The 54,132-nt window shown below is 41.6% G+C and overlaps 2 protein-coding genes across 6 annotated transcripts; one reads left to right on the top strand and one right to left on the bottom strand.

The window, feature by feature from the left end:
• Positions 1-28,574: 28,574 nt before the first annotated feature.
• TMEM14A (transmembrane protein 14A) lies at positions 28,575-41,622 on the top strand. Of its 3 annotated transcripts, none has more exons than XM_062572962.1 (5): positions 28,575-28,642; positions 32,732-32,817; positions 34,686-34,787; positions 39,939-40,026; positions 41,022-41,622. In XM_062572962.1, exons 2-5 carry the CDS (start codon positions 32,742-32,744, stop codon positions 41,059-41,061), a joined length of 306 nt encoding a protein of 101 aa, XP_062428946.1. In that variant the 5' UTR covers positions 28,575-28,642; positions 32,732-32,741; the 3' UTR covers positions 41,062-41,622. The 3 variants fall into 3 exon arrangements, with proteins under 3 accessions (XP_062428946.1, XP_062428945.1, XP_062428944.1); XM_062572961.1 differs by lacking the exon at positions 28,575-28,642 and adding an exon at positions 31,957-32,038; XM_062572960.1 differs by lacking the exon at positions 28,575-28,642 and adding an exon at positions 32,136-32,251.
• Positions 41,623-43,300: 1,678 nt separating this feature from the next.
• Positions 43,301-52,843, bottom strand: LOC134138800 (glutathione S-transferase-like). Of its 3 annotated transcripts, none has more exons than XM_062572959.1 (7): positions 52,799-52,843; positions 48,105-48,211; positions 46,896-46,947; positions 46,482-46,614; positions 45,774-45,915; positions 44,458-44,589; positions 43,301-43,654 (listed from the first exon to the last, which is right to left on the bottom strand). In XM_062572959.1, exons 2-7 carry the CDS (start codon positions 48,189-48,191, stop codon positions 43,532-43,534), a joined length of 669 nt encoding a protein of 222 aa, XP_062428943.1. In that variant the 5' UTR covers positions 48,192-48,211; positions 52,799-52,843; the 3' UTR covers positions 43,301-43,531. The 3 variants fall into 3 exon arrangements, with proteins under 3 accessions (XP_062428943.1, XP_062428942.1, XP_062428941.1); XM_062572958.1 differs by lacking the exon at positions 52,799-52,843 and adding an exon at positions 52,108-52,188; XM_062572957.1 differs by lacking the exon at positions 52,799-52,843 and adding an exon at positions 51,290-51,461.
• Between the last annotated feature and the right edge of the window lie 1,289 nt (positions 52,844-54,132).

Raw genomic sequence — 54,132 nt, 5'->3', positions numbered from 1 at the left:
ATTAGGTTGTCCTGTGTGATAAAAAGTATATTAAAAATTAAATATTATCCACATAATCTATATTTTGGGGCTTTTTTAAGCTAAGAAATCTTCCTTCATTGTCACATGAGGTATAAAAAATGTTGATTTGACATCAAGATGCTTTAATAAATTTCTGTTGACCACAAAGGATTGCATTATGATCAGGCATTAGTGAATGTTGAAAAGCTTTTTTAAAAAACACTCATTTTTTTTGTAGGGAGGGAGGATAAGGAATTTAAAGGAGAATTATTTCTTTCTGAAGTTTAGATAGAACTTGATTCCAATCATAGACCTACCTGTTTTTCTAATAATGGAGAAATAAAAATAGATAAATCACATAATTCACCTTACTGCTTAAAAAGACGTAAGAGTAGGAATAGCTGGAGAAATTGTGGTTTTATTATCCAGTAAGCCAATGATACTCCAAACTGTGGACAAATAATTTTGCATAGCTAAAGCACTACTGCCAGTACAGGATATGGCTTTGTTTTCCATGTTTAAACACTGGTAAGAGATTGTGTATAAATATCCTGATACTGTCAGCTGTATTCCTGTTCTATGACAAGATAACAACAGATTCAAGAAGTAACAGTATTTAAAAATATCCCCTTTTGCTCTGTAAGGTTGAAAACTCCAAGTGGCTGCTGTCTCAAGCTTGTCCTCAATGTCCTTTTGAAAATTAGTCTGATGCTCTCAGAGTCAGTTTAACAATTATTCTTGGCAGCATAATGCATATAAAAGCAAAGATGTGATCAGGGACACGTACTATTACCAAGAATACTGGTCAGTGATAAAAACTAAGCAGCCCATCAACAAATCCTACAAAACTTTGGAATGAAAATCCCAGCCAAATGGTGGGACTGTAGTCATGGTGGGATGATAAAATACCATTTGGAAGAGAGGAAATTCAGAGGTAAGTACTGGGCATTAGTAGCACAGCTGAGATTACACTGTGTACACAAAAGTAATATCTCAGCAGGCAAGACCAGGCCCAGTAGAAGTAAGTAGGAACTTTGCACTGACCTTTTTTAATAGGACAAATGTTAAACTTTAGAAGAGAAACCCTCTCCAAATTTCAGGACGTCCTGAAAAACGAAGGAGAGTTCCTGAACCCTCAAAGTTCAGAGGAATTTTGATATCAAATGATAGCATAGAATCATTTGATAGGGGCTGCCAGGCTGCAGGATTTCATATTGCCATTTCTTCTTTGTCAAGTCAGGCGAAATTCTTCTACGTGCATTTATGACTTCTAGGTTTGTTATTCCTTATAAACAATAACACTGCTTCCAAGCCTTCTTGTTGTACTGTTACCATCTAAGGACTCAAAAGCAAAATCACCTTTCCAAGAAACAGCCATCCCAAAGCCAAGTCTAATTTGCAGAAGGATTTAGAACTTCCATCTGCTGTAGAAGGCAATAAGAAGATACAGAGAACATCCATAAGCCGCTCTGTGGTGGTGTCCTGGTAAATCAAATATACTTTTTGGACTGAGTACTCTACTGAGGCAATGCTTCTAGACTCTGGTTTTCTCTTTGTAATACGATGATAATGCTCTTCCTTGCATTTCAGGCGTGTTCAATAAGCACTCTTTTTTTGTGTATGTGAAATTTTTTTATAACATTCACCACGGAGAAAATGTATATAATTCTGTTTTCATAACCAGATTTATTTAATAAACATTAAACAAAGTATGGGAAGGCATTCCAAATGAGAACAGCTCAAATACTGCGAAGTGACCTCAGAATAATATGTAAAGAGGGGCTGAAATGAGATCCCTCACATACTTTCCTTGTGCATAGCTTCCAGTTGTCTTGCCAGACTGTGCTTGGTCTTGTCTCAGTCTTTTCTCTGTGCTCTGACTTCCCCCAGTCTCCCTGTAGTTCCAGTTCTCTCAGCTCCTGCCAGTGCTCATTTTGTCTTCTGCATCTACTTCTTCAGATTATCCCCTCCTCTTGGATTTCTCTCCTCTGAATTCAATTCAACTGACCTCCTTCATGTAGCCTGGAAACAAACAGGTTAAAAAAGAAAGAAAAAAGAAAAGAGGAAAGGAAAGGAAAGGAAATCACCACACTTTTGATTCCAAGTATTCGGACTTAGACTTGCTCTGGCCTGGAGCAGCTAGGAATTACAATGGCTAGGAAAGTCCTGCTGCAGCCCTGTGGCCCTGGCCCTGGAGCACATCCCATGCTAACGAACTTGAACTCGCCAGAGAATTGAACCCTGCAAGCTCCAGCAGGCCTCTGTTGAGGATGTGTGAACTACAGCTGGTTTGTTTTTTTTCCAAAGCCTTATGAATTGGCCAAATTGGGACAGAATATTCTCTGACATTACAAAAAGTCCATCCCAGCACTGAAGTTATTTTTCTGTCCAGTTCCAAGTCCCTCTTCCAATAAAAAGAGTGCTACAGCTTTTCAAAGAAGATTGCCAGCATACTGGGAGGAGGAGGTAGGGTTTTGTTTGTTTTAAACTAGCTATGATTATGTTAAGGATGCTCTCAGAGATGTTGAACTGTTTTGGCTGAAAGTTTTGAAGAAATGTTGGGCTTTGACACATACCTGGCATGGAAATCTTCAGCATAAATGTTTTCAGATTGGGCAAAGTTATGTGCAACAAAACCAAACATCTTACGGTAAGATGTGTTGGGCAGTCCTAATAAAAAGCTGCACTACTCATGTTATTTGCATCTTTTCTTCCTTCAGCCTTGAACTTTGAGAAAATTTGGACTTGAGGATTGATAGGGAGTCAGTTGTTGTTTGGGCCAAATTTGGCTTAGTCTTTGTTTTTAACTGGGCCTTTTTGGTGAATCCATTTTATTGCTCTATGTAGCTACAATTCTGTTTTTCTGGGTAACTATGTTTGGTTATATGAGCCAAACTTGATAACCCGCCAAGACAGCTTGGCTATATAGACGGAGTTATAAAGAGAGGAAAAACAAAGGACTGAAGTAGGGAGCAACTAGGTCATATATACAGCATGTCTAAGTGTTTTGCTTCTTCATCTAGGTAAACACTGTGTTCATCCGCTGGGTATTAACTGCGTCACAGCTGCTTCTGAGCAGGCCTTCGGTCCAGTGTCCGTGTGCTTGTGAGGTGGTCCTGCTGCTCAGGTGAGGTCAACGTTGCTGCAACCAAACTGTCTGGTTTTTATTTTTGGCTATTGCTAACTGCTGCCTGAAAGAAGTTTGATTATAAAATACACTCAAAACATGCCAGTCTTGGGGGGGCGGGGAGAATGCAGCCCTTTGTAAGAAAGAAAGAAGAGGCTTGTCTTGTGCTTGCTGGGCTCTAGTGTGCTGCCAACAGCAGCAGCTCCGCCAGCATCTCTGGCTATCTAGTTCAGGCCCAGCTGGCCTAGGCAGGGGGGATGCTGCTTTACCCCAGTGCGAGGAGACTGCCCACCGCAGGGGCCTGTGAGGTTCACCCCTGCCTTTCCTCTGCTGGAAACTTGTATTCGGGTCACTCCTGCAATCATCATGGACCTCACTGCAGCCATGAGCTCTGGGGACGTGGACAGCTTTCCCTTGTGGAAACGAACTCATGTGTGTCAGACCTCTCTGCAAGCCTCCTGCCACCCTCAGCGGGTCTCAGCAGCCTCCGTGCGCTCTGCTCCTTTGGCGGCAAAAGCTTGGATGCCCCATACAAGCCTATTTGTCGTCCCCCAGGGCCTGCACAGTTTTTTGGGATGGCTGTTTTTTGGAAAGGTGATTTTGCTTTTGAGTCCTCAGACGGCAGCAGTACGACGAGAAGGCTTGGAAGTGCTGTTATCGTTTATAAGGCGAGTGGGTGTTCTTCCCGAGGTGTTTATTTTTCCACAGAAAGCACATGAGGAGGCTGAACATGCTCCGGGACCGCTGTGCTGCACCTCTGCTCTCCCGAGGGTCTGCAGGGGCAACCCCAGCCAGCAGATGCCTCTTGCGCCTGGAGGGGAGTGCGCAAAGCACCTGTGTGAGCCTGCACGTGTGCTTGGGCATGAGGGCTGTTTGTTTTTCCGTGTTGCTGTAGATAAAACTGTAAATGCAGAAGGGGTCTTTTAACCTCAGCTCTTTCTATGAGGTTTCAGATGAAGCTTCTAACCCAAGTTGTCTTGTCTGCACAGCTTCTGTGATGTGGCAGCTGCTTTAAGGTAGTCCGTGCTCTTTTTCAGGGACTTTGTAAGGCACTGAAGGCATTTTTTTTTTTGTAAGATGGATATTCCTTAAGGAGGTCTGTGCCACAGGACTGGGGATGCTGGACTTTGAGAGGGCCTCACTTCGCCTGCTCTCTGCAAATCATCCGTCCTGCTTTGCCCACCACGAGCGGGAGGTGTACCTGCTGCTGAGAGCTGGCGTTTCTTCCCTGCAGAAAGCTCTCGTGCAAGACACACATGCGCAAACCAAGGGCTGAGGAGAATCTCGGCAGTGCATAATGCTTCTAAGCAGGGGGCATGGGAGTTACCCGCTGGTAGTGATGGGTAAATACCTAGGACAAGGTTTTAAATATCCAGGGTAGGGACTAATCAAAGTCAAAAGGTAGAAGAGAGGAGAGAAAATGGGGCTGTAATGAAACCAGGAGAGGATTACAGAGCATTTGCTGATGCCCAGCATAGATCTGTCGCCCTGGTATGACTCCCCTGCGGGAGGGGAAGGAGGGACCTCGCTCCTCAGGTGATGGGACTGAAACCCGCCCAGAGCTGGCATTTACTACCATCTAGTGGTGAACTGGGAGATACCAGCTCTTTTCCATTTCCACTTGCTCATAAAAAAGAAAAAGGGCAGGGATGTGGTGCTCCGGTTCGAGAGTATGTGCTCCCCCTGTCCTGCCTCGCACCAAGGTGGTGGTGGGAACTCAACAAGCTTCACGGGCGGTGGGGCGGCAGGAGGCTTCCCCAGGTTGTTCTCTGGCCATGCAGTAAATGCCCCTGGCAGAAGGGGCCAGAGAGAGTCTACCAACACACCTGCACTCACATAGCCTCACAAAGCCAAGAAAGCTGTAGTAAAAGACCTCACTTATAACCTGTAAACGTAGCTCAGGAAAGTTCAAAGCACTGTGACAGCAGGATGCCGGCCAGGTGAACGTGGCCGGTGCTCCCAGGAAGCTGCTCTCCGGAAAGGTCTCGCTTCCTCCAAGGAGCCTGTGGTGCTGCAGGAACACATGCATGTCCTCTTTCAACAGAGATAATTTTTTTTCTACATTTCGGAAGGAGAAAAGAGGAAACCTACCTGCTCCTTTTTTTTCCTGCAATGTGGTAAACGCTTTGAAACAGCAGCAGTATCAAACCAGGCCCACAGTGAAAATAAATATCTAGAAATCAGTTTAGAAAATAGAATTTCTTAGAGGACTGGAGAGGGAAAGGGGGCTGCCAAAGCCACATGGAAGATTTATTTCCTACTGAAAATATGTGAAACAGTTTTGAGTTTTGTTTTAGCTGCTTTCAGAAACCAGTGACACAGTAATGAGCCTTAATGCACCATGTTTTATGTAGGAAACCTGGCCAATGCACAATGAGTAATTCCTACACTTGAGATTCACTGCAGCCCAGGAATAAATCACAAAAGGTCTCTACAGTGTGTGCTGCTGGGGTTAGCTAGCTGAAACCTGAAATGGATGGAAAGCAGCTGGGAGAATATTAAGGCAATGCAAGGCTAGTGATGCTTACTGACTGATATCAGAAAGCAAAATACATCTCTAAACAAATGCTTTTCTCATGAACTAGCTGTTTGATACCTGTTTTCTCCATAAAGAGCCTAGGAAGTTGGACTTCAGATTTTTATGTATTGACTTATGTGTGGCCTAGAGGGGTAAACTAATTTTTTCGTCGTGCTATATGCCGTGGCTTCTGGGCCTTCGGTGCCCAGAGGCAATGGGGACAGACTGAAACACAGGAAGTTCCACCCGAATATGAGGAAGAACTTCTTGACTGTGAGAGTGACAGAGCACTTGCTCAAAGAGATTGTGGAGTCTCCTTCTCTGGAGATATTCAAAACCGCCAGAACACAATTCTGTCCAGCATGTTCTAGGTGACCCTGTTTGAGCATGAGGTTGGACTAGATGATCTCCAGAGGTCCCTTCCAACAGCAACCATTCTGTGAGTCTGATTCTGTGACCTTCCCTGGACTTTCTCAGTTACCATCTTCCAGCCCCCAAAGGCTCTGCATTGTGTAGCTGTTACTGTGAGTCTTCCCGTGCTCCGTGTGGCCAGGGATGTTCTTGTCCCTGCTCTGTACCATGGTGAAGCTGCTCTACAGACCTGTGCCCTGGCTGCCCAGGGATGGAACCCAGTGCAGGCAAGAGGGACCTACATTTGCCCTGTCTGGGCCAGCTGCCTCTGAATCAAAGAAGAAGCATCTGGTTGCATTTGAGTTCAGATCAAACTGTCTCTCTCTCTCCTACATTGCAGCAATACTGGGGAGAGGAAGCGAGATCCCTATACTCTGATTTTTCATCCTCTCTAGAAAAAAAAATAAGGGTTTTCTCCTCCTGTTTTGGAGGGATTATCAGCGTGGGCTGTTTTGCCTCTGGATCCAGTCCCAAGCATCCTACATTCCTTTTCTCACTTCTTGGCTTTCCAGGCTGGAAAGAGGGTGTCTGATATAAATGCGGCGGTGACCAGTGGTCCTGTAAGCTATATCTGAGTAGATGAAGCATTTGGTATCACGCTCATCTCAGATAACTTGAAACATCCACAGTACACACAGCTATGGCTTCTCTAGGCTCTTTTATAGGATAGTGCGGCTCAGATCCCCACGCTCCCTTGTACTGTTAGTAGAGCGATAAATGCACTTTCAGTGTGTCCTTCATCTGAACAATTTTAGACATTTACGTTAGGACAAGAAGAACTCAACCTAGAGTGATTTGTTATATTGTCTGCATGTCTACAGACACAGTGTGGCAGGCTGCGATGCAGATGTCCATGCTGTTGGTGGCCAAGATTTAGCAGACCTCCCAAGGGAGGCTGGGGGGGGGGACAGCCCCTGTGGAGGCTCTGCTGCTTCTGCCTGTCCATTTTCTCCATAGCAGCTGTTGTTATGGAGCAAGCTGTGTTGTACCATCGAGGCTGACATGAGCAGAGTTATATTTAACAATGCTCCCATACAAAAGATGATTGGTAAAAACCTTGCAATGCTTGATGTACTTCAACCAGTGAAGCTAAATGCCATGCTCTGATTGAGAACTGTCTGTTGCCTGAGCAAACAAGAAGCCCAGGATGTGTGATTGTGAGCCTACTTTCAGAAGAAAAAATCTAAACCATGGAACATTAAACACGCTGGGAGGTCCTTACTTTGCATACATTTAAAATGCATTTTAGGGTGGTCAGTAGTGCATTTATGGGGTGACCAAAAACAAAAGACCTCGAAAGCTTAACATCATTTCCAAAGCTAAAAGTTTGGCACAGAGATGGGTCGTGGCCCCCAGATTCAGCACTGTGTTTAGATCTGACACATCATTCCCATTGGGTTCAGTGTAAATTGCTTCTATCCAATTTTTAACAAGCTTGCATTAAACCTTTAAGTCATTGGGCTTATTTGACTGTTAATCTGAGTTTTATTTCCCCTCTCTGGCAGGATCACTTTCTCTGTGGTGTTAATGATCTCCTAAGCATTCCTGATGTTTAACTTCCCATGCAGAGTGATGCATGATGAGACCTGGGCTGTATTATATTACATTATAATAATGTTTCTCAAACTGATATAATGAAATACCTGCAGTGGAGCCAGAATGTCCAAGGCATCCTGGTGTGTGTTCAACAACATACCATATGCAGCTGTACATATTTCTATCAGTGCAGCCTGTGGTCAGAGAAAACTGAAGAGCAGAAAATGGAGGAATTTGCTCACTCTCGCATTAGATGCCTGCATGCTAGAACAGGGCCAGATTTATTTGTGGAGTGGCCTGGCACCTGTATTCGCAGCTGGACTGTGGCAGGACAGACAAACTGGAATAGTCTGTCTAAAAATAGACAATTATTGTAAGTTTTGTACTAGTTAATACAGTTAGTGCAACCTATAACCTACTCTGCCTCCACACTGTACCCCTTATCTTGAGGATCTAACAAATGGTTTTACTGCTTATAGAGAGCATAGTTTGTATTGCCAACAGCTTGGTTTATATTCAATAGTTATTAAAAGCGGGAGGGAAGCAAATAAAAGACACCATTGGCTCTGAGAAGATCTCTGCTCTGGAGGCAATCAGCTGAGATGACCTTGAGCACTCCTCCATTGCTGCTGGCTGCGGTAATCACCGCTGCTGACAAAACGAGACTGAAGAGAATCAATTCGGCACACGATTTTGTTACATTTTTCTGTTCTTGCTTTTTTTGTAAAAGCCTCCCACGCTCAGCCTTCAACTTTTTGTTTCTCTGTTGTTCAGTTTTCTCAAAGGTTTCTATCCTCTGCACTTGATGCTGTCTTCCCTCTGGTCCCTTCTCTTCTTTGTGGTTTCTAGATCACTAATCTCCTACCCACAGACATGCACTATATTTCTTTGTGTATTATCACTTTTCTTGCATCCCAAACTTGCTTGCTACTTGTTACTTTACCTTGCCCTTCTCCCTGTACTGTCTTTCACCTCTCTCCACTTCGAGATATATTTTCCCCATCTATCTCTGGCCCTGTTTTTTGTATTCTGGCTTGCATACTGTTATTTGGTCTGATTATTTTTCTGTGTAAAAACCACTGCATTTCCTTAGTTTTCTCTAGTACAGTCTTACTGCCACTTACACTATATTAACTTCCACTGATTTCCGTGGCACCAGAAGCAATAGGAGGATAATCAAGTTTGGAAGAGATCAGGACCTAGACCGCACAAAGTGGCAAAATGAGGAAAGGCAAGCCTAGGGCAATCCTTAAGCTAGCCGCTCCTGCGCTGCAAAAGGAAAGCTCGCCCAGGCGTGAGGAATCGCTGGAGCGAGGAGCACCAGGAGACCTCCCGGCACGATCGCTACGTGCAGGCTGGCAACCCCAGAAACTCCCCTGAGCTTTCCACAACCAAGCAAATAAGGGGTCTGTTCACCTCCGTGGCTTTCCAGCTTCATTGCTGAAGAATAACGTATCCCTACTACTGACAGTTCCCCATTAGATACTAAGAGTAAATTTGGGGCTACAGATGCCTAGGGAAACTCATGTTATAAAACTTGCATTCTTACTACCTTTTTCACTAGTGGCTAATGTCTACTAGCTCTTCTTTTCCCCATGTTATCTGTTCTGGGGCTGTGAAACACAGTGAACATCTGTCCCTCATTCAAAGAGTCTGCTGATGCCCTTCTTCAAAGACAGAGAAGTACTTGGATTAAGGAGGTGATTTCTTTTTACAAGAACAGCTCTATCAGTCCAGTCCCTAGTGTGAGGCAGTTACGCAGTCCAGCACCACCTTACATATTGGCTTAGTTTATTTCCTGCCTTGTGCTTGGGACAGCAGGATAATTTCTTAATTGCCAGACTGTGTAACAGAAAATGTGAGTGCAAAAATAAAGAACCAGACCTAGTAATAACGCATATTTAAGCCAGGCTGGCAGCTATTGCCGTCACCTTCCTGCTAGCTGAACTCCCAGGGCCGGTAATGCTGCTAGTAGCACAACTGCAAATAGAAAACAGCTTCCAAGCAATGGTTCATTAGTATACAACAACAAAAAGTTGCATCTAGTCCATCCTTGTTTAGTCACAATAATTTAATATCTGAAATATGTTCATTCTATATAATACCCATGCCTTATGTTTAATACTTCTTGTGTCACACAAAATCTTGATTATCCAAGACCATTTCAAAGCCCCCAGGCCATTGGGATAAATGTATGTGCCTCTGCTTCTCCTTAGTGTTTCTGCAGTTTGTATCTACCTAAGGTTGTTCTTTTTTGGCTCCAAATGAAGAACAACTTTTCTGTGTTCAAAATCTGTCTCCCACATAGTGATCTAAAAATCAAAACAAAACAAAAAATGAAACAACACAACTGGCAGGCAGGCCCTGTAAAGCTGATTTTGCGAAGTCAACACACCGAACTGCCTCTGGTGCCCAGCTCAGCCCCATGGACACTCACTCTCAGGAGCTGCAGCATGGCCATGCCTGGGATCATTGGTGGTCTGGCACCGGCGAGATGCTGCTGCGATGCCGAGCACAGCTCTCCCCAGTGCCGGCAGGAGATAGCGTGCATCACACTGCACACTTCACATTGCTACTAACAAGCACACACTCGGAATTGCTGTAGAAATTGGACTGGCTCAGGAACTTGAGGAAGTGGGTAATATATAAAAGAATACTAAATCATGTCTTTATAAATTGCATAATATTATAAATTTCTCAAGCTAGAAGTACTGAAAGTTGTCTTGACAACATTCCTAGTGAAAAGGCAATAATTTTATGTATTTTGCCTAGGGTAGATTATAATGGTGCTATGAATATGCCATCCTTTAAATGGAATTTACATCTCTTTTATTGAAATAAATTGCCCCTTTGCGCTCTGCAATAGATATATTTTTCATAACAGGAATGTTTAAGAGTTGCTACATCTTTCATTTTCTTAATGAACACAGGCAGTAGGATGGCTTTCCTGCGTTGCCCTACAGATTTAATATTGACCTACCTTTCATGGCCAAGAGTTGCCAAGATTGCAAGTATTGACTGAATTGTTTCTTAGAAATTTGCTTGAAACTTTTCACCTGGCCCTGTGCACGTCCTCCTCGTTTCCTGTCACTCTGTCAGTTCAAGCTGTTGCTAATAGTCCCCAGCACCTCACTTTTGCTGCCCAGCAGTCTGCGGGGACTGTCCCTGGCCAAGTGGCTCAGGAAAGGTAGCATTTTCTCCTGACTCAGAGGGAAAATATTACCAGATTTACACAAAGACTTTGTTTAAGCAGCAAGTGTGTTCTAATGACTAAAACCAAGGCCTGACCTTTAGTGATATAGCTCAAATTCCACATTCGTGACACTGAATAAGCCAGTTGTTAGTTGCATGTCCTTTCTCTTGCACCTCCCATGATGGAGTTCAGAGATCACAGAAGAGCTGAGGTTGGAGGGCACCTCTGGATATTGTCCTATCCAACCACCTTCTCAGGTAGGGGCAACTAAAGCAGCCCGCTCAGGACCATGTCCCATTGGGTTTTGAAAATCTCCAAGGATGGTTCATAGGATGCCGGCACATTTTGGTGGTGGCTCCTGACCAGCTGTGTTGGAGTGGCTCCCTGAGCTGCTAGCTGACTCCCACCATGCAGAGCAGCAGCTGGCACCTGCCAGACCTCTGCTCTCCCCCCTGCTCATTTCACTGGGAGCCAGCAACCTCTGGGGCTGCAGCCCCCCTTCAGGCTGCAGGAGTGGGTATGGGGCAGGAAAAGTAGGAAACACAGGTTGACATAAGAAAGCAGGGTGAAGTGGAAAGAGGTGAGATCTCAGCTGCTGACATGAGGGAGGGAGGTTAGTGTATGAGTTAGGGATCCTAAAGTAGCAAGCAGAGAGTAGGAGCCCAGACTGAGAGTGGTTGTTAATAGGGGTGCATGGGGCTGAGGTGCTAGTTTAGAGGGATAAGATGATATTAAAAGGAAGTGAGATTGGAGGTAAGTCTTCTCTAGTGTACAGCCCATCCAAATCATATTTGGAGTCCGTAGGGAGAAGCAATTTTCCCTCCTCACCCTGAGGGCTCTCTGAGCCCTGAGTAGAATGAGATGGTTCCTGCTTGGGACTCTTTCCGTGTTATCTTGCCTTTCCTCCCTGGGAGCTGTTTTTTTCTAAGCTTTGTCCTCTTAGATGTTCCAGCTGTGACAATTTTTATCACCCTGCTATCAGGCAGGAAGCCTGATGCTGCAGCAGCCTTTCAACTGTGTGCTGTTTGATCAGGTGCACAGAGGTAGTAGAGGGAATTCAAATAACTCCCTATCTATACAATAGCTATTGTTTCCTCTATCTCCCAACTCCAGAGGTAGAAAAGAAAGATGTTGTTTCCCATCTTTGCTTCTAAAAAACAGGGCTTTCAAACAGCCTTTTGATCTGACTTTCACTGAATGTCAAGGCAGCTGGTTCCGGGCTTGCATACAAAGGGCTCACTCTCTCCCCTTCATATTTAGTTCATTAAACTTCAGGGCCTATTTCTCTGCTGTTGTTCACTTCCAGTTCTGAAGCTTTACTGCTGCCAGGTAGGCTATAACATTACTGTGTTGCTTTTGGTAAAGCCTCACTTTTGGTTTCCAGCTCTGGAAATAAACAAGCAGTGTGTAAATCCATAGAGACTTGGGCCTCTGCTATTCATTCCTTAATCAATCAATCGCACCAGGAAAATCATCTCTCCATCATTTTAACATGGCAGAAAGTATGTCTCAGGAAAACCAAACTCATCGATCATAAGAGCAAAAGACAAAAAGGAAGAGTGGACAGATAAACACTGTGGACTTGCTGATTTAAAAGCTACGTGAGTGTGAGATGTCTGCATTTGATTACTTTAAAGAAATCCATTCCTCTCATCTTCTCTCTCTTTTGTGTGGCCTACGGCAAGGGAGAAAATTCATCCCTGCTGTAAGCCAGCTGAAGTCATTCTGATCTCGCTGTTTTTAATGCTTACTGCTGTGCTTTTTATATTTATATGAAGAAACAGCAAAAAGAGGAAAAAAAAGAGAGAGAAATTAGGCAAAGTTACAATAACAAGGGAGATGATACCAAGCAAACATTAAAGTAAGAAACAAAAAGCTACAGCTCAGCAGGGGGTCAAATAATAGAAAAAACAGCATTTTTTTATCTTCAGTTCTCCTCTTCACGCTTTGTCTTCTTAGACTGTTATCAACTTGCCATCTCACATTTCCCTGATATATTTTACATCATAAAATTTGAAAATGGAGGAAGAGTGAGGCCTTGCTTCTAAATAAGATGGATATATTTCAGATAAGATACATGAATTCCAACTAACTGACAAATTCATGCAAAATACAGACATGCTCCTGGAAGTTGAGACCAGGACTAGTATTCTTCCTCAGTTATGTGAGCTCTCAGATCACTGGACTTCAAAGACATGTATCTTTTTTGTTTGCTCTTCCTTCACTTTCAATGATTGTCTGTCCTGTGGCACAACTTGAGCAGGTAAGGTGTCTTCCTCCCATGATGGACACTCTACAGTAGAGTAGATGGCTACTCTGCAGTAGCTGGAAGAAGGAAATGAATATGGGTCTCCCATTTCCTGGACTTCTGCTTTAACATTGAATTTCCCCCATATAAAAGTTCCCTTTTCACAATATCATCTCTTCCTTGAAGACATTTCTCAAGGAAAGAGCAGCTACTTTTCTTGGCTGAGAGATGCTACCTCCATTCATGCCAGGGAATGCTGTGAGAATCTTCTCTGGAACTGGAGTCCATGTGGAAAGGATCCTCATTTCCTGCTCCCACCCTTGGTGCATGTGTTTGCAGTTACATACATGGATATCTGCATGTATATTGATATGCCACAGTCCTGTTGAATACAACAGCTTCCAAAATTAGGGGCAGAGGAACTGTAATTTCATATAGCTGCATCTAAATTTTGTCTGTCCTCTTGTCTGGACCCAAATCTCCATGACTTAGTATCCAATATATTTTTTCATATGGTAACACTGCTTTGGGATAAACTCTGAGACAGAAGTGAATTTTTCTCTCATCTCCCTGCCACTTCTTTTTAGAGGAGAATAAATTAGAAAGGTTAACTGAGAATGTAAAATTTTATTGCAAAGTTCCAGGGACTCATTCTGTTTTACGAGTAGCAACTAGCAATAAATAGTGTCTCCATCTTCCTCCTTCATTATTTTGGTTAAGCCAGCACTGCTGGCTTTGCACTTCCAAATGCAGAGCAGTCTTTATCACTGTCATGCACAGCCCACGACCAAGGACTTGCCATATGCACACTGGGGAGATATCTACTGTATGGATTGCAGTATGATACAGAGGTGTCCATGTATACTTGAGTTTTAGAAGCAACCTGTTGCAATAACCTTGTGTTCTGAGGTTGGAAAACTCATGTAAGAAGAAAGGCAAGTTAGTAATATCAAGTTCATGATTTGGATGTCATTGCAATCTCCACTCAAAGTGTTTGCAGTGCAGTCATACCCTGCACAAGCACAGAGCAGCAGTCGGGACAGGAGTAACCTGGGGATTCACAGCTGGAGACCTGCCACCTACATACCAATACCTCTGTTTTCTTCCTGGGATAAAATTTGCATGTTGTCTGGTTACAGCTGTGTTTGTGAGCTCAGCTAAGGGCAGCAGGCCTGATAAGCATGCATCAAAGCTGAATAAAGACAAAGCTCCAAATACGGATGTTGGTGGTAACACACAGATAGTGAAAGCAGCTGTGTATCCAGCTTGCTGGAGAGGAAGATACGGTTGTATAAACATGGCATCTGTCTTTGAACATGAGGGGGCCATCTAGTTATTCACTGTGTTTGCTTCTGAGAGTCCTGCCCTGCTGAGACACTTTAAGGAAGGTATTGTGGGTGGCAGTTATCATTTCATCCACATGTACCTCAAGAAGCATCCACATACAATACAAGCCACTCTTCATAAACATTGCATAGAGCAGTGCAATGTTGTTCACATCAGAATACATGGCTAAAAACGCCCTTAAAATGGAGAGCTGTTTCCCTTCTTTCCCAGGCACATTACTGGGGTAGGTTCAATAATGTAACAGGAGCAATTCTAAACATTTAATTATATTTCACTATTTACTAATATTTTAATTCTAACAGCCTCCACAGAAGATTCAAAACGGTAAATTTTACAGATGGGGATAGTGGGACAATAAAAAAGGGAAAACATTTCTAGCCTGGGGCTATTCAGCAGCCCCATGTTAGGATCAATCAACAGTGACAGTTTCCTAATTCCCAAGCCTCTCTCCTAGGTATTAATTCACATGATTTCCTTTTCCTTCAGAACTTTTAGGGTCTCTTCTTTTGCCTGGCCACTGCCTTCAGTGAGCAGGAGCCAGCTGCAGTCATTACTGGTTAGGTAGCAACCAGAAGTGTGAGACTGGCCAAAGTCCGTTCAGCACAGGACTCTTCTCTGGTGGCCAGCAGCAGATACGCAAGAATCACAACAAGCAGCACCATGCATAGCCTGAATTTTCTCCTGAGATGCCCTCACGGCCTTCAGCCAACAGCAATTTAGGAACTTCCTGAGATGAAAGTTTCACCCAAATCCCTATGTACTAATGGACTTCTTTTCCATGAACTCATCTAATCACTTCTTGAATCTACTTGTATTTTTGGCTGCTGTAACATCTTTTACAATGTAATCATATACAGAGTGAACAACTCTTGTTTGTTTTTAAACTTGCTGATCATTTTCTTGAGTGCTCTCTACTTGTATTCCAAGAAACACTGACTAATCATTCCCTCTTTAGCATCTCCACAACACTCGCTGCTTTATAGCCGTGTAGCATAGCCAGACCCAGCAACTCTTTTTCAAGTTGCCTAAGCTAGCCATTTACTCTTTTCTCATAGTGCTCTTTTCTGTTTCAGGAGATCTCTGTCCAACCTCCTGCCCAAAGCAGGGTCAGCTAGGGGGTCAGACCAGGTCACTTACCCAGCTGAGGCTTGCAACCTCCAAGAATGAAGACTGCACAATATTCTTGGGCAACCTGCTCCACTGCACAGTTGTCCCTGTGGGGAAAAATTTTTGTCTCATGTCCAGTCTGAACCTCTCTTATTTTAGCTTATGCCTGTTGTCTTCCATCCTCTTGCCAGGCACAGTTCTGAAGAGCCTGGCTCTGCCCCCTTGATAACCTCTCTGTAGATGCCTGCTGATATGCTCCCGAAGCCATCTCTTTCCCAGGCTGAAGAAGCACAGCTTCCCCAGCCTCTCCTCACAGCCCAAGCGCTCCAGCCCACAACCATCCTGCAGTTTGAAATGCACAAAGCTCTGAGTCACTTCAGGCCAGTCATCTTGGATGGGAATCATCTCACCATCTACTTTCATTTTCAGCTCCCTTTATAGTTGATGGAGAGAAAGATTTCCTTGCACTAGGGATAACCCATTTCATCCACTCTAAGATAGATTTTTAACACAGGTGGGATAAATTACTACCCACTGAGGATCTGTCTTCACTGAGGAAGGAGCCTAAGCAACTTGTTCCATATTAAACATTTAAGTGGCTCAAGTCAGTGAGATAAACTATACGCTTGCCATTTTCATATATTAATTTCCCATCTGTAAAATGAGAATGATAATGCTTCCTTGTTCCTCACATCCAGTTGAACTGTCTGTAATTACTAAATTGGGCTGTAAGATCTGTTTGACTGGTACCTAGAATACCGACAACAGACATATCTTTGAGCCTCTTTTGTTGGCATCATGCTACCACTATCAATGATGAAGGGATGGAAGGAGGAGCTTGTAGAGCAAATAAACTTTTTAGCACCTGCACACAACCCCCAAAAAATCACATGGAAGAGACATGAAGGGAAAAATAAGGCAGTGAATTTCCAGTTTGGCAATCTCTCAACATTTTGAATTGCTGCCAACTTCAAATCTAAACTGACATATTTCTTATTTTGCTGTTTTTAAGAGGGGATAATTATAGCTCATTGTTCCACAGCTTACTGTGTAAAATGCTGAGCAGTACTTCTGCCTATTCTTCTTAGCTCTGAGGAACTTTAACTACTTTTGATTCTTGTGTCCTAGATAGCCATTATTTAGCAGTTAAAAGCTCATTAAAATGAGGCCCAACATAGATGAAAATGCCAACAAAAACATGTCTGAAAAGATAGATGATTAACATGGTAGTGCCAATAGAAACAGGTTTTCTCACATTGTATTTTTAAATCTATCTAATGGACGTTTTATAAACTTTGAAGATATTATGATGAAGCTGACTTTCTACAGAGTAATTGTCCTAAGGATGGGAAATTAAAAAATGTAAATGATACTTTGAGGCAGCCTACAAAGAGGATACATTCTGCAAATATCCATGTGTGTTTTTTCATGACCTAGGGTTCAAACATCTCTACTGTTTTGCAGACTACGAAAATAAGTTTAACCTGTAATGTACAATTAAAACGAAGATGGAAAAAGCGTGTTTAAGTTGCACTCCTGCACTTTTCCACAATTACAAAGGGAACAATTCCCCAGGGTTTTCCTTCTTTTGGCTGTGAAGGAGAATGGCTGGCTGGAATGGTTTCCTAAGTACTTCTCTCCTATTCCGTGACATCAATTAGCTCGTCAAAAGGAGGTTCCTCCTCCCACTCTTTTAACACAAACTCCAGTTGAAAACACATCATTAGAAAGTATTCTTTTAGAATTGCCTCAATTTTTCTTTTTTTTTTTTTTTTTTTTTTTTTTCATTTAATGCTTTCCACATTGAAAGAATACTCAGGTCTTCCCTCTCTGAAAGTCTTTGTCTCTCTTCTTTGCATATTGGTAGAAAGAAACCAGTGCTTTTCTCACTAGCAAGAAGACAGAGTGGGTGAGCCGGGCACCAGAATTGTACATTAGGACAGAGATTCATCACTGCCAAATAAGACAAAGGTGCTGGTCAAATTAATTCTTACCAGAAAATATCTAACACAGATACACACACTGGGAAGCACAAATTGCAATCAAAATTCCTGGCCAGGTCTCAGAAAATAAAAAAAAAAAAATTATTTTCTATATTTAAAACACCTATTAAATATTTAAAAAATTGTAGTAAGCTTTGTGTTTCTTAATCCTGGTTGAAGCAGCCTAAGAAGCTGGCAAAGAGGCAGCAAGGGAGGATGACAGCCTGCAAAGGTTAAAAGAGAAGTGTGAGCAGGCCCACCTCACAGTCCAGCACATTTGTGTAACTGCACTTTCACTAGAGCCTGAAATAATTGTTCCAATTACAAAATAGGGCAGTTTTGGTATAGATTCATGCTCAGTTATCCACTGCCTTGCTGGGGACTGATTGGCAGGAAGAGGATACAGATAACCAGCTGTATGACTGTCTGTTATGAGGGAAATTTTTTTATTTGCCAGAGGCAGCAAAAATCCCCATAAAAGCTATTGTTCTCTCATTCCTAATGGTTTACAGCATTGTTTGCAGTGTGTCCCAATGAGAACCTGATGGTCATTCAGAGATACAAAATGAGCCTCTTTGTCCATGTTATCCTATGGGTTGATAAAAAGACACAAATGTGAAGTTCTTGCTAAGGAATGTAAGAAAATCAGAACATTTTCATTAATCTATCATCAGAGGCCTCACACTGTACTGAGGATCATTGATTAAATTCATATTGATTTTATAGGAGGAACATGTTTTGATGAGGGAAATGTCCAGACACATATTGATTGGTCATTATTTATGTTATGAAAAAGTTATGTAATAGGAGTGGCTAAGTACTGCGTGGAGAACCAAGAAGGCCATGATGTAAATCTTTAAGGAGATGGAAAATCACCCATGTGTCAGTTATTTATTAAGTTGGAGGTGGTCTAAAGCACTCAGCTTCCATTAACAGTGCCAGGAGTTGAGCTCATAAGTTCCTTGTACCTTCAAAGCTTTTTCCTTCTAGTGTCACGGAAATCTGAAATTATTTCTATGTTTTCTTCTTAACTGCTACAGAACTTCAAAACTAATGACCCAATCCTAAATTGTCATGCTCACACAAACCAAAACACGAAAGAAACTAGCAAATGTGAAATATCAAAGAGAAACAAATTCATGCAAGTACGTAAGATGAAAAAATTAGGCTAGAAATGTTTTTGGCTATGTGATTGCCCTTAAAACTTCAACAAAGCACCCTTCCAGTTTGGTTTTCAGCCAACATATTGCTTAAACTTCTTTTCTTTTATTCAATAACATAAACGATTTGTGGTCCTGTTTGTATATTATTTCCTCCCTTTTTAATCTCCACAGGATCAGTGAAACGTTAGCTCAGGGATACTTTCTCTCTGAAGCACAACTTTGGTCAACCTGGCTGCATAAATGTCTGAAAATACGTAAACCAATTGCTTTACCAAAGGCAGCACAGTATCTAACCTGCCCATTCCTTCCTGTTTTGAGGTAGTAAAGATTAGAGACATGAGACACATTTATTATTTTTTCCCTGTGCTTCAGGAATTATAATAACGCAGTTCTGTTAAGTCAGTAGAGTAACACCAAGGGTGCTTTGACACTTTGTGCTTTGCTATCACAAATGGGACTTCAAGGGCATGAAAGATGATTTGAGTGAGCAGTCAAATCCTGGGTTTTCTTCCCCCCATTTCTGAAGGTCAGTCAGGCAGACATGTAATGTGGGACTGAGGGAAAAGGGATCATCCCAAATTTAATAAAAAGTGAGCTAGTTCTGTTCCTTTTTTATGCCCTAAAACTTTTAGAAACATGATAGAGAACTCTTCTACATCATTTTTTCAAGACAATTTTATTCAACACGCACTTGATTATTTTATTTTGATTTTACTCAAGACATTCATTTTTATTCTAGATACTTTTCATTCAAACAATCATCTCAGACACTCATGAAAACACGCTGTTGCAATTCAGAAACTCCACAGGTCCGGGGGCCATGATCTAGGCTAGATATAAGGAATAACACACCTAGCTGCAGTTGCAGGAATCAGCAGCAGAAGCAGACTGCTCCTGACTAGATCTAACTGGCTAAATACCAGTGGTCTACATTTGATTTATAACAAGGCCTGGGACATCTTAAACAGCCACAGTTGTTTGGGACTATAGCCAAAGCAGCATTTCCAGGACCACACGCTTATCTGATGCACATCACATACCAGTCAAACAGCAGCTCTGGTGAGCCTCCTAGACCCACCTGGCTGGGCAAACCGCATCAGGAATGCATCGGATCTACACCCACCACTCCAAATATGTGTCTTCATCCTCCTTGTGCCTGCTCTCCCTGAGACCTCATTACCACCGTAAACTTGGCAGTGAAATGAACTTTATCACTCATGGGTGAATCAAGCTGAGCAAAGCCTTGAACCTGGACATCCATCATTTAACTGACAGTTTTGAAAACTCTTGTTTAAGGAAGAACATACACTAACGTTGATTTGAGCTTCTCTGGAGAACACTAGAAAACACAAACACAGCTAAACAGACACATTTGTATCTGTGCTAAACATGATATTTAGTCCTTATTTTTATCCACTGTTACAGCTAAGATGGCTGAATTACAAAGTCACGTATTTTGCTGAAGGCCGTATCATGAGTCATTTGATTAAAACTTTGCCCTTCCTGACTCTCAGTCCTTTGCTCTACTCATTAGTACACACAATGTAATGAAATGTTGGAATATCCCCAGAAGGGAGTCTTGCTTAGACCACTTCCTCTGTAGTTCGCTACCACAGACTTCAATTCTCGGCTTGGGCAGCTTTCCAGCTGAACTACATGATGCAAAATAACATTTTAAGTTAAATTTCAAGTGGGATAATGAGCAGCTATAGAACTTCAAACTACAAACATTGTTCTAAATTTAAACAGAACAGCAAGAGGAATTTTAGAGAGTATTCAAGAGAGTAAACAGCAGAGCGGCTAAGCAAATATCTAGCGGGCTCTATTGTCCTTCCTTATTACATCTTTAACACTGGTTCTTTGAAGGGTTCAGAGGTTCTTTTAGAAACTTATGAGTTACACTGCTCTTTTTTCCTTTTTTTAACAAATACCCCTCACCCAACTCTCTAACTTAGGATAAAGAAAAGATTGAAAAGATGGTAAAATTAACCAGTTGTGCTGACTACTGAGAAATCACTGACAACATCATTAGATATTTTATTAAATTTGTATTAAAACTCCTCTATTTAATAACACAGTTTAAGGAAGGCTTCATTTTATAAACTCATAGGGTGTTGGAATGAAAGATGTGATAGTTCCCATGTAACCTCATAAATTCTCTTGCTAGTCAGTCTTGAGTCTATGAGCTCTAATAAAATTCTCATGAGAACACAGTATCCGTCCATAAAAACTCCTGAACCCCCCATGGGAATCGGCTGGTTTAGAAGGGTTCAGAGGTTCAAGTCTGTGGTTTATTTATTAAAATTTTCTCAGTAAATATATCATGGTGTAATAGATAACAACCACACTGTTCTGTGCTAATAACATCCGTCTTCTATAAAATGTATGAACAGTAAGCCTTAAAAACAGGAACAAAGAAGAACCTTAAGTTACATTTAAATAGAGGTACATTAGACTTTTTCTCAAAAGGATGGTAAAATCAGAAAGAAGAGTGAATTTTTTTCTGCCTAATTTTCTTCCTCTGTCATCAGAAGCGGCTAAATGTTGCTACGTGTAAAGCTGTAAAAAGGAAATTCAGATCACCTAAGCTTTTAACAGACTAGGCAGAGGTAAGATGCATACCGCTCCAAAAGACATTGGTGGCTTAGAGATAAAAAGCTGTAGATAGCTGTGGTATTAGAAGTGTGAATCTGCTAAGGAGCACTATGTCAGTGCTTGAAATCCAAGCATTTTTATAGGATGTGATTGAAGGCTCTCAACCAACCTCCCTACATAAAGCCTCAAACAAACCCTAAAAATGAAATGTGTAAGCTCTTTCCTAGGAGCCAGTGAACTGCAGTAGGAGTGTGAGTGACTTAACAGTAGCTTCTGTGAGACAGTATTGTACCCAAGAATTGTTCAGATACTGCAGTGATGAGTCTGATGGTTATGTTAGCCTAATTATTCTAACATTGGATCCATACAGTCATTTCCACCATGAAAGTCTCCTCTGTGAAGAAATAAATCATTAAAATCTAGCTAAACCTTTTATTATTTTTTTTCCTGTTTGAAAGCAAAACTAGCTGGTCTAAAACTCACTCAGGCATCTGGTGTTGCCTTCTTGAAGAAAACCTCCACCCTAAGAAAGAGCAGATCTTTTGCAGACGTTTTATGACAGCCCATTTCCAGCCTGCCCTGCTCCAAACCACTTCTGCACTTTGGAAAGGCCCAGACATGAGCCACATCATCAGGCTGTCTCTGCAGCACGTAGAGCTGGGGAACCAGCCTTTGCCCTTCAAGGATTCCTGATTTAGAGGCAGCTCTTGAGGAGCTTATGGCAGAATTTATGGTGGAAACAGGGAAGTGAAAAATCCCTTGCCTCCAGCACTACAGCCAACTTCCAGCTCTGAGAAGGAGACAGCACAGCCCCCCCCAAAGTCAAATACATCATTATTCTAAGACATCTGGACCAAGCATACCACAGGCAGACTCCACTTTCTCTATTTCCCAGGTACTCTCCTGCATGTATTCTTATATTGAGAGGAAAGGGGGCTAAGGAGAGGGGATCCCGTGTGGAAAGGATGGAAAACACTTGCATATTCTTTGTCTTGACTCATTGGAACATAAATGCACAGCATTTACCTCAATAAATCTGTTCTGTGTCCTGTTCTGCATCCCATACACATCTCCCTGTTCATTAACCAATAATGCTGTGTTTGCCTATAAAGAGCACAGGCCAATGCAGCAAATGAGCCATTAGTCTCTCTGGAGTTTGCCTGCATATAGATTCTGCTCAGAAAAATGGACTTTATTTTGATCTCATTCAACCATCTAGTGAAATTTAAAGATGTTTTTCCTTTCATTCTCAGAACATTTCAACCAGTTTTAAGCAATTTCACAGGCTTCTTTCACTGACCATAATAGCACCTTGTATATGTTCAGAAAATTTGTGTAGCTTGGATAATAAAGTTCTGTCTTTGAATTTCAAAGCAGTCTACTTCAAATCCTGCTGGGATTGCACTTTTATTAAAAATTCTCTGTACCTTTCCTTTCTCTCCATGTTAGCTCAGCAGAGGTACCAAACTCAAATGCCTGAACAAGAAAGAAAATTAACAAAACTACTCAAACAACTTTTTTTTTTTTTTTTTTTTTTTTTCTGGAAGAAGCCAAAATTACCCTGTGTGTTTGTATATACATGTCCATATGTGCAATTGTATAAATTATACTGAGAGAGCTGGTTTCCCTCATGCTGGCACACCCAGTGAATTTTTAGGTGAAGACTTGTGTGCAAAATTCAACTGTTCAACGTGTAAAGTAACAATTAAAAATCTTTCTTAATTTCTTAATGGAATCAAGAGTCTGATCTCATGAATAGCACAGAGTATTATTTACACTAAACCAACTATAGCCGTGCATATGTGTAAAGTTTGAGGGTGTATATCTTTATACATCTATACATCTTTTCTCAGGAATACAGCTGGCTTTTGCATTTTCTAAGTGATTTATACCATAAATAGAGCAAAGGAATACGACATTCAGAGAAACTGCATCTGAATTCCGTTTTAACCAACTCACCACCCAAAGGCTTCAGGGAAATCTTCCACTTGCATTTTAACTCTAGCAGTAAAGGTGGGTTGTAATTTACATAGCACAGCTCATTGAAAAATGTCAAATTTATGCAGTTGTACAGGGGTCATTTCAGCCAATAGTGGCTGAATGGAGGAAAATAGTAATTTACGAGATAACGGATAGGACACAAAAGTGGAAAACAGAAGACCAAGAATACTGTATTGCCTTGAAAAATGTAGACTATAAATGATGACAATAGATTATCCTTAGATTTGTAAAAAGGATCAGAATATTTTAAACACCCACCAATGGTCACTGCCTCCATTTTCAATTACTTCTGACAGATGGCCCTTCCGTACCCTGGTGCTGATATGCCAAGACCAGTGATTAGAGATTGACTCAGAAAGAAGAGCAGTGCCACACTTTGCAGCTGTATTTATAGTTATACCCTCAGTTTTCCTTGCATGTCTTAACTACAATCCAAAAATGCCGCCTGAAGACCTACTGAAACAATAGCAGTCACATGGTTTTATCACCTCGCTGCTTTTGCCACCATGAATCATACTGTATTAAGAGAAAAAACAAATCATACTGTATTAAGAGAAAATACAAATCATCTGTTAAATTGGGAACCTAGAAGTTATCCGTGTCCTTTCTAGAAGCTAACAGAAATGCGTACACTTAATACATTATATTATCAACGTAACCCTCTATTGTATCCAAGAGCAGAGGATACTGTTACAGATGAAGTCAGTTATAGTATTGGCCAGTAATTACAAAACCTGAGCCAACTGCTGACAAACCAAATCCATAACTAGCATTTATACTAAATTAATCATGTAACACGTGGCATTTGTTAGCTTTTTACCACACTGTACAGCATTTGGTGATTTCCTGACTCCAGTTCCAGTTTCAATCACAGCTCTTAATTTTATGTAAAACATCCAAAAAATAAAATCATCCAAATGTCTTTATCACCTCAGAAAATGTAAACTGTAGGAATGTGAAATGTAAATTCTTTACTATTCAGTAAAGCCCCAGGCCCAGATGGCCTCTCTGCAGAATTTTTCCAATGATCCAATTTGCTGCTTCCATCTCTTTTATGATCCCTTTATTGAGAATCATAATAGGTGTTCAACAAGCACGTAGTAAAGTGGCCATTAATTTTATTTTTGGATTTTGAAGCCTGAATGGAGTCTGGAAATGGGTTTGCTTTGTCCACTTACGATTACCTTCAGCTGTGTCAGGTGCATCCAGAACATCCCGACTCTCTCTGGTCTGAACTGTGTCAGCCCACACCACTGCTGGCAGCTGCTCAGCCATGGCTTCGCTTGACACAAAAAAGGAGTCAGACTGCAAAGAAGTATAAAAGAAACATGAAAACTTGTAACAGGAGGGAGAATCCTTGGAGTGGAAACAGGAGCAGTCAAAACCTGGTTTGATGCTGCCTACAACACAAGGAGCAGCCAGCACCCAACTGGGCACTAGCAGCATGGGTGCAACCTCATGGAGCTTTGTCAAGGGCAGGTGGTTCAATGGATGAGTTCTGGGGAACCAAAGGGGTTCACAAAAAGCTAAAGGACCCACATCTCCCACAGGAGATATGTGTGTATGGGGAAACCTGAGGTTTCTTGTAATCCACAGAGCCCATGAGCCGAGGACATACAACGGTGTGTGCGGGCACTGAGACTGTTTATATACATATATATATATAACTGCTGATTAGTTATGAAAGGGTTTTTGGAAATTTACAGTTGTTTATTAACATTTCATATCTAGCATTATGGTTTGCCTGTTGTATTAGTAATCTTGAATGCATAGTTCACTGACTGCCAGTTAAGTACATGTTGTCAACAAAGCAATAAACTGCTTTGATTTCCTTTGTACTATGTGAACTAAGCATTTTTTCCCTGCTATATCTAACAGGTTGCTGAAGCAACCAGAGATCTCTGCAGCACAAGGATTTTATGTTTTCTTCTAGAGTGCTGATACTGAATAAATTCAGGTAATGAATAAATTCATGTTTAGTGAACATCATTCCACGGAGCTCTAGATACAGGTGAGACCACTTAAGTACACGCAATGTTTATTTGTCTCAAAGTAACTATTTTAAAGTCAGACATTATACATATGTCTATTTCAATCCTGTTTCTCAGCAATCTATACACAAATGTTATATGGTTATCATTTGTAATTCTTGAATATATCAGGATGAACTGGAAAGTCATTTCAGCCTTAACTTTGAACGTCCTGTTTTTTTCCAGTTTTTGTTAAGGACAAAGTTACTCAAACAATTTAGAAGCATAGATAAATCCTAAATTTGTGTCAGAATTTCTGAAATACTAAGTTTACATCTTCAATTTTACTTCAGTGGAGAGATCAGCACTCATTGTTTCCACCATCATTTCTCTTTCAGTAGTCCATGAAAAGAACAAACTGGGCCTGATTTGGAACTCAGTTATGATGATCCAACAGAAATGAAAAGCCATCTTAGCTAAATCCTACTAAAGAAAAAAAAATCATAACACCACAAGTGTTTTTTGCATGTTGCAGAATTTTTTAAATTGCATTTCTTGTAACATCAAGTCAGAATTTCCTTTTTTCTGCAAGACATAAATCTTTTCAATTGTACCCATTTAATTGGCTTGGCCAATGCTCCTTCCTTCCATAGCCGTAATAAGAAACTCTAGTATTCCCTAAAGCATGTTTTGCTGTGCATGCCTGGGTGTGCTAGCCAGTGCTAATTTGCTATAACCCCGCTGTCTTGATTTTCCCAGACTGCATTGATCCAAACATAGTTAGGCAGTTTGGTATGCGTGGACACTGGGATAGCTCCACAACCCTGAATATAGCCAAGCATCAATACATTAGCCACAACAGAAAAATCTCTGCACATCTTTGTGGTATGCCTGGAGCCTAAGCTGGCAATCAGGAAGGCTCTAACACTTATTGAACAATGAAATTTGAATAACTTTGTAAATGAAACAAAAAAAAATCTATTTCTGGGCTGAGTTTGCTGCTGTGTATCCCAGCCAAGGATAATTGCATTTCACAAAATTATAAATCTCACTTGAGGGTTTATAGTGGAAAAATACCGGCAGGCCATTATCTACAGCATTGTATTCATAGTGCTGTAACTATAGCTTTATCATAATGAGTGTAACTCTGTGGTCAAAAAGATGGCAGGAAAACGGTATTTTTCCACAGAATATTTCTTCCTTTATAGATGTTGGACTTGAAATTTGGAGGTTAAGTTGCAGTACTGTTGGCAATATTTTTCTCACATTTTCATATTTTAGAGCTGATATATGTAACTGCCCTTTACCTGGCTTCTCCTTTTATGTGTACAAATAAAAATGACTTCATTTTTTCCAAGACTGATTAACTGTAAGCAAAAACAGACAAGTAAACACTTTCCACTATTTGAAGTTTATAGTCCTCCGTTCGTACCCATAGCGGTGCTCCCTTGTATATTGCCAGTCACAAAGAATGCAGATGTCTTTTTTTTCCTTTTTCCGACTTTGGTCCCTGCTTTTATTAGGTCTCCCCCTGAGATCAGCTCTTGCTGGACTGTGCCCCTCCTCCTCCCCCCAAGCCTGGATTGGCTGCTGGTAAAAATCAGAGGGGCAACAACACCACCAGGCATCAGCCTTATGCCCATAGGGCTGCCTTCACCGCATGGTTCTGGTGAGGTCTCTGGCTCATCTGCACTGGAGGAGTGGCAAAAAAAATCCCTCAGCAGAAACCCTGGCCCCATAATCAAACAAGCTTGAAATACAGTACCGTCTTATTATATCCCAGCAGTTCAAAGTATGGGATGAACTTTGGAAAGGGAACGAAAATAACACTTCAATTATTCCAAAAGTTACTTCTGATGGGTCTAAAAGATGGGTTGGGACTCATTCCTGGAGGTTGCTGAGTAGTGGGTGGTCCCCCTTACTGGATGTCTCAACTCTAATGCACTCTGAAAACAGTGCCAGAGTCTCATTGGGGAAGTGCTGGAACAAGAACACCGCTTTGAGGGCTCAAGCCTGTTCACCACTCCTTTTCTCAGTAGTACTTGTATAAGCAACACTCCTGATGTTAATGTGATTATCTAAGGGCAGAAGGAATATTCACAAAAATAAAGCTTGGGATTCATGCCAGGTCTAATGTGGCACTCTCTCCTTCAATTGCACTAGATGTTTTCCAGCAGAGGAATGCCAAATAACATATCCAAAATACACTGATATCCCAGGGGAAAATTCTACTATCACATAAGAAATCATTTCTGGGACATGACTCTCCATTGAATTCTGTGCAGACAGAGCAGAAGGATCATAGGGGAAAATAACAGCAGTAGGAGAGCTGTAGTTTTGTCTAAGAATCCCTTTCTAAGCGCTGTTGAATATTTCTTGGGTTGTCCTAAAACGGTACATTTCCATGCTTAGTGGTAGTGATCTAAACATTGGGTTTCACTGAGGGAAAAGAACCTTGAGACATAACCTTTAAATAATTAATAAAAACTATCCTACCAACATATCCATACCAACATGCATCCAGACATAAATGTATGTCTTATGATGGCTCCGATAAGAACATTAGAGACACCCCACGGGGTTGGACCAACAGCTGCCTAGGGCCAGTATCCTTTCTCCAGTAAGAGGAAATGCTTCTTAGGGAGAACACGCAAGCTTGGCCATGTTATGCATTTCCCTTGTTCTCCTCCCAGCTTCCATAATCATTGCATTAGGGATGTTAGCACATTCCTACTGCCTACTCCTACATTCTACTATCTACATTCTACTATTCCTACATTCCTACTATCAGTACTTTTAGTACATGTTTATCAACCTGTAGTTGATATAATTGTTTAATCCTTGTTTTAGTCTGCTGGTACTAGCTGCTTCTAAAACCTGCATGGGATTTCAGAAGTTCACTATCTGCCACATTAAAAAAGTACTATCTTTTATCTGCTTTAAACTAATTGTCTATTGTTTTCAATGAGTACCCTCTAGTTCTAGTACTGTAGGATTTGGAGAATAACATTCTGCATTCACTTTACCCACTGACTTCATGATTTTGTAAATCCTGATCATATGCACTGTTTCCAGATTGAAGTTCATACTGTGGGTAGCCTCACTGCCTTGTATTTATCTCCTGAGTGTATGGCATGTGGGTTTGAGTAGGACAGTCAGCTCTCTGATAAATGAGCAAGGATCCCAGGAATCATCAGCTGTCTAAGACTGCAGTCACAGAGCAGAAATGTCAACAGGAAACAGCCCTTTTTCAGCTTTCTAATGATTTATCATCATGGCTTGGCATAGGGTTCCCTGAATGCCAGAGCTGGTTCAACGAAGGGACCAAGAATGGGGTATCCAGCAATTAAAATGACTCAAGTTACTGCAAAACCACAGCTTGAGCCACACTCTGTGCACCCTCTATGAGCCGGAACCTGGCAGACTTCTTCCTTCTGGGAGGAGGTAGTATTTCATCTTCCTTTCCCTCTTGTTGTGAGAATGACCTGAAGGATGTTTATGATTTGAAAAAGGGAGTCCATCTTTCCTCCTTTTCATGAGACCCAAAGATTGTTCATACTGTACCAGTCCAAAGGTCCATCCAGCTCAAGATCCTGGCTAAGGATCAAGACAACGGTTTGGAGAAAAACAGAAAGAACAGCAGCCAAAAACTGATGTCTAGGTAACACTGAGGACAGGACAAGCATACATGAACTTTCATTCTAAAACTTTCCTACCTTCAAAGTGTTTTCAACTCAAGAGAGCTTACTTGAGCCAGACACAGGTTTTAGGTATGCCTCTGTGCATCTGCTAGAGTTTGAAGAGGGCAAAGGAGCCTGTCTCTCTGCCCTTAGGCAAGCTGTTACCTGGAAAATTCTGCCTGTCAGTGTGTGAAGGTGAAAACAGGTCTCTCTGTACCAAGCCCATAGTGATGGGCGATATGACAGAATTGATTTCTATCATATTATCACAAATATGGGGAGAGGAACTGAAAATATCCACTAAAAAAAAATCCCTTCTCCCTCTCAAGAACCTTTCTTCTTCCTGAGTTGTTTACAATCAGCTGAAAACAGTACACTGTGGTGAACAAATCCCTCCAAATGCCTCTCAAGTCCATTGGGGTTTCATTGTGACTTTCTGAACTACTTCAAAATTCACATACTTAAAAGATGGGAATTTTGGAATATCTCAGAAGCAAAGCACAGCCAGCAGTCCTAATTTGGATTTATTTAAATCAAAGATTCCTGAGATACTGAAGAGAGAATATCTCCATTTCTTCAGGAGATAGATTCTATCAGCTTTTAATAATTCTGTTAGGAAAGTAAAACCTCTGTGCTGATCAGAATCCAAAGTAGCTTAATCACTCACTTTTAACCCCAACTAAATTCCTTTGATCACGCTTGATGGGCAGAAAAAGTATTACATATGCTCTCTCAGATCAGTGCATATCACAGTCACATTCCTCTTTTCTCATTAATCCCTCCTACATTACATGTAGCTAGAACCTAATGTCACTGGAGCTCTCAGAGTACAATTCCGCTGGATATTGTCAGCTCCTGGGACCCAGAGTTTGGTTACTGTGTGCATGTACCTTATTTCAGTGTTTGCTAGGTTCCAGAAATTTTAATTTGTTAGACTCTGCATCAGGAAGATTCCAGGAGACAGATCTCTGTGTGATTCTTTCTGCCAACATTCACTCTAACAAAAGGTATCTTGAGCAAAAATGTTTAACGGAAGGGAGATGGGCTGTTTTGCACTTCACTCCAAGCCCCTCAAAAGCTCCTTATTTTATACAGAACATTTACAACACAAGGCAGAAGCTCAGTCTGTCTCTGGGGAGGGTATAAAGCATTTAGATGTGACTGCAGAAGAGCCTATCAAAAGTGATACATTCTTATGGATGGAACTTCTTGAAGCTGTGCAATTCTAACAAGCCTTCACTCAGCATTTTTAACCCTTTTTCTTTTTAGGCCACATTTTCATAAAGATGGCAAAAACACATCTCTGAATTCAAAACAATTCACTTGCCAAATTTGAAAGCTGTTTCTCTGAAGCAGAGAGATGTTAGAAGCCATGCAGCGAAACAGTTATAAATGTTTATGATAGACAAAGCCATGTATTTTCTCCTAAATTCATCCTTGTAGTTGACTCAACTGTTCTAAGTGGAACTTTCCAAAAACAAAGCAAAGAAATCATCATATTAAGAAAAACAATCAAAACAAGCTAAAATAGACCAGCTGGAAGCAGACAACTAACAGGGGAAATTTCAGCTCAAACTGGCAGTTACGAACAACTGAAAACTAAAATAGAAAGTGCTAAGCTGTGTTAGCTTTGCTACTAATTCTGTTATACCTCACTGTTAGGACTGAGAGGTTTGATTTATCATGCTAACAAACAAGTTTTATGAATTCCCCTCTCTCTAAAACCAACTACCTGTGCTATAAAATACAGCAGTGATTTCACATCAGACAGTAGTTTAAGTAACAACTTAGGGAAAACAACAAATACTTTCACAGCTAAAAATGTAGGGAGAATATAACAAGCAGCATATAATTAGGCAAATGCAAATTTAGCATCAGGGCAATCCGGTCTACTTTCGTGAGGCATATGATCAAATCAGTAACCACAACTGATCGCAATCCTGTGGATGCCAAAAGCGGCTGTATTTGTTCCACTTTGGAGCCACCTCAAATAGAATGACATGGTTTTGTTTAGTTTAATCCGCTGTTTATTTTAATGCTCTTTTCAAGAGCCACAAGTCTCAAAATGCTTCACAAAGAAATCTAAGATTTCTGGAGTTCAGCTTATGAATCTGCTTTTGACTTGCTTTTTGAGGCCATCCTGCCCTCAAGTGTCCTGTGCTTGTTTTCCGAAGTCGCTGTACCTTTAGTCTTTCCTCTCACGGGCGCTTAGAAGACGAGGCGAGTAGCGCCGCTTTCCACTGAGCACATAGCCTTGAACAGCTCACATGCAGCAGCGTTGTGTCATGACAATTTAATGCTAATAGAAAAAAAAGGGGGGGACGACTTTATAAGTGGAAATTAAATATGTCAACCCTCTTCTGTTTTCAGCGAATTCCTTAGAGCAGAAGGCTCCCATACTTTGAAGCAAGTAAGTGTGAAGGCAAGGCAGGATGCTGGCAGGGGTTTTCAGACGCCCCCCAAGGCGGCAGGCGTGGTGGTGCGTGCACTCCCTTGCCGGGGCCACGTCTGCGCTCCCACGAGCACAGGGGCCGTGTGGCGGAGCACGGCCCGGGCCCCCGGATCAGGGCCCATGTGCCCCGCGCAGCACGGGGGAGGCTCGCCTGAGAGGAAGCCGCGGGAACAGGGAGGAGGCAGGGTGGCAAACGGAAAAGGCTCGTAATGGAAGAGCTCCAACGACCAGGGCTTGCGCACGAAGACGGACTAGGTTAGGTTAACCAGGCCAGGCAGCTTCATAAATTGGATACATGTGTAGCATCTCACACACAAATCTTGGGGTTAGAGGGCCTCAAAATAAGTAACAGTGTCGTTACATCTGTGTGCCTGCCTGTGTGACTGCATGCAGATATGCTCCGAGATTCAACTAAAGGAAGGGGAGTGGCGTGGGGAAGCCACCGCGGGAGCAGTCCCCACGCGCGCGCGGGTCCGCGGGCGACGCCGGTTTCCCCCATTTCACCGCGCGCCGCCGCGCCCCTCACAGGCGCTGCCCCGAGATGGCGGCCGGCGCCCGCTGCGGCGGCAAGGCGGAGCCCGACCGCTCGGCCCGGCCCGGCCCGGCCCGGCCCGGCCGCCGGCGAGCCTCCGCAGCGCCTGGCGGCGCGGCAGGCGGGACTAGAGGAGGTCGGAGGGCGGCGGGGCGGGCACGGCGCGGCGGGACGAGGTATGGCGGGCGGCGCTGGCGGCGGCAGGGTAGCTCCCCCTCTCCTCCCCACGACCGCCGCCGCCGCGGGGGCCGGCTGCGGCGGGAGAGCGGCGGAGGGAGCCCGCGCCGGGCCGCGGCGAGCGGGCTGAGCTCCTCCAGCTGCCGCCGTCCGCCCTGCCGAGCGGATGGAGCCCGGCGCGCACGGCGAGCTGCGCGTTTTCATATGGAGAGGTTGATAGGCAGCGAGGGGCATGCGCTCGTTCCGGTGGGTTGGGAGGGCGGGAGCGCAGCTTCAGCCAGCGCGTCAAAATCTAAAGGTGAAGCCAAAGGAGCGGGGTGGAGCATCTCTAGCGTCCCGCGACGTGGCCCGCGTTGGCGTGCGGAAGCTCCGGGTGGGCGCTCGCAAAGGCCGCGGGTGCACGCGCAGCGCGGCTGGCGCCTCGGGTGGCGTCAGGCCGGCTGCACGCTGCCGCCTGGAAAGGCCCTGTGGAAGTGCGGTGCACTGGATAACAGGGTGTAAGGAGAGGCAGCCGGCAGTGAAAAGATGACACAAATCATTTTAGCCATTTGAATGTTTTGATGGAGTAATTAAACACGGCTTACAGCAGTGTATTATTTAGAACACTCTAAATAACAAAATAAAAAATCGTGCTTTTTTTCAGAGATGAGAAAACTTGTTTGCCTCTAGTTGCAATGTCTTTTCTTCTCCAGGATTGGGACCATGGCTATTGACTGGATTGGTTTTGCGTATGCTGCATTGCTGGCTGTTGGAGGTGTTTTAGGATATACTCGTAAAGGTGAATACAGGGGTGCCATGATTTGAAAATAAAGTGTTTCACTTTCCTCTACAGTATGCTTTGTTAAAAAAAAGAACTGATGCAAGAGAGATGAAAAAATATGCTACAATGAACGTGATTGTTTCTTAAATCCATCTGCATGGATACAAATGAGCTGAGTCTGGGTCACTTTTTCGGTTAATTTTGCTGATTGAGTTTGGTTTTAGGGCAAAAAGGGACTGCTACATTATTACATATTGTAATTACATATATACATATTTACATATTGCATTACATAGACTGAAGGTCAAAAATACGCATATCTTGAACCTTCTCGTTTTCTTTGATCTTTCCTGTGTTGAGCATAGAAGATTATGTTTGATTATTTTCTACAGAGCCCCTACTGGTTTGGGGCTTTTAGGAGGTATACACCATATGTACACCTTTTAACTGCTTGTTTTATCTGATGTTTAATTATTTCTCACTGTTAAAAATACACTTTTTCACTCTGAGATAGACAGGTAGTTACCATTCAGTGTGACACCCCTTTTCCATACCTCAGTCGTATGTGTGACCCTTTTCTGAACTCGTCCAACTACCAACCTCCACCGTGAGCTGGTAGCGTCAAAAGTGAGCACAGTATCCCAGCAGAGGTCGCGCTGGTATCAAGCACAGACAGGCTTGATTTCTAGGCCCGCTCCAGTTAGGTGTCCCCTGAAGTGGGAATGCATTAGTCCTGTTCACCATTGCATTGCATTGGGTACTGGCATCCAGTTGATTACCCATCATGATTCCTGTCATTCAGGGTCGCTGTTTCCCTGCACAGGGTGTTCTACATGCTCTCCTTTTAGAGATTTTTCCAAGACTTTTAGAGTTTTCGTATCAGACTTTCTTAAAAGACTTAGCGTATTTTTTTTTGTTTGCAGCCAGCAAACTTACTGACTGTACTTACTGACTATTACATTGGTCTGTCCTTTTCACTGTTTAAGTCTGTCAGTCTTTGTGGGAAACTTAGATTTTAACAATAATGTCATGTTTTCTTTCAGGTTCTTGATTAAAAATACTAAATAGCATATGACTGTGAGGTAAATGGCACGTAAGGGTCTGGATTCTTTGTTTACAATTATTTGGGAGTTTATGTTAATCCAGGTAACATCTGCTGCACTGATTCTGTAGGTTTATCTTACAGTAGCAAGTCAAATGCCTATTCAGATATAATAATATACTGTTAAGTATATTATTAAAGCTCTGGACTTTTATGAAACAATTTTGTAAGAGCATGGAAAGAAGATGTCAAGTTATAGTTTTAAAAGCTTTTTTTTCATCTAATTTAAAATTCTTTTAAAATTCTGTACTAATTAAATGTGCTATCAGTGATACCATTTATTTTTCCAAGGTTGATGTCAAATTAAAAGCTTTATGGCTACCTACATTGTCCAATTTACCCTTTTTGCATATTGATACATTGTGAGTTTTCTTCTAGTTTTTTAGAGATTCCCAAGTGCTATAAAGTACAGTAAAAATCAACAGTGAGAGTTTAGAGAGATTGCGAAAGTGCTTCTGATAGTGTATGTGGTAAAGCAAATAGTCTAGATTAGGTTTGTGCTTGGAAGATTATTTTTCCCAAATGCAAGTATTACTAGATCTCTATGATCTCCCTTTACTTGAACAGATTTTGCCAGTAATGTCATGCGAGAGTGGTGAAAAGTGATTAAAGAAACATTATCTTTCTTTTCACATTTGGCAGGTTGGCTGCACCATGACAAAATCAACTCTATTTTCAAAATATTAAGATAATACTGTCTAGAGATAGATCTGTCTTAAAGGTATCATACAGAGAAATAACTCTTGAACATGTGCTTTTTGTTTTTTGCGGGGTTTTTTTGCAGGTAGTAAAATCTCTTTAGCTGCTGGTCTCACATTTGGTTCTGTGGCTGGTTATGGAGCTTACTGTGTAACATGTGATCCAAGAAGTGTGAAGATATCATTGTGTAAGTGTTCTACTACAGTAAAAAGAAAAGGGGAGTTGCATGAAATGCATGTCAAAATCTGTTTTGTGATAAATTTTAAGCATAAAGATTATGCTTCAGTTTAAATATTTGTTTTTAGATAGTTTGACACTTGTGATAGATACCTTGCTTCAACTTAGCTCGCAAAATTTTAGCACTTAAGAACTGCAAGATAAGGCAAGTCATTCACACAAACCCAGCAGGTGTGTGCTACCACTTGGCAGTGCCTCCTTTTGTTAGCTGGTTATATAACACCATATATATTGTGAAATTCAGTTGAGAGATATGGAAAAGTTCTAGAAAGGTCTACAGGTTAGAATGTAATTTGACAGATAAAGGTATTATGAAATCCAGTCTTGCATCATGTAGAGCTCAGCTCCCAGTGAAGCAAATATTTTGCCTCAGTTTTTTTTCTTTGCTGCCAAGAAATTTATGATCTGAACTATGGAATAATTGTCATGTTAGCTAACTTGCGGTGAAATGCTCTTGGAGGCAAAGTTCTACAGCCTCTAAGGGTATTGTGTTAACTTTGCCTAACTGATTTGCAGTAAGAGCCGTTGGGAGCTTATCCCACTTGCAGTTTTAGCATGAATGGCTTAGGCTGTTGTTCCACATGTATGCATACCACACCATTTAGGATACATTTAATCCATGCTGTGTGAGCACACAACCTCTTTTCTGACCTCAGTCAGAATGTACACAACAGTGTTCATGCTGGCTTTTGCTTTATACCAGCCACAGTTGTAAAATATTCTTCCCTCTCAAAAAAAAAATGTTAACTACTTTTCAATTGTCAGAGTGCATTTATAGCGAATTCTTTTAATAAAGGTGGTCGTGGCATACCTAATATGCTACTAGATAGCCTAAACTTGAATATTCCAGTTTTGCATTTATAACCTTGCTGAGATTCATTATCTCACTGCTGAGGAAAACCCAGCTCTTTTTGCAGTGAAGATGCAGACTTCAGTATATGGGAATTTGAAATCATTCAGAGTGAGGTGCTTTTAAGCACTATACAGTTTTGTACTTTTATGGGTTAATAAAATCATTAGTTCAGATACAGAATTTGTGGAAGAGAAGACTTATTAAAAATAAGTAAATGTTGCATGTTTTGCAATTCACTGGTTTTGAAAGGACTAATATAAAACTTCCACTAATCTGCTCGTAGATATCAGATACACTAAAATATTGGCAGTATTGTACCTTTCATATAGGCGTATGAGGACTTTCCCTCAAACTGAAGCAATATTTATTACTATTTTAATCAAAATTATATCAGTGCATATAGGATAGTCAGAGTTAGAATCATAGAATAGGTAAGGTTGGAAGGGACCTCTGGAGATCATCTAGTCCAACCTCCCTGCTCAAGCAGGGTCACCTAGAGCATATTAGACAGGGTTGCATCCAGGCGGACCTTGAAGATCTCCAGAGAAGGAGACTCCACAGCCTCCCTGGGCAACCTGTGCCAGTGCTCCGTCACTCTCTCACAGGGAAGAAATTCCCCCTCACAGTCAGGAGGAGCTTGCTGTGCTTCAATTTCCGCCCATTGCCTCTTGTCCTGTCACATGGGACAACTGAAAAGAGTTTGTCCCCATCCCCTTGACACCCTCCCTTCAGGTACTTGTACACATTGATAAGATCCCCCCTCAGTCTTCTCTTCCCCAGGCTGAAGAGGCCCAGCTCTCGCAGCCGTTCCTCATAGGGCAGGTGCTCCAGCCCTCTGATCATCTTCACAGCCTTGCACTGGACTCTCTCCAGTAGCTCAATGCCTCTCTTGTCCTGGGGAGCCCAGAACTGGACACAGTACTCAAGATGAGGCCTCCCCAGGGCTGAGTAGAGGGGCAGGATTACCTCCCTCCACCTGCTGGCAGCACTCTTCCCAATGCACCCCAGGATACCATTGGCCTTCGTGGCCACAAGGGCACATTGCTGGCTCATGGTCAACTTGTTGTCCACCAGCACTCCCAGGTGCTTCTCTGCAGAGCTGCTCTCCAGGAGGTCAGCCCCCTGCTTGTCCTGGTGCCTAGGGTTATTTCTCCCTAGGTGCAGGACTCTGCACTTGCCCTTGTCGAACCTCAGGAGGTTCCGCTCTGCCCAACTCCCCAGCCTGTCCAGGTCTCTCGCACAGCCCTCTGGTGTGTCAGCCACTCCTCACAGCTTGGTATCATCAGCAAACTTGCTGAGGAGACACTCTGCCCCCTCATCCAGATCGCTGATGAATAAATTGAACAGGATGGGAGCCAGTAATGAGCCTTGGGGGACACCACTAGCCATAGGCCACCAACTAGACTCTGCACCACCAATGACGATCGTCTGAGCTCTGCCTTCCAGCCACTTCTCAATCCACCGCGCTCTCCACTCCTCTAACCCACACTTCCTGAGCTTATCTAGGAGGATGTTATGGGAGACGGTGTCAAAAGCGTTGCTGAAGTCAAGGTACACAACATCCACTGCTCTCTCCTCATCTACCCAGCCAGTCATTCCCTCATAGAAGGCTATCAGATTGGTTAAGCAGGATTTCCCCTTGGTGAATCCATGCTGGCTATTCCTGATCACCTTCTTTTCCTCCATATGCCTGGAGATGACCTCCAGAATGAGCTGTTCCATCACCTTTCCAGGGCTGGAGGTGAGGCTGACTGGCCTGTAGTTGCCTGGGTCCTCCTTCTTGTCCTTCTTGAAGACTGGAGTGACATTGGCTTTCTTCCAGTCCTCAGGCAGTCCTCTACCTGCCTTATAATGTTGTTAATATGTACAGTGAAAAGAATAGAGACTATTAAAAGGAGCCTTAATTTTGAATGTTTACAAAGGAGTGACCTGATTGCTTAAAACTTAAACATGTATGTAACCTTGGATATAAATGGGTGACCTCTTCAAGATCCAGCTGTGCTGAATGAAACTTAAAATATGTGATTTGACCTCACAAAGGTAATTTTTGCCTGATGTGCTTTAAGGAGTATTCATACAGAGTGCTCTGCCGGTGGGGACAGGGCCAGCCATTCAGACTGGTTTTATCCTGAACTCAGTGGGAGTGAGTTCACTGCAGAAGAAGGGAGAATTAGGCATGCTCAGAAACATCTGCAGGGTCACACCTCAGATATGTTTGGTGGCTACTATATCTCCTACCTGCATAATTATAAGGGCTTTCTCTAATAAATGCATATTGTTTCCATGGAAAACCAGGATGTTTTCACTTATGCTTAACCGTCCATAAGTGCAAAAAATAAATAGAACAAAAATGCCAAAGGGAAATTAAATGTATGGAAGAAAGTGCTCCCACTGAACGCAGGAACCAGTAGGATAAATTACAGTGTAAAATTACCATAGTTAGCTACAGCATCTATCACCTACTCAAGAATACCTACAATAATGTAGGTAACATTTTTAGTAGAGGACCTTGAAGGCAGGGTTGTCATATCTTGTCCTACACAGAAAGAATATGTGGCATACAAATGCCAAAGGTATAATTCCTCAATTATTTTATAAATAATTTTTCCTGCATTTTTCCTCTCCCCGTGAAGTGAACTCTGTGATTTCTTGAGTATTCTGATGTAATTTTATGTGATTAGTTAGCTGTGGAAATTCAGATTTCAGTATGCAGTAATACTGAGAGTGCAGCTTGATGCATCTGAGGCTTGATTTATTGAATTGCTTTCACCCATTTCAGGTGAAGCAGTGAATATTGAGCACTTCTGAAAATCACATCAATGTTTCAAAGTTGAACATTTTAAAAAAATCACTGACATACTTGCAAAGCTTGATATTAGTAACAGGGCAGGATAAAAATTACAGAGTAAATATGTTTTTTAGCTTGCAATTAACTCTCTCTCTATATATATATGTATATACACTCAAGGTTGTAGGCAAAGTACACATTGAGGAGGTCTATCTTTCAGACATTCCTGAGAGGATCAGATTATGGGAGCAGAAAGTAAGAGCAGTGGATAATGGAGCATAATAGATTTTGCAGGGTATCTTTAGTGAGTGCACATGCTTAGCTGATAGTTTCATAAAATGCTTCTGTCAGTGGTTGTCTTATTATGTTAGGATGAGTGTAAAACTAATTCTTGACAACTGTGAGCGCAGCGCTGTCCACAAAAGTGGGTGTGGGTTTGAGAAGAGTTAGCAAGGTGGTTTAACTGCCCTATAATAAGGGGAGGAGGTTGGTGTAACTGCCAGTGCTGCAACAGTGATAAAGCCCAGTTGCCTGGGATAGGTGCAGCTTCTCTTCCCACTTTTAGGCAGCATTTCAGGTGACAGTTCTTTAAGTGAGCAAGCTACCTTTGCAGAGTTTGTGTTCTCATTAATCTTCTCATTTATGTAGCACCCTGCAGTCATTAGTTTAATATGAATTCCCCATGCCTGATTGATCAGGATTCATTTGTTATCTCCATTTTTAGGCAAAAGAGCTGCAGGAAGAAGATGTGATTCCTTTCACGATGTTTGTTCCATGTTGCTTATACTGCTTCTGTTGCCCTTTTGGGCTGCCCACCTCTTGCCACCGACAAGGATGGTTTCCTCATAGCAAGAGAAAAATCAAGGCATTTGTAGCCATGATGAAGGAGATGCTGACGATCATATTCTGTAGCACAAATAAGTGGCAAATCTTCAAGCCTGTTTTTAAGGCTTACTCAGCAGATAAAGAGCTGGCATTTAAAAATGAAAAAAAAACCTCAGATAAAGTCGGATGCATTCGTTTCTTAGAATACCTAGTAAGAGAAGGAGCTGTTATGATGTAGGATGATGGGATTTATAAGCCACTGCTCTTGTAGTTCAGCATACGTGTTACAGTTATGATGAGGATCCTTCCTACTTTACTGGAGGAAGCCTCTGTGAATATAAGTATAGAGAAATATAACTCATGGTCTGACAAACTTACTTGCTATCGTTGGAAAAGGATTTAGTGTTCTGCTGCCCCTGGAAATGTTATTTTCAGTTGAAAGAAACTATAGTAGTGTATTTTGGAAAGGCAAGAATGTTTCATAGACCTATTCCTCTGATTTAATATTTTATTAAATTATGTTTCATAGCAAACATAGCAATCTATTTTGCAGAGCTTTGATAACTATTCATGTTTCTGAATAGTCCCCTGAGAAAGGAGGGGAACTTAAATATATTTGAATTGTCTTTTCACAGTTTCAGCTTTTCTTCTGACCATTATAATGGGAATGAGGTTCAAGAGGTCCAAGAAATTAATGCCAGCTGGACTAGTAGCATGCCTGAGGTAAACATATGCAGGATCTTAATGCAACGATTTCACTGATTTTTCAGATAGCTGCCATTTGACATTTGATTCAAGTCAGTATCAACAGAAATTATTAGCATTCAGGAGCTATATGATTTAAATGAAGCAAGTTTGGAAGTCACAGTCCTGTTTTCAGTGTGCAGCTTGTTTGTCTCACTAGACAGATACATCTAATATGGACTGACTTTCTCAGCAAAGAGAGGAGATATCAGTAATTCAATTATTGATGCATATTGATAAGACTCTTGGAAGAATCTGAGGTAAGCCTCAGTGTTTTCAAATGTGTACACATAAAGTAGTCAACTCATTTCTTACAAAATGGCCATCTTAAAAAACAACAACAAAAAAAAACATTTTGATTTAGAAGTGCTGCATTCAAAACTGCTGGAAGCTCAGCACCTTTGAGAACTGGGAAGATTTTGACCTGACCTAAGAACTTTGGTTAGTATTATTGCAAATTATGATTTTATTAACTAGTCTGACTGCTTTGTATCTGATGTTTATTTTGGCATTCTGAAAAACATAGTTTTCTATACTTACTATTTTGGGACTAAACTACAGAGTAAGTCCAAGCTTTTTTTCCATAACTCAAAACATTTTTTAATTGTGTCAGAATCTTTTTCTGAAGGAAGAATGACTTTTGCTTGAATGTCACCAGATTGAATATAACTCTATTAACTTATTATTTTACTCTTAGTACATAAAGGGAAGAAAATATAAAGTAGCTAGATGTAAAAGTTAAGAATTGAGACTTAAATTGGAAAATAATATTTTCCATTATAGATCTCTTAAATCTTAGACAGACTGATGTGTTTCAGTGAACACAGAAGCTGTAGATTTAGACATGTTTTAAAAGATTGTTTACTAGAAGCTCTAGTCAGGTATTTATGAATGTGCTGTTACTTAGAGATGACTTTCATTGTTTTTTGTTCATGCACAACCATAATTATGTCTTTTGTTCTGTTCTTTTACAGCCTTTTGATGATTTTGAGACTTGTTTTTATGCTGCTATAGGAGAATTTAGCAACTTAAGAGCTGAAGTCTGACTATCATGCCCACCTGGCAAACAGGCAGGCTTTCCATACTTAAAAGATAAGTTTGAACAGAAGTCTTATTTTGTGTTTATCTTTTCTGTAAAAGATCTGTACCTGAAATATAGTTTTTGGCATTTGCTGATATTTTGCTAGCTTTTCTAAAAAAACAAATGAGTGTTTTGTTGATGATGTATTTTGATCTACTTTTGTTTACTCAAAGGATCTTTACTTGTAAGTCTGATTGTTTTCAGAGGTGCTGAGCACCTCAAGAAATTATGTTAGCAATGCACTGTATTTTTCAAAGAAAAACATATGTAGATATATCATTATGCTGAAGAGGTATATTGTATTGGACCATAATTTTGTAGCTTCTGAGATTAAGTAATTAATTTTAAACACAGCATCAGTTACTACTCAGTAAAGGCATGTGCCTGTACTGTGTTGCACTAGAAGACATACCTTCCTTTCAAACCTAGCTGTCTTCTTCCACTGGTTCTAAATGTAAAACCATAATCAGTATTCAAATAAAAAGTAAAATGTTTGAAGCTTCTTTGGCATTTTATGTAGAGACTGGTCATTTACTCCATCCTCATTACTGTTCAAACATGCACCATGCCAAAAAATTCCCACTGACATGAACCACAGCTGAGGTAGGTTCACTGTAGGTGAGGAACTGTAGGTAGGTCCGTCTCGGCATTCTCTAACAGATTTGCAGTTACGAGCTGAAACTGTTTCTTTTGCTAAAATCCTCCCCATAAATAAAGGAGACTATTCAGATGTAACTATTCAGGGACTGAAGTGATTCCAGTTTGTTTAGAAAATAAATATTCCTTGGGTCTCAAAGCTTGGCTGAGGTTATCATCTTCTCATGCGCAGGATTATGCAGTCAAATCATTAAGAGGCAGAATTTAGGTGAGTGCCCTACTGAAGAGTAAGAGCAGTAGGTGCTTTATGTTTTTTTTTTTTTTTTTTATATACAGCTCTCGTACATCTACCAGATCTGGTGTTGCATAAACAGTTGAGGTGAATACTACCTTCGATTAATATCCAATGAAAGGTTCAAATGACCTAATGCCAAACATAGAAGCAATTGTGCAGCTGCCTGCTTTCCCAGATCCTAAATGCAATAGGATTCTGTATTTTTCAGCATCTGCAGTGTTGAGCCTTTTATGTGTTCTCAGAACAACCCAATGGTGATTATAGGTGGGCTACCCTCCAAGCAGCTACTACCTAAATTCCTGAACATCTCAGACCAGCAGTGGTATCAGCAACTAGGCACTTGCAAAATGCACCGGTGCTGGCCTATGTCAGTCTGTGTAGTTTAGTGATTACAGCGCTTGTTTCGAACACCTAAATAGCTCCATAAAACTTGAGTTACTATAATGCACATTTCAAACTGCTGTCAGCTACCCAGGAAACTTTAATGTAAAAATCTTCACAGATAATCCTGACAGTGCTTAGGTGATTGGTATGTTTCAGGTCTGTACCTTTGAGAATATGCAGAATCTACTTAACCCCAATTTACTTAACCCCATTTTGTGTTCTTTTTAAAGCTAGCTTTAAATCCTGCCTCAGTCCCTTTGTGCACCAGGGTGTGCATCAGGGAGTATCTCTGTGTCTGTACTTTAAAATGGGTACATCAGTTTGTGAAGGAAACAGCATCAACTTAGAAAGAAAACATCCTTTGGTAGAGCTTACTTACTAAATCAAGTAGCATTTTTTCCCTCTATACACCTAGCCAAGCAGCAAAGTAAGAAGTGAGGGAGAAAGCTGTTTCAGTGGATGAAAAACAGATCAGGCTAATTAAATACATGTTCTTTGATCTCCCAGTGAACAAAATTGTTGCTGAGAGATTAGCCCAAAGGTTTATTTGGGGATTAGAATAGATTCATTCTTCCGCCCATAAACTTAAAAGGTTCATGAGCTTTTTTTAAAAAATAAAATTTCTCCCTTCTCCAAAGTATGGAGGCAGAAATGAAATTCAGCAGGGGGATGAGGGTGGGGGAGACAGGGACCATGACTGTGAATTTACAGCTGGGGAGACTAGGTAGGGACCAGCAGAGATTCTAGTTCTGAATTTAAATGACTTTCCCCTTTTTACAGAGTATCTCTTCTGCGCTGCAGTTTGTAAAAGTCTGGAAGAGAGCTTTCTACAGTACTCCCAGAGCTACGGCTGAAATACTTTACCCTACCAGGAATGCACTGTAAATAGACAAGCACAAAGTTATCAGCATGCTTTATTTCATGCAGCTGTTCCATAAAATACTACTTTCTGAAATCAACAGCTACAGCATAGCCTTTTAATCTAATCAAAAATTATAGTGTGTTTCAAAGATTTTCATGTGACTGGCTGTATGATGCAAGCTACAGAATGCATTATGTAGTTTACACTTATGAGGCAAAGCTCAGGTAATATACTACAGTTTCATGATCTTCAACAGCCACATTGATTAGATATTGAATATTTTCCTTGCATTTTCAGTACACTCCTCATCTTCTGGTGGATTCCTCTGGCTGCCAGGCTGTAAGAATTTTTTAATTGTTGGAATGTTGCTTATCCTTTCTTTAAAAGCCTATAAGAAGAAACAATGAAACCAATGAGTACAAGGAAATTATATGCCATCCTTTATAGCTTAAAAATCAGTTGACATGGATTGTTCCTTCTCAGATATACTTTAGCAAACAAAGCAAGTTAGTAGCTACATTTGTCCAGCTCAGCAGTCAGCATCTTCCATTCAAATAATATACAAGTATTTTTGAAAAATCTAGATGTAAATAATCTGCAATACTGGTGCTATAAAGTTTACCTTGGTTTCACAGATGGGGATGGGAGAATTTAATATTAAAGAGCAAGAGATTCACTGATAAAGGTGGGAGAAGAAAACCATAGCCTCAGTCCAGATAGTCGGAATATATTTGGGCTGAAGAGAGGCATGGTGTAAAGCACCATGGAAGCAAGAGAGAAGAAAATGAACAGCTCTTATAGATGATTTCTTCAAAACATAATGTTGTTAGCAAAAACAGAGTGATAAGAACTGCAGATAAAACAGACCACAGACTTCCTTTCCTATTACTCATTCCCATGTTTGAAGACCTGGAAATAACAGTTGTAAGACCTAACTGGTAGAGTTAGTAAGTGAATTCCTGCCAGAGGAGAACTTGTAGACCTGGAGGACAGATTGGACAGTGAGCTTCCAGGAGCTCTTGGAGGCAAGACAGTGGCTATGTTCAGGTCATTACAGTCAACAGAAATAGATCAGAGAGCTGTCAGTAACATACTACAATGGTTCAAAGGATTTAAATATCAATAAGCTTTTAAAACTGGTCAGTGAAATTGGTATGTTACATTCCATATTGAGATCAGATGCTTACTTACCTGTAACAGAGGGAATGCAGAAAGTACATCAGGCTTACATTCTTCCACCATTAAAATGGCTTCCAGCAGATGGATGTCTGCCCAGCTTAATTTGTTGCCAACAAGATAATCATGTCCATGGTCTTTTAAGGCCTACAAAATATAAACAATTAAAGAAGTCATATGTTCTGTAATAATTTTGTTTAGCTATTTCATTAGAGATTATTAGTTCCCAGGAGGAGATTCTGTGATGATTTTGTTTTTTTAAGTCTGCTTCTCTTTTGGTCTCTCTGTTTCTCATCCCCTCTGTAACTTCTTCCCACCTCCCTCCTAGGACTTCAGCTGCCTGTGAGTCAAGGACCCAGTCTAGGAAACAGGCCCAACTCTAACACAACAAAGCTGTGTAACCTTGGCACAGACTTCTGAGAAGACTGCTACATCATGACAAAGAGCTGTGAGAAAGTCTGTACAGTACAGTCACACAAGGTAATAAAGGTGAAATTACAAGACAAGCAGAATAGTTGAAGGGAGCTGGGGGAAAGGAGGTCTAGAGGGAAGGGAAAGGGGGAAAGGGGTAGGGAAGAAAAGGAAAAAGAATTGGTAGAAAATGGCACCTCACTCTCATCAAGAATACATTCCAGGTTGCAGAAGGGAACCCTTCCCCTCCTGATACCTGCCTGGACAGCAAAGACCCTTCATGTGCCTTATAGGGCATATGGGGCATACCTAGTAGATCACCATTACTTAGTAGATATTAGATCCTCTCTTTTTTGTGCATGGTATCCAATAAATAATTTTTCTATATTTTTAAGCTCTATACATCCTGTTTGCAGAGTCCTTCTGTGCACAAATAAAGGTGCCCAAATAAAACGACTCAGAGGAGGACAGTAACAGATCTCTAGGTATTATTACATATAAGCAGTAAGATCACCAGATTAGGTCCACATTTTAAAGCACAACTGTATTTAACTTTGAACAGCAAGAGTATATACACTCTGAGGCAAGTAAGTTCTGAAGGTTGGTATAGGTATTTATGTGGTGCACATATGCAAAATGCTAGCAGCTATAAACCCCAAAGAAGGTTTTAAAAAGTTTGAGTCCATCCCTTTTCTCCTAACAAGTAGGATTTGCTCTGTGAGGCATCTTACAGAAATCAGCAGAGATACCTAGTACCAGAATCAGTCTGGTATTATTTTGTGGCCCTCTTCATGTCACTGAATGTGGGCTCTATCACCCAGTTCCAGAGTCGTACCATCACTTGCCTTCTGGGAAGCATGCGTTGGGGTTGAGCTAGGGAGTGTTAACTATATACTGCTTTACTACTACTGAATTATTACCTTTTCATAGACGGGAAAGTATCTGGCTGTAGCTCTTTCAATGATTAAGGCAAGATTCTTCCCTTTTGCTTCAGCTGGTTGAAAAGGGAGATATATGATCATCCACATGAGGTCAGTTGTTCCCTCCACATACATATCAATCCTGAAACAAATTTTTTATTTAACATTTATTTGAACAGTCCATTCTGATTATTAGCACTGAAACATAGTGCTAAAGTTATTAGAGTTGAATGCTCACTAGCCAATGTAGAATAAGACATTAATTTATTTTCTTGTTCTTCCTCTTCGATGGAAGAGGAAAAAAAAAGAGAAACCAGCTCCAGTTTCTTCATCAGCTAGGAAAAATTCTTCACATTTGAAAAAAGAAATTAAAATGCTTTCACAATTTTTTTCATACAGCTCTATATTTTCTACAGTTTTCTAGTTGAAAAATCATGGCATACTTAGCCTTTATAACTGTATTAAGATTCTGCAGTTGCCTAGCAATTTAATGCACTTCTAGTCTCTGTGAATTCAGAGAAACTTGAAGTTAGCTGTAACATTATGTTGACAGTTAATAATAATTTATCAGTCATATGAAGCTCATTCATCCAATCTCTACAGCTGAGGTGACAAAGCACTGGCAGATGTACATGCACCTTTACATGCAATGTTAAAAAAAAAAAAAAAAGGCAGTATTAGTAAGGGTGATATGTACTATTACTGTACCAAGCTCTCTCCTTCAAATCTTTCCCATAGAGGTTGTGCTTTGCTGCTATGTAGCTGAGGATGGCTCTAGTCTGCACCATCTTCATTCCATCAATCTCCACCATGGGCACTTGCTGAAAGAGCAGGGCTCCATCTTTGAAGGAAACAGAAGCAAACTATTCAAACCACTGCAGTACTGCACTGAATCTGAGAGAAAAAAAAATAAAAAGAGCTGATAATATCCTAAGACATTTCTAATTCTGAGTGACTAAAGCTCCTGCAACGAAAGCATACACAAGCAGCCAGGTCTCTCAGATCACCTCTTTAGAAGACGTATCATAAGACAGAAGGTCCTACGCCTCTTAAAGTCAGATAAAGTACTCCTTTTGTTATATTGATGCAAGCTTATGTTTAAGAGACAATTTACAGACTCACCATTGCGTAATTTTTCTAGGTCTTCCTTTGTTTCTATAAATTCTTCCTCAAACTGAAAAGCAAAGATAGAAAACAACCCTGTGTCACCCAGACCACAATGGGGAAGGGAGACTGGAAGTTAGAAACTCTCCTCTTCACGCTATTCCCACTACTTCTCATGACAGTTTGGAGATCCCTACTCCTATTCTCCACCTCCACTCCAGCAAATAACACAGGACTACGCTATCCCCTGGCCCCACAGTAACATGCAATGCTTTACATCGCAGAAAAAATCCTTCCTTTGTTATAAAGTCCTGTCTACATGCCTGCCTAAACAATTAGCAGATATGCAACTGAGTCATTCACTTAAATGCTGTGTGACAGAGGCACAATGGTTACTCAATATTTCAATATATACTCAACATGTTGAGTACATATTCAATATATAAAATGTATACTCAATTTTATGTTCAATACACTCAATTTTATGTGACATCAGCTGCTTTTATCTCCCTATTTCCCCTTGCTGATATTTTAATTATTTTTTAATAAAAAGGACATTTGAATGAGGGCATAATTTTGGTTCCCTCAGCACTTGTGCTCTGCAGCTTCTCCCTCACATTCACATGTAAGCATCATTAAAAAAGCCTTTCATTTCCAGTGGAGTATAAGTAGGTTCTGAGAAATGAAAGCACCACATTCGAACAAAAAGTAAATGTAGAAATTAAGTTGTCTCAAGATAGATTTTTCAGTTGATATAAATAGATCTGTTGGCTTTAGGGCATCTTTTCTGATTTACCCTCATCAGATCCTGACCCCAAAAATAAAAAAGCATTTTGTTTAGAGATAACATTCTGAAGTTCTTCATGGGGAACACCTGGGTTCTTGAATAATGACCATTCTGAAAAAGTTGGAGAGATGCATAGTTTTGGTCTGTAGCAACAATCTAAGCTCTGCTAAGCTGAAACTATGTTTTGAAAACAAAGATTCTCCTTGTAAAATAAAGTCCTTATACTGGGTAACTGTTACTCAAACAATATCTTAAATACAATTTGAAACAGTATATCACCTACAAGGCATTCTGTATCACATGTGATGTGTACATCTCTGTAAGCACTTGTGATGTTGTGCATAGTTCTGTAAGCACAAATGTACTTGGGAAACTTTCCCTAAACAGAACACTTACTTTAATCACAGATTAATCTGATCATTTTATAAAAAGGTACAAACCTCAACCCCAGCTGCTGCTAACAGCCATCGGATTGACTCCATCCTCCCTCTTCCCCTACTATAGTGCAGCTTGGGTTTCCCCGCCATGATTTCAGCGTTCTTGTTTCCTGATAAATTCAAGAAGATGTTTTTAAATGAATAAACATTTTTTCTTAAACCAGCACTTAATATTTTACATTCCAACATGCTAAATATTGTTGGGTGAATGTGAAAGGAGATGGGCAAGACTTAGACACCTCAGTCTGATGCAGCCAAATTTCCTGTAGATTCAATGGAAAAATAGTACATGCCACCAGGATAGTGTGCAGCAATTTAAAAGAAATTAATGTCAGCAAATAATAAACATGTGCTAGGTCATATACGTATCTTAAAAAAAAAATCAGCTCAGCTTTAAGAAGTCATGAGAATCTTAACAACCAAAGCAGAATTGCGAGGTATTCTTAAATACATTTTAATTTTGTAGCATTGCAGTCTATTCAGTAGGTTTTGAGTTTGGTGATAGCATCCATGCCGTATCAGACTTGATAACATACAAAGTCAAACTTACTGCTTCACAAGAACATCAAGGTAAAAATACCATCTTATCTTCACCTCTCTCATTATGAAGTTTCAGAGCTTTGTTCTGCTGTGTCTAAGAGTTTATGACAGCAATATATATTAGAACATTTATTCTACTAAGACCACTTCCATATGTAGTAGTTCTATTTTGACCATTAGCCAAATCACAGTATATCTATTATACAGGGTGTAAATCCACTTCAAGATCCCTTCCAATTTCAGGAACAATGTCTAAAACATAGCAGGGATTTACACGACTCTGAACACCTTACTTTAAAAACTAAAAAAAAAAATGAGATCTTGACCTCAATTGGATAGATAAGGTGCATTCAGTGCCCTTTAGTGCCTTAGCAACAGTGAGAGATGAAAGTTAGCCAACCAGATAACACAGAGGTGAAATGCTTAGTTTTTTCAAAACATCACCAACACCAAAAGCAGCTACATGCAGTAATAAAAACCTGCAGCTGACAGGAGCTTGTGCAGTGCTGGAACAGGAAATTAACTGACAAGGCACACTGTACTCTTATCATTAATGGGCCCCAGAAGAAGACTAATTTAATGAGAAGAGGACAAACTCACAAACTGATTAACAGAGCGTTTCATTGTTTAGCCAAGGTTTCTCTGTTTACAGGGAGGTTTATTTATTCCTGTGTAAGACTTTTCAGTACTTAATCAAGTCCCAAAGTGCAAACTGTTAATAATCCTGAAGGGGTCAATGAAAAGGCACAAACAAATGGTTCAACAGATGGGAGAGGAGACAGCATCTCTGCCATTCTCCACTGAAGTTCTGTGTTGGGTGATGTCTTCAATGGGCCCTATAAGGAACGGCTGTTGCCCTGCAACAGCTGGGCTGGGCTCACAGAGTAATTCTGCTGCTGCAGTCCAAAATACAGATCTTCAAAACCTCTGCCCAGCTTCCATCTAGCCCTGGAAACATCTAACAAAAGAGCTTTGGTAGGAACCCACCATGCCCCAAATACTTCATTCCTTTGTGCTCAGGATGATGGACTCAACTTTATCCGAGAAGAGACCAAAACTCTGCCGTCTGGCAGCCTAGATAAGCACTTCAACCTCAGGCATTCTGTGTAAAGGTTGGGATATTATGAGGACAGGCTAGCTTAAGGAGAAAGAACAAACTTCCTTCTCCTCTTTCCTCATCAAAATAGCTGAGGAACATCCCAACCAAAATCTTGCTCGTCTTAGTGCTTCACTCCAAACAGCTGGTGAAGCTGAAGAGCAGAGGAAGCACTAGTAGAAAAAAAAGCATCTGTATCAACATAAACCATACTTGCCCATCACAATTCCTTGCAGGGATCAGCCAAGGGTTGAGTCTTTTCATGCAGGTTGGAAAACGCTTGGATTTTCCTGGAACTGCACTGCTTAAGGACTGACTTAGGGATTGACGCTGAACATTTGCTCTTAGCAGACAGTGGCAAAGTACTGAAATGGCTCTGTTACTGCTCTGTAATGAATGTGCCTTTGTAAAGCAGTAAGTCATGTAAGAGTAGCAAAGCCATTGGTAAATTAGCTTTCTGGAATACCAGTAACAGACCTGAAAAATCACAAACTTTTTAGATTGTTCAGCACACTGGACCTTCCTTAGCCTTTAGTCAGACTGTAGTCAAAGTGACAGCTGCCACTCTGATCACTGTATTTAAAAAAACATGCATTTTTGTCCCAAACAGTTCAAGCATCAGCCTTCCAGTGAGAAACAAATAGGTGAATTTAAGAGTGTGCTCATAATCTGCTGCAAGGTCTTAAGTTTTCTTCCTAAATGCATGTGGAATTCAAAGCAGCTTCTTGTAACGCTTTGTTCCTCAAACACAGCTCAAACAGGACTGTTCAAGCAGAATGACCTTATGGCACTGGTCCTTAGGTCCTGTAGTGCATCAAGCCTGATTCAGTCTTGAAGTGTCTGAGCTTTTAATTTCTCACCATGTGGTTTCTGCTGGAACTCAGACCAAAATACTTTGGATTCAAAAGTATTCCCTCTTGAGCTAATGAGGAGTATCTAAATAAGATAAAAATCTCAAGGAGTATTTTTCCTTTTAAAACTTAAATTACAAAAAACAATTCAGCTTTAAAAATCTCTGCTAATAAAACAAAGAGCCAGAGTCAAAACTGCGTTACATACAACACCACAATCCAGCCTGGCGAGAGTCTCTACTGCAGGAAAACAAGTGGGAGGTAACCCCAGGACAAACATTGTCAAGCAGGACTGAACACTTCCCTAGTGTGAACCTAAAGTAAAAAATTAGTCTTTGATTTGCATACAAATCCAGCCTTTTGCTTTCACGGCAGGCAGCCCTAGCCACCTCAGCAAACATGGACATTTCCTTAGCAACTCTAAAAGTAGCTGCAGCATCAAGTTACCATTAGGACAGAATCCAAAAGGGGCTGCAACTCATTTGCTCCTTAACAAACAAGGACATTATTCAAGTTACATAAGGCTGCCTTCAAGCTCTGTAAACTGAGTGGTGCTAATGTTAGACCATGCTTTATCTGTGCAGGTGTACACAGCTCACAGAGGAGGCAAGACCACACATAACCAAGGGGAGGGAGATCTGGATCATGTGTTAGGTTGTGCATGTGTGTATACGCATATATATGCGTGCAAGCTAACACACTTGTTCATTCCTTCCACTGTGCAGGCAGCTATAACGGCACAGAAAGGAGAGCCTGCCTTCTCCTGCCTCTCCAGCTCCATTCACTTGCTGATGTTAGGTATCTACAGCAGACAGAGCAGACTTGTATGGCTCCACTGACTAAGGTGAGAACTGAGTGCTCTGTATCCTCCCAGGACTCATCCTGCACAAAAATCGAGAGTAGTTTCTAAAAACAGTAAGCTCAAAGAAGTGCACAGGAGAGAACAGTAGAACAGCACTGGGCCCACGGCACAAAAAGCCTCAACTACGGCACAGCAAAAACGTCACATGGTGCAGATTAGATTTTTACATTACTAAGCTTTGCAGATGTAATTGGGTTAACACACTCCCCGTGCACCACTGACCACAGACAAAAGCTGGAGAAGTAAAGATCAGAAAAGCGAGCAGTGAAGCGCTCCCAAAACCAAGATGCTGCATTCTGCTGCTATCATAACAGTCTTCTCTGAGGGCTTACATCCAAGGCAAAACTCCCCTCGGCAGGGATGACTTGGCAGCTCGAGGCGCAGCAGGAGAAGCGTTAGAGCTCATGGAGGCGGCGCGGCCCCGGCCCAGGAGCCCTTCGCCGGCCACCGCAAGGCGCCGCTCCACGGAGCCCCCCAACCCTGCCGTGTCCGGCGCGGCCTGTGGGTAGCCCCGGGCGAGCAGGGCCCCGCAGGTCCCTTCCCAGCAGGGTCCGCCCGCCGCACATGGCACCTGCAAACAACCCGCCGGGGCAGAGCTCACACCCGGTGCGTTCCGCCGCGCCCCCCCCCCAGCCCGCCGCCGCCCCGCGCAGTTACCCCGGCTCGCCGCACAGCCACCTCGGCGCCCAACCCGACCGCGCGAGGGCGGCGACGGCTCCGCCTGCGGGCGCCGCCGCAGACGGCTGCGCGCGCTGGGGGCGGCGGCCAACGGCCGAGAGCAACGGCCAACGGCCGAGGGCCGCGCGCGGGGGGCGGGGCTGCCTCCGCACACCGCATTTCTAAGAGATCAATCAGCTGCCTACACTAGTTCAAGCCTTATCGGCAGAAGCAACAGTTAAAGAGTAAACACAGAGAGAATTTGAAGCAGTAGCTTTTTCTAGGCACACCACCAGCCACCTCATTGCGAAACAGCTCCAGGGCATCGGCAGCAAATATGCAGACAGTACCCAGTTTCATCCTGGTCTCACAATCATTAACACCATTAACAGCAGCAAAAACCAAATGCCTACAAAATATATAGACATATTCTCCTTGTAAATAACATGCAGTCTTCTCTGAAATAGGAAGAAGGGGGTAACAGGAAGCATTCTTCACATTTCGGAGACCAAAATACCTGTCTTTTTAATTGGTCCCCCTAGCAAGCAGCTACTTACAAAGTGAACATTTGATGCACACAGCCATGTTAGTAATGAAACAAGTAGAAGTATTTAAGCCATTAACGACAGTCACTGACTTGACTTTTGCATACACTAATTCCCTGTGCATAGCTAAGATCCCCAAAGCTTACCTTGTACGAAGTGTAACTCACTCTAAGCTCTCAGCAGCTTTGCCCTGAATTTGTAAGGCTCTGTAGCCCCTCCTACAAAGAGGGAGGGGGTCAGTTCTCTGCAGATGAGAACCTCCTCCTTCTTAAGCAGTTAGTCCTGCATAGTCACTCCTCATCTACACAGAAGAAATTCCTCAGTAGGCATGCTGTGGACAAATGTAAGACTCACAAGAGTTCCTGACCAGTTTCTAGCAGCTCTGTCAGAGCTGGCAGAAAACTGTGCGCCTCTTATTTTCACTGCTTAGCAGCCTGCTAGTTAAAAATAATCAAAACAGCTAAAAAATTCCCAGAATTTAAAAACTCTTATGATAGTAACCCACTTTTTTACTTAAATGTTTTAGGATTGTGTACTTCTGACAAATTCCATCTTTACTAATCAACTAATTCAGCTTCCATCAAAGATATCTTTTTGAGTTTGACCTGCTGAAGATGCATGCTGCTGATGACTCCAAGTTACAGTGAATGAAGAGCGGCATCATGAAGAAAGATTGTCTTCTACACGCTTGACTGCTTTCTTCTGGTAACCATATTGACTTCAAAGAGTCAACACAGCATAAACTACCTCTTACCTTCCTGACTTGCTGGTTAATGATGGCTGTAAACATCAGCTGCAGGCTAGGTCAACATGTGCTACGTGAAAATCTGCTGATTCCTGCTGAATCTAATAGTGAGTTGGGGTATTCTTCTTGTATTACACAGCAAGGTTGTATGAACTGTAGTCTATCAAACAAAAATGGTGCTACTGCAGTACAGGGCTCTCTCCTCAAGGTCTTTCCCGGAGAAAGGAGGATGCTATGCAGGTGCTTGGCTGCTCTGTAGCTGAAAGTGATCCTCTTCCCATCAGTCTCCACCAATGGTGCCTGTTAGACCAACACATTCCATGCTTGGCAGTAAAAATGTAGAATTATTTAGAACGGGGTCCACAGAAGGACAAGGTAAAGGTTACCAAAGCAATGTCTTCTCTTTCAGGAGGTACCTAGTCCCCAAATGGCATACTCAGTAACACCTCCCTCTGTACCCCACGCAGCACATGAGGAGAACCAAGCCCTCCAGAGCAAGACTGCTAGCTGACTGCATTTCCTATAGTCTCTGCCTTCTGATTCAGGCTCTTTCCTTTGTTTCTTCCCTTTGTCCCCTTCTTATATTTTGGGAAGTTCTTTTCTTCAGGCTCCTAAAGCCTGCAGGAGGAATCAGTCACCAAACCAGAGGGGTCCCTGCCACCTGGTATGTTCTCGGGCATCCCACCGACTTCCAGCTGCAGCTCCAACAGAGCACAACCCTGTGCTGCGTACCAC

The sequence above is a fragment of the Rhea pennata genome, chromosome 3, assembly GCF_028389875.1.
Source record: "Rhea pennata isolate bPtePen1 chromosome 3, bPtePen1.pri, whole genome shotgun sequence".
In the NCBI taxonomy this organism is placed as follows: domain Eukaryota; kingdom Metazoa; phylum Chordata; class Aves; order Rheiformes; family Rheidae; genus Rhea; species Rhea pennata.
This window is presented reverse-complemented; position numbering and strand designations above follow the sequence as displayed.

What these genes read in the sequence shown, in the direction of transcription:
- TMEM14A (XM_062572960.1), top strand. An exon ending in TTTAGGATATACTCGTAAAG is followed by an intron (nt 32,818 to 34,685) that starts GTGAATACAGGG and finishes GTTTTTTTGCAG; the next exon opens with GTAGTAAAATCTCTTTAGCT. An exon ending in AAGTGTGAAGATATCATTGT is followed by an intron (nt 34,788 to 39,938) that starts GTAAGTGTTCTA and finishes GTCTTTTCACAG; the next exon opens with TTTCAGCTTTTCTTCTGACC.
- LOC134138800 (XM_062572959.1), bottom strand. Translation starts at nt 48,191, where the DNA reads ATGGCGGGGAAACCCAAGCTGCACTATAGTAGGGGAAGAGGGAGGATG. An exon ending in GATTTGAAGGAGAGAGCTTG is followed by an intron (nt 45,916 to 46,481) that starts GTACAGTAATAG and finishes AATTTGTTTCAG; the next exon opens with GATTGATATGTATGTGGAGG. An exon ending in CTGCATTCCCTCTGTTACAG is followed by an intron (nt 43,655 to 44,457) that starts GTAAGTAAGCAT and finishes TTCTTCTTATAG; the next exon opens with GCTTTTAAAGAAAGGATAAG.